General features: G+C 38.0%; 2 protein-coding genes across 4 annotated transcripts; one reads left to right on the top strand and one right to left on the bottom strand.

Annotated features, from left to right (window-relative positions):
- Positions 1 to 14499: 14499 nt before the first annotated feature.
- Positions 14500 to 44511, top strand: pm20d2.L (peptidase M20 domain containing 2 L homeolog). Of its 3 annotated transcripts, XR_005961283.1 has the most exons (8): positions 14500 to 15546; positions 17819 to 17967; positions 26991 to 27133; positions 30667 to 30821; positions 32847 to 32982; positions 34211 to 34318; positions 42712 to 42836; positions 44372 to 44511. XR_005961283.1 is itself a non-coding variant. In XM_041563028.1 (7 exons), the coding sequence occupies exons 1-7, from the start codon at positions 15103 to 15105 to the stop codon at positions 44380 to 44382; spliced, it is 1146 nt and encodes a 381-aa protein (XP_041418962.1). In that variant the 5' UTR covers positions 14500 to 15102; the 3' UTR covers positions 44383 to 44482. The 3 variants fall into 3 exon arrangements, 2 of the variants coding, with proteins under 2 accessions (XP_041418962.1, XP_018118889.1); XM_041563028.1 differs by lacking the exon at positions 42712 to 42836 and having other exon boundaries at positions 44372 to 44482; XM_018263400.2 differs by lacking the exons at positions 42712 to 42836; positions 44372 to 44511 and adding an exon at positions 34532 to 35786 and having other exon boundaries at positions 14501 to 15546.
- On the bottom strand, positions 41094 to 62421 carry LOC100653500 (gamma-aminobutyric acid receptor subunit rho-1). Its single transcript, XM_018263399.2, has 9 exons — positions 62372 to 62421; positions 55128 to 55234; positions 53805 to 53872; positions 52938 to 53161; positions 52235 to 52317; positions 47201 to 47341; positions 46365 to 46517; positions 44334 to 44530; positions 41094 to 42366 (listed from the first exon to the last, which is right to left on the bottom strand). Exons 2-9 carry the CDS (start codon positions 55144 to 55146, stop codon positions 42085 to 42087), a joined length of 1167 nt encoding a protein of 388 aa, XP_018118888.1. The 5' UTR covers positions 55147 to 55234; positions 62372 to 62421; the 3' UTR covers positions 41094 to 42084.
- Between the last annotated feature and the right edge of the window lie 4692 nt (positions 62422 to 67113).

The following is a 67113-nucleotide window of genomic DNA, read 5'->3' as shown; positions in this document are numbered from 1 at the left end:
CCCCTGATGTCACAGCCCCACCCCCTGTCCGGTCTCCACCGTTTCAAAAGGTGGCAACCCTACGCTATGTACACATCTGCACGTTTGAAACCACACTTTATGTAAATACGCAGTGTATATTAAATATGGCGTCCAAATTCTTAATGAGAACAATGACAACAATGAGAAGTGCATGTTGGGAAAAGAATCCTACGTGCTGAAAAACGCATGTTGACAGTCGCATGTGGTTTCAGTGCTGTATTTACGCCTGGCTATTCTTTTTTAAAAACGCTGCAAAAACGCCACGTCTGGCCTTGCCCTAATGCTATGCCCTTGTACATCACAGTCCCACCCCCTGATGTCACAGCCCCGCCCCCTGTCCGGTCTCCACCGTTTCAAAAGGTGGCAACCCTACGCTACGTACACATTATTAATGCCTGATTTACTAAACTGTGGAATGTGTGAAAGACAAAATTAACAGATCATTCGCAAAATTTTATCGCCATCTATATAGTGGTGGTAAATAATTTTTTCGCCAGAGAATTCACAAGGGGACCGGAAATATTCCATAACACCTTGTTTTACCCATCATTCTTGTTCCTGTTACCATTCCTTACAGGAGAAGAGAGAAGTGACAGGATAATCAAAGATGTTTTGGATTATTCTTTCGTCTGCTGCTACAGCAGCTTTTTCTGCTGAAAGACAAATTATTATGGCTAGGAGGGACCAAAGGCTTCGACAGCCTAGATTAAACTACATTTATATGATGCACACAGGTTGGTTGGTAAAACTTGTTTATGAATTTTTTATATGATTCTATTGGCAGGGGGTAAGTCTTGTGACTGGATGTATTGAAATGTGGATTTATATGATGCATACATGTTTGATTGGGTGAGTTTAGCCGTTTTGAAGATACATATCTGGCCATAAATCATGCCATAGTAAACGCCATAAAACAAGGCTATTTTATAGCATAAATATTCACAAACTTAATTTGTCGCCAGAAAATTTGCAACTTGCAGAAATTACTGCTAACACAAGCTAGTTCAGTAGTGACCGCAAAGATTTCTGCGGCATCACAGTTTCGTAAACTTAGTTGCTGTGAATAATTTGCTGGAAACATATTCGCAGCGATAACATAGTCAAATTGACATAGTCGAATTGCGCTTTAGTAAACTGACCCCTTAGTCTCTTGATTATTTTGTGAATCTACCAAGTATTTAAAGGAGACATGGGATACATCCATAAAAAATAATTTGTTAGGCAATAATATTGTATACTATATGGTGCTGGTTTTACTTTTTGCTGTAAATTAAAATTTTTGCTGTCTTTAAAATCAGTGCCATAAGTAGGAACCACAGCAAATTATTTTTCAGACCCCCAAAATGTATAGAGGTTGACTTGTTTTACCAATATTAATTGAAACTATATATGAATTAAGGCCTCATGGGACCCCTAGACTTCCCAGCCCCCCTGCAGTGTTCGTGTAAGACGCGCCAGGAGATCTCCTGGGGGCAAATTCACTAACTGGCAAAAATTCACCAGTGACGGCTTCGCAGTGATCGCAACACTTCAGCAGGCGTAAATTTGCTAGGACACCGCTAGTTCACTGAAATGCAAAGTTGCGTCCAGGGTGCCGAACGCAGGAGAAAGGCTATCCTATCAGGTCAGCCTTGCTATCCTAAAGTGCAGTGCTGCAGGCTCCCCTGCACAGCCTGGAAAAGGAGGCAGCAGGAAGTGGAACAGATGGTTGGGGCTAGTGTTTTTGCAGAAATATTCAATAAATCACCCTGAAATACTACTTGTTAAAGCACAATCCTTCCATATATAATAGAGTATAATACACTGGTAGGTTCTTGTTTTTCACACAAAATGTCTCCTTTAAAACTGAACAATATCACAAAATAATTTTAGTGGATTTACATCCAGAAACCTTTTCAGGTGTTTGCTATTGCTCTGTAATCCACATGCTGTATCTGACCTCTGATAAATCACCATAACAAGGCAGGGACCATGTCAAGTGGGGCTGATGTATTGCTCTAATGATTTCTTTTGTTATATTTAAAAAAAATGTATTGAGTTTTTCAAATAGGACATTATATCAATGACATATCAGTATCAATAAGAGAAGAAACAAAAAGAGATTAAACTGGTTAATAAGACAGAGGGTCAGTCAGAAGTTCCCAAATAGTAGCTAGCATGCAACCAGACATTTATAAACATGTTTCATAGGCTAGATAATGTGACCATTAGTGATTAATTAAAGGCATATATACCAGTATCGCTCAAATCAAACAAAATTGCCCGTTGTCATATTAGAGGAGAGGTGTCACAAGCAGTTCCAGGTTTTACAATATGTGTTCATGAGTGCTTATACCCTAGGTTCTATTTATTCATGGTATTATCTAGCTAACGCAATATTTTTGTTTAATTTTACATTTACAAGCAATGGCAGCTTTTGTAGATGCGTTATGTACAGTATTATTCCTTACAGGTATTGCACGTTGCCTTTATCCATAGCCATAATAGGAACTATTCTTTAAAAATGTGAACTTGAAAATGTAGACATACAATAGAATAGAAGCAAGCACACTAGCATTTCCAGGCCCGGATTTGTGGAAAGGCCACCTAGGCCCGGGCCTAGGGCGGCAGGATTTTAGGGGGGCGGCATGTTGCCCAACCACACCCACATTGGTTCAAAAACACTGGGAACGCGCTGGAGATACGATCATTTTTTAAATTTTCCCATTGATGATGAAAATTTGCACGAATAAAGGGGAGGGGACAGGGGCGACGAATGGCAGTGGGCCTAGGGGTGCCCTTTATGTAAATCCGGCCCTGAGCATTTCAATGGGGAACTACATCCCTTCTATTTAAATATTTAAATATTTCATTATACATTATAGTGTGTAGAAAATGTGTGGGATGCTGTGTGCACAGATCCAAAAAGGCCGGATGACATGAGCAATATTCTAGCAGATGTGGGCAAACTAATAACTCCACTAGCCTCAATAATAAAACTAAATAAAATGACCCAAAATTTCCAGTTCCCTATAGAAAGAAAAACATTTTTTTGTCACTTTGCCTCTGATTTTGAAAAGGTATAACCACAGTAGCTTCTTATACACTAGGCACACCTTGTCCCATATTTCTTATTCCAGGGAATGTGCTGAGGTTTATTGCCTGTTAGCTAACAGGCACATGCCTGCCTGTCTTGATATGGGAATAGGTATTTGCTGTCTCCAAGTTTATGAGGCTAGCAGTAGGTGTGTAATTAATCTGGCCTCAGCTGCTACTATATATCCTTTGCTTGTTGTTCTCCTGTCTAGTTGGAGCATTCATAATTTACGAGTTAGGGCACTCGGTCTGTATTATTTTAAGCTGATACAGGTAAAGGATCTATTGTTCAGAATGTGTGGGACCTGGGGATATTTCCATAATTTGTATCATCATACCTTGAGACTACTAAAAAACAATTAAACATTAACTAAACCCAATAGGGTCACTAATATCCGGTAAATGCAATCCTTATAAACAGTGCATAGTGATGTCATCAGTTTTGATGTCATTCCTTCATATGGTTACTATAAATCAGCTCCAATAAAAAAAGTAGGATATGCTAAAATAAGAAAGTTTAAAGCAAAATGTGGTTTTCCCTTTTTATTATGTGTGGTTTTTGAGTTATTAAGCTTTTTATTCAGCAGCTCTCCAGTCTGCAGTTTCAGCAAGCTAGTTGTTAGGGTCCTTATTAACCTAGCAACCATAAATTGATTTGAATAAGAAACTGGAATATGAATAGGAGAGGGCCTGAATAGAAGGATAAGTAATACATAGTAACAATAACAATAAATTTGTAGCCTTACATGCCATTCGTTTTGGATGGGGTCAGTGAACCCCTATTTGAAAGCTGGAAAGAGTCAGAAGAAGAAAGTAAATAAATAAAAACTATAAAAAATAAATAATGAAAACTAATTAAAAAGTTGCTTGGAATTGGCCATTCTATAACATATTAAAAATGTGAACCACCCCTTTAAAGGTTCAGAACAAATAAAGAAATGGCCAAATCTTAGTCCTACAAGGAGAGCTGGCATTTGTTAAATCCCAAATTAAAACCTTGATTTATTGCATCCTTAAAGGGATACTGTGTTTTTCAAAATGAATCAGTTAATAGTGCTGCTCCAGCAGAATTCTGCACTGAAATCCATTTCTCAAAAGAGCAAACAGATTTTTTTATATTCAATTTTGAAATCTGACATGGGGCTAGACATATTGTCAATTTCCCAGCTGCCCCAAGTCATGTGACTTGTGCTCTGATAAACTTCAATCACTCTTTACTGCTGTACTGCAAGTTAGAGTGATATCACCCCCTCCCTTTTTCCCCCCAGCAGCCAAACAAAAGAACAATGGGAAGGTAACCAGATAGCAGCTCCCTAACACAAGATAACAGCTGCCTGGTAGATCTAAGAACAACACTCAATAGTAAAAACCCATGTCCCACTGACACATTCAGTTACATTGAGAAGAAAAAACAGCAGCCTGCCAGAAAGCATTTCTCTCCTAAAGTGCAGCCACAAGTCACATGACTGGGGGGCAGCTGGTGAAATTGACAAAATGTCTAGCCCCATGTCAGATTTCAAAATTGAATATAATAAAATCTGTTTGCTCTTTTGAGAAATGGATTTCAGTGCAGAATTCTCCTGGAGTAGTACTATTAACTGATGCGTTTTGAAAAAAACATGTTTTCCGATGACAGGATCCCTTTAACATATTATGCAACCCAGTCATAGAAGAAGAATAGCTAAAATGCCATAGAACAGAAATTTACATTTTTGCATTTGATCCTAATATATTTACTATTCTTTCTATATCTAAGTTCTCTGTGATTCTCATGTGCATGGAGCCAGCCTAGGGGCCACAGAGAAGAATGAAGAAGCAGACAAAGATTGCTACATGGTGTTCCTACATAAGTACCCCAGGCTGGTGCCGTTTTCACCTAACAGGAGCACTATTCATGTCTTTATAAAATGAACCCTCTGATATTGATGATTTGTTGGTGACTTATTTTCTTAACCCTCCTTTAATTCTTACATTCCCTTAGATCAGGGCTGTCCAACTGGCGGCACGCGACCCCCCCTTCGGTGGCCCCCCACATGCTGTGTCTGCTTACCATATGTAATCTTTAAAAGGTATCACTACAGAGATTAACTAGCCCCTGCATTGTTTAAACCTTTAATTCATTATCATTTATTTATATAGCGCTGTCAAGATACGCAGTGCTTTACTGCAGTTATAGCAAACAGGGAATAAATGGTGGATAACAAACAAGGATTACAGAGTAAAATAGGGTTAGAAGGACCTAGAGATTAGAGTTTACAAACTAAATGTTAGGGTACAATTGAGACATTAGGATTATATAAACACTTTGTCATTTTTGATACAGCAATGATTAATTATGGTACATCGAATAAGCCTCTTTAAACAGGTGGGTCTTTAAGGAGCGCTTGAAAGTTTGGAAAGAAGGAGAAAGTCTGACAGCTTGTGGCAGAGAGTTCCAGAGAAAAGCAGAAGCCCGTGAGAAGTCTTGTAGACGAGAATGGGCAGAAGTGATCAGAGGAGAAGTGAGGCGAAGATCAGAAGCAGAGCGAAGGTTTCGTGAAGGAGTTTATTTGGAGATTAGAGATTAAAAATAGGGAGGGGTTTCATTATTAAGGGCCTTGAATGTGAGTGTAAGTAATTTGAAATTGATTCTAGAAGAGATTGAGAGCCAGTGAAGGGACATGCATATGGGTGCAGCTAATGAATGAGTCTAGCGGCTGCGTTTAGAACAGATTGGAGTTGTGAAAGGTGACTTGTTGGAATACCTGTGAGGAGTAAGTTGCAGTAATCAAGGCGGGAGATGATGAGAGACTGAATCAGTGTTTTAGTTGATTCTGAACTGAGATATGGTCGTATTAGAGCAATGTTGCGCAGTTGAATATGGCAAGATTTTGCAAGTGTTTGAATGTGTGGTGAAAAAGACAGATGTGAGTCTAAGATAACTTCTAGGCAGCGGGCCTGTGTGGTGGAATGAAAGGTGTTGTTGTTTACGGTGAGTGATATCTGAGGGACAGGGGAAGATCTTGGAGGAAATATAATGAGTTCTGTTTTTGAAAGGTTCAGTTTCAGGTGGCGCTGTGACATCCAGGAGGAGACAGCAGAGAGACAGTCTGTGACTTGGGAAAGGACAGAATTAGAAAGATCAGGAGTAGACAAGTAGAGTTGATTTTCATCAGCATAAAGGTGATACTGAAGTCCAAATGACTGAATACGTTTTCCTAGTGAAGTTGTATAGAGTGAGAACAGCAGGGGGCCAAGAACAGAGCCTTGAGGAACTTCAACAGATAGTGGGAAAGTAGTAGAAGTAGAGTTAGAGAAGGAAACTTTAAAGGAACGGTCAGACAGATAAAATGTAAACCATGAAAGAGCAGTGTCCCGAATGCCAGATGAGTGTAGAATGTCAAGGAGGAGTGTGTGGTCAACTGTGTCAAAGGCTGCAGAGAGATCTAGAAGGATTAGAATGGAATAGTGACCTTTAGACTTTGCCAATAGAAGATCATTGGTTACTTTGGTAAATGCAGTTTCAGTCGAGTGTGATGGGCGGAAGCCAGATTGCACGGGGTCGAGGAGGGAGTTGTGAGTGAGATGCTGGATCAGGCGTTTGTAAACAAGGCTTTCTAGTAATTTGGAGGTTAATGGAAGAAGGGAGACTGGTCGATAGTTAGTGGGAGAACTGGGATCAAGGGAAGGTTTTTTGAGGATAGGAGTGATTAGTGCTTGTTTGTATAATGATGGAAAGGTACCAGTAGAGAGTGAAAGATTAAATAGGTGGGTAAGTGCAGGAGAGAGTGTATCAGAGATTGGGTGGAGGAGGCGAGAGGGTATGGGGTCGAGGGAACAGATCGTGGGTTTTGAGCAGGCTAGAAGTTAGCTAACTTCATCTAGAGTTGCAGGGGTGAAGGAGTGCAAAGTAGATGTGAGTGGACTGCACGTTGGTCTGAGATTGTTGTTGGATCTATTTTTTCATTAAAGAAATGAGCAAGGTCTTGGGTGGTAACATTAATAGGTGGAGGGGGCGGAGGGGGGCATAGGAGTGAGTTAGATGTGGCAAACAGCTGCTGTGGTTTGGAGGACATAGTAGATATTAGAGAAGAGAAGTATTGTTCTTTGGCTAATGATAAATTCAGACTGTAATGCCCTGTATTGTTCATACTTGTGACACTTCTATTGTTTATATCCTAAAGCCCTGTACTGTTCACACCTCAGACCCAGACTGAAACTGCCCACATTGTTCACTTGTTCACACAAGTGATGGGGGCACCAGCACTGTGTCACTGTATGTAGTACATATTAAGAATGATAGCTTCCCTGTCTCCTGCTCTGTTCTGCCTTCCCTCCCTGTGTGTGCCATTCTCTGCTTGCCCAGTGCTGCTTATGTGTGCCATTCTTTGCTTGCCCAGTGCTGCTTGTGTGTGCCATTCTCTGCTTCCTCAGTGCTGCTTGTGTGTGCCATTCTCTGCTTGCCCAGTGCTGCTTGTGTGTGCCATTCTCTGCTTGCCCAGTGCTGCTGGTGTGTGCCATTCTTTGCTTACTCAGTGCTGCTTGTGTGTGCCATTCTCTGCTTGCCCAGTGCTGCTTGTGTGTGCCATTCTCTGCTTGCCCAGTGCTGCTTGTGTGTGCCATTCTCTGCTTGCCCAGTGCCGCTTGTGTGTGCCATTCTCTGCTTGTCCAGTGCTGCTTGTGTGTGCCATTCTTTGCTTACTCAGTGCTGCTTGTGTGTGCCATTCTCTGCTTGCCCAGTGCTGCTTGTGTGTGCCATTCTCTGCTTGCTCAGTGCTGCTTGTGTGTGCCATTCTCTGCTTACCCAGTGCTGCTTGTGTGTGCCATTCTCTGCCTGTCCAGTGCTGCTTGTGTGTGCCATTCTCTGCTTACTCAGTGCTGCTTGTGTGTGCCATTCTCTGCTTGCCCAGTGCTGCTTGTGTGTGCCATTGTCTGCTTGTCCAGTGCTGCTTGTGAATGCCATTCTCTGCTTGCCCAGTGCTGCTTGTGTGTGCCATTCTCTGCTTGCCCAGTGCTGCTTGTGTGTGCCATTCTCTGCTTGCCCTACGCTACCTGTGGGATGTAAGCCTGTTAGGGGTTTGTTCTTGGGGTTTGTTAGCATTTGGAAATTGTTGTTAAGGGCCCTTAAGGTGTTTAATCATGTGTTGGGGGTTGTTGTATTATCCACAGGGGAGGATGAGGTATATGGATTTAAGGGTATGTTTTTAACATAACTTCAATTTTTCACATATGAGTGATGAGGGATTTCCCTACAGTAAAGACCAACCATTTGGTTATTTGGTGTGCTACTACCATTAATGTGGATAAGTTCTTGTGGTAATATGGGTGTGGTTTACAGTGGGTGTGGTTTAAAAGGGGGAGTGGCCAACACTAACTTCCATTTTCGGCCCTCCACCACATAGGCCAGTAAAATTTTGGCCCTTGGTACCACAGAAGTTGGACAGCACTGCCTTCGAAAAATAATTAGCCATGTTGTTTCAGAAACTAATTTCTTGTTACAACAGTTGGCTATTATTTTTATTCATATTTACACACAATGTTGACGTTGGTGTTTATTTTGGGAGTTTATTTTGCTCTACAAATATCTAGAAAGAATTCTGCAAGCACATCTCTGGAGAGAAGCCAAATCTTATGACTACACTTGATTAAAGTACATAGGTAATTACATTGCTGAACATTTTATCATGCCCTCTGACTTCTGAGAACTTGCTTACTATTCATATGAAATGCCTGCATTATTTATATTTTATGCTTACTGATATTTATCTGTAACAATGGAATACAACAAAAGATGCCAAATGAAAAATGGAATGGTTGGCATTTTTAATACTTGTGACAACAGATGGAGTTATAAAGTAGCACTCAGCCAGCCCGTGTGCGATCCCTTTAACTACCAGCAACCCAGTTCAGATGGCTGAATCTAGGCTTTAACCCTGACATAGCTAAATGAAAATATAACTTTTATTACTACTACTAGATAAAATTAGGTATAGCATATAAAGTCAGATGGCACACACTTCAGCAATTGTGCTAAAACTTAAGTGATTTATTTAGATCTCCACACCAAATCATCACTGATGGAGATCTAAATAAATCACTTAAGTTTTAGCACAATTGCTGAAGTGTGTGCCATCTGACTTTATATGCTATATGGCATACTGGAACCAATTTAAGCAGCACGGTTTCTGGATAGAGCACCACGATACGGAAGTCGCAGTCTTTTGAACTATTGAATGTTAGATAAAATTAGGGACTTATGCCTCTGATGAAGCCAGTGACACGGCGAAACACGTAGGACGGCATAGGTGGACAGTGGTGAGGCCAGCTCCCAACCATTCTCATCGTAGACAGGCAGGTTTCGCTGAATGTGAAGGAATGGAAGGGAGGAGGGCTCTCAAAACTTATTGAGCACCTGCTAAATTAATATGGTAAAATCTATATCGGCCAGACTTGGCATGAACTTTAGTGTGGGTCCACGTTCCACCTGATGCAGGTTTTTAATTATGCATTAGGTTATTTTAGGACACTGTCCTACACTGTATGTATAACTGATATGCAATGAGTCTGTTTTTGTGTGGTGGTGGTGCGCATTATAATTGATTTTATCTAGCAGTCAAAATGAAGGTTATATTTTAATTTAGCTATGTCAGGGTTAAAGCACTCAATAGATTCAGCCATCTGAACTGGATTGCTGGGAGCAAAGGGGATAGTTCATGGGCTGGCTGAGTGCACTTTATAACACCATCTGTTGTCACAAGTTGGATATTTTGTTATTCAACCTTGCGGATGAGCTTAATAATAATATTTCTTTATTTACATGCTCACTTTATGTTGATTTTTGATACTTTACTGCAAACTGGCTTTAATAAATCTATGACATTAGCGATGCTAGTTTGTTATATTGTAACAGAAATAACATTGTTATGGATACATCCTTGCTTAATTGCTGCATTTTAACTTAGGACATTAGCTCAGTGCTTGTATTAAAGAATAACCACTTTTAGGAAGTGCTAGTCCATGAACAGGATAGCCTGACAACCATTCAACCACAAGCCATAGGCACCATGAACTATGGATAAAGCAGTCTATTACCTTGTTTCGATAAATGAACAAATTGACATTAACCCCCCATCCATGATTGCTAACAGCAAATTCAATACATAAATAAAGACTAGCACCATTGCTATCTGTGTCCGATGATGTGGTGGGCCTTGGGCAAATATCCGATATAATAGTCTATAATTTCAGTGTTGAAGTTTACCTTCGTTGTTGCAAGTCTAACCTTCTTGTGTTCCTCTCCATAATAAATTATCTCTTCCAGGAATCAGACTTCTTTTAGCTGTGTGTTGTGAAATACAGCTGAGCTGGTGGCTCAAACCCTGTGCATAAACAAACTTGAACCTTACAGTAAGCCAGCTGCTGGCAGTTTTTAGAGGCTTGAACTTGGTACCAGTTCAAGCCAATGAGCTTCCCTATTACTTTCAACACATTCAGATTGTAAACATATCTGAAAGTGATAGTCAGATCATAATGATACATTTGTCTGCATGAGATGTTTGTTTATATGTGAATATTATAAACTTTATAATTTAGCTCTATAGCAGGGCCGAGAACCCTAGGCAACCCGTCACCCCCCTCCCGCGCGCATGCACCTGACCGTGACTAAGGGGTGAGAAACGGAGAGGAGGGTGACATACATACTACCTGTGTAAGAGCTTGGCCAATGTTTTAGGGCCCTCAAGGTAAGCCCTCTGCACACACCCCCACTCCGAGCTCAAGCTTTTAAAGGACCAGTAACATGAAAATAATTTTTTTAAAAATTCGTTAGTATACTAACGAAAAAAACATCAAGACAAATTAAAATCGCAAAGCCTTTATTAAGAAATAACTTACCAAAACTCCTCTTCTGCTCCTCTTCAGAAAAGGCGACAGGGTGACGATACAGCTTGCGGCACTCTATTTTTCCTCCCTGGCTATTTCCTATAAGGAAGGCAGGGAGGAGAAATCGAGCACCGCACGATGGATCACCCGATCACCTTTTCTGAAGAGGAGCCCAAGCGGAGTTTCGGTAAGTTATTTTTTTATAAAGACTTTGTGATTTTAAAGTTTAATTTCTTTTTTTTTTTCTCGTTAGTATACTACCAATTTTTTTAAAAAGAAATTTTGATGTTACTGGTCCTTTAATCTCTATTTCCACATCTTCCACTACCGCTATCACTTCTGCTTATCACAATAATACCAAAACTGAAGTTAAAATATTCATAAATATTCATAAGTCAGACCAAAGGTCTAAGCTAAATGAATAGACCAGAGTGTTTACCTGGTGAAACAGTTACACAGTAGTACATTAGGGCTCTTACACATTGGTCAGTTAACTACTGTGTTTCATTTCCCTGTTTCTGAGGGACAGGCTATGTTTCAGGACCTTGGTCACCAGGAAAATCTTAATGCAACTGACTAGAATAGTTCTGACTGGTGAATTGTGGGCAGACCCAAAACCCGTGGGTCGGGCAGGTTTGTGCATTCATTTCCACAGGATTTGCTGGTCGGAGGCTGGTTTGGGCTGAGCCCTTTCTTACGCTCTCCCCACACACAAGCTTACTCTGCCTGGCTTCCACCTACGGCAGCTTATATTTATAATGATGTCAAAGATGGGGGGAGGCAGGCACAGGTCTATAAACAGAGGTGCCTTACTGGATTGGGAGCAGGCGGTTTAGGGTTCAGGTTCACTTAGTTGACCTGCACATCACTAGTCCTGACATTTTTGCTTTAGCCCCATCTGCTGTACATCATGTGTTCTAGAACACCATCATATTTCAAATATTATCTATTAAGATAATAGAAATTACAGATGTTAAGTGGGGCTGGGTCATGTGTTCTAGAACACTTCATCATATTTCAAATATTATCTATTAAGATAATAGAAATTACAGATGTTAAGTGGGGCTGGGTCATTATTAATAACCCCTACTATATAGTACCAAGAACAGCAAATTGCATTAAGGTCACCAGATTTTCAAACTGAAATTCAGGGACCCCTACAAAGGTCCACCGCATGTCGCTTCAAATCAAGGTCACAGTGACAAAGTTACACTAAAAAATAAATGAAAATAAATATGTTACTATGTTATAATTCGGCTTATACTTTAGGCGGTTGCTGTCACATTGCTGCTCCTATCAACACAAATGCAGCTCCCCTACAGCAGAAGCATCAAGCAGGAGAGACAAAAAACAGGAACGTTCTTAAGCCAATAGCTGCAGGAGGCCTTCTGAGGACCCCAATCTTGAATTGGGACATGTCCCTGGAAACAGAGATTGTCAGGAACCATACATTACACTTACCCCAGATCTTACCATTATGTTCAGGTAATTTTTCCCTGGGGACAACAGTCTTGAATTGGGACCTGTCCCTTGAAACTGAGGGGCACATTTATTTGCATGCAAATTTTTGCTTCAGAAGTCTCCGCCAAACTTTATGCAACTACATAAGACGTATTTTGGGGTGAATAGGCATATTCATCAAATTGCACAATTACGTCTCGGCAAAAGAACATTGGCGTACTTTCAGCAGGGATGATTCGTTGGCGCAAAAATGTCATAACAAATTTTATTTAGCGTTACTTTCTTCCTAGTGAAACTTAGTTAACTTACGTTTAAATTAACTTAAATTCAGTGGGTATATAAAGGTTATATGTATATATTTATTATTGATGTTGGTGAAATATCTGGAAGTGGCCACTTTTTATTAGAAATGTCGAAGGAAGCAAAAGGAACACAGATAGAGATCCTCTATTTCCTAGGCCATGAGCCTAAAACAAATGTGGCATGAACTTTAAATGTTAAAAAAAGTTTAAATAAAATCTTTTTAACATAATCCCACTTTAAATGTGAAAAAATGCCAGCATTTTGACTTTTGCTTATGACTTTTTTTGGAAAACTGGGTATAAAGTTGCTGACATAATAATGTTGAGGATGTAGCCTCATTGTATTAATCCACCAGTCAGAACTTGGAGAAATAGATTTTGGTGAAAATCGAATTGAAATTTTCACACTTTTACATATTAGATTTATGATTGTTCGTCTGTACAAACGCAGCGAAAGTTCTCCAGCGGTTAGGTAATTCTCTAGCGAAGTGCGTTGCCGTTTTTTAGTACATAGGCGATGTCACTGCGAATTGTCTTTTTAGCTTAAAGGACCAGTAACAGGGCAGGGCGACAATCCATTGTACGGCGCTCAATTTCTCCTCCCTGCCTTCTATAGGAGATAGCCAGGGAGGAGAAATTGAGCGCTGCACGATGGATTGCCGCCCTATCGCCGTTTCAGAAGAGGAGCGCATGCAGAGAATCGGCAAGGAATTTCTTAATAAAAGCTTTGCGAATTAAAAGTTTAAACTGTGTTGATGGTTTTTTTTTTTCGTTAAAAAGAAACTAATTTTTAAAAAATAAATAAAAATTACTGCTACTGGTCCTTTAAAGTCATCAAAAGATCACAATACACTCTTTAGTAAATGTGCCCCATAGACTGATGGAAGCTGTACATTACACTTACACCAGATGCCAGATCTTACCATTATATTTCACTGGGGACAACAAACTTGAATTAGGGCATACAGGGCCGAATTATCGTAGTTGGGCGCCCCTAGGCCCACTGCCGTTTGTCGCCCCCTGTCCCCTCACCTTTATTTGTGCAAATTTTCATCATCTGGACTGGAGCAATGGGAATTGGCACATGGGAATTTAAAAAATGATTGTATCTCCAGCGCATCCCCAGTGTTTTTGAACCAATGTGGGTGTGGTTGTACTTTGCCTATGACTACGTATCGTGGATACGAAACGCATCAGGACGATGTTTTGTTTTTAACCTGTTGAAATAAAAATTCTTGATTTTAAACTTCCGGGTGGGCCGACTTTTGTTCAACAGCATGCCGCCCCTAGGGTTAGCACCTTTTAAAAAAAATCTTCACCGGCAGGTGGAGGGGGCGGCAGTGTCGGACTGGCCCACCGGGATACCAGGAAAACTCCCGGTGGGTCAAGGTGTCAGTGGGCCCTCATGTTGCTAAACTTTTGGCTTATTTCAAGTCCATTACATATTATATGAGAATAAAGAGGCTAAATAGATGGAATGATAGATTATAGTATGTAAAGAAAATAAGATAAGAGAATAGAGGTTGATTTGGGGATGAAGAATAGTAGTACTGAGAGTGGGCTCCTGGTCTAAGGTTTTATAGTGGGCCCCTGGTGTCCCAGTCCAACACTGGGGGGCGGGGTTAAAAGGGTGGGTTGTGACGCTAAAGGGGGCGGGTTGCGACGCTAAAAGGGATGGGGCCATGATGTGCTATTGTCTGGGCGGGTCGTGACGTCAAAGGGGCAGAGCCAATGCACGCGTTTGGCAAGAAGCCCAGGAAAAAAGGTTAGTTTGGAGCAGGCGGGGGCAGGCCACTAAAATACGGGCCGGTGGCAAGCAACACTAGCAGCCCCCCTAAAATCATGCCCCTCTAGGCCCTGGCCTAGGGGGCCTTTCCACAAATCTGAGCCTGAGGGCATATCCCTGGAAACAGAGACTGAAGAAGCCCCTAAATTACATTTGCACCTCCAAAGTCTAAACTACAAAAACAGCATTAAAAAAAACTGCAGACGAAATAAAGTACACAATTGAGCCCCGACATAAACACACAACAAGACCTTTGCGCAATTTTGTCTTAGCGGAATGTGCGCGCTGTTTAACAACATGACCTCAGGTTCATTAATAACTCCTGACGATTGCGGCTTGTCGAGTAACTGTATCTGCTATGGGCTGTATAAATATAGCACACAAACAGAAGCTAACCTTTAATAACCGCGTACAAATCCCCCAGAGCGAACGGACTACATCTCCCAGAAGCGCCTTGCATGACACCCTGGGATGTTGCGTATTTGCTCCTCACAGCTATAAGAGGCTCGCGCTGGGCTGCTGGAGCTTAAAGCTCCCAGGAACGGAGTAAGTGAGTTTAGTTTATTGTCGCAATTGAAGCCATTCTGTACAGCCGCTATGGGACCTGATCAGCAGCAGGACGCGGGGGGTGAGTGCATGACGGAGCCCCGGACTTTGGAGCAATGCAAACAGCGAGCGGCTGAGCGAATCCAGGAGGAACGTGAGTGTCTGTGTGCCCTGAGCCGGGACATCTGGAGACGACCGGAGCTGGCCTACCAGGAGCAGCAGGCGCATGCCACTCTCACACGCTTTTTCTCCTGTAGGGGTGACTGGCTGGTAGAGCCCCACTACAAGCTGGACACAGCGTTCCGAGCACAATGGACTAGCTCACTTTCCCATAAGGAGTCCCAGCCATTACACATAGGGTTCCTGTGCGAATACGATGCTCTGCCCGGTCTGGGACACGCCTGTGGGCACAACCTAATAGCAGAGGTTGGCGCTGCCGCTGCCCTCGGACTTCAAGCGGCTCTGGAGTTCACGCAGCCCCCCAGACCCGTCAAGGTGTGACTGACATTGATCTTATTTGTTGCCACTTTGGCTATTTGATGGCTGCGCAGCTACAGATTAATGAAGCAAATGCGTATTTATCTATGAGTCTAGTTATTCAAAATCTGTGTGCTTTACTGCACGTGAAAATCCTTCCAGTATGTATATACTATGTACCTCAGTACAGTATTCTAAGAAAACTTGCAATTGGTCTTCTTTATGGTTTGGGGGTTTTCCCCTTTAAATAATAACATTTGTTTCTTCTGCAGCAACCAGACATGGAATGGGCCCTGGGAACGTTGCAGCCTCTTAAAAGTATACTGTCGTGATTTTTATGGTGTAGTTTTTAATACAGTACTATATTTCACTAGGTGCTTTGCAAATAATTCATTCTATCATTAAAAATTAGGGATGCACCGAATCCACTATTTGGGATTTGGCCGAATATAGAACCGGATTTTAATTTGCATATGTAAATTATGGGCAGGAAAGGAAAAAATCTTCTTTAGTCATGAAAAGTCACGCGATTTCCCTACCTACCCCTTATTTCCATATGCAAATTAGGATTTGGATTCCGTTCAGCCAGGCACAAGGATTCGGCCGAATCCGGAACCAAATCCTGGATTCGGTGCATGCCTATTAAAAATGTTATTCTCAAATCAGTAAATGCATTTTTTAATCCCGTGCTATTAGAAACAGCCACCACAGCACAATGCAACTGCCATTGATTGTCTGACCTGTTCAATTCTTATTTTTGAGTAATTCAAAGGTATCTTCAGGTACACTCTTGCAAAATCTCTTGAGGGTGACAAAGTGCCACATCTGCCACTAGAGGAAGTGCAATGGCAGTTTGGGCAGTTTTGACTGTTTACGCATAAATGTCTTTACCAGCATTTATATTAGCCCAAAGTAGAGCAGAAGTAGCAGCATAGAAACACGGGGACATCACTCCAACTTCTATTATCAGAGCACAGGCCACAACCTGTAGCTCCTGGCAGAGTTAAAGCTTCCCATAGACCAGTGGTCCCCAAGGCATAGATCATATGCACTGCCGAACAGACCCAACTGAAGCCTGCCAGTATACATAGGGCTTTTTGGGCACCCCCTAGGATCTTTTTTCATGTTTGTGTTGTTCCCCCAACTTTTTTTTATATTAACTCGATTTCAAAATCAAATATAAATCTATTTACTTTTTTGAAAAAATAGGAGTTTGAGAAGCTCTGCTAGCTGATGAGCTTTGAACCAAATATTTTTCAAGGTTTATTGTGCCCTGAAACTGCTAAAAGCCCAAATCCGAAAATACTCCAGCTAAAACCTGTTAAGGTCACGTAGAAGTCATTGGCAGAGATTCCTTGAACCTTTTGAATATGTTTTTTGCCTTCATGATTTTTGTTTTTTTTAAGTTGTTTTCAAGGTTTTTGTTGAAGAGAATTTGTGTTTCCCCCCCAATTGCATTCAATCAAGTTTTTAAAATTCAGGTTTTTTTTTTTAATAAATAAGCATACATTTGAGTTGCGAGTTTATTCGAGGTAGAAAAAACCTCACAACCTTGACCTTTGATAAATTACCCCCTAAATCTGAGCCTTATGAGAAAACAAGGAATACAAAACTGACCCCACCCCACATTAGATTTTTATTGTCATTGACCCTGTCAACCAGTTTAGAACAGTTTACTACAAGTTAGAAAAGAATGCTTCTTAACCTCTGTTCTAGTAGAGAATGGTTGATGTATTTGAATATTATTTTGCCATTCAGAATACATTTTTATTTTCACATGGGTGCAGAGCATCCAATACTTTTAACCCATACTTTGCCTGTAACAGTTGAATTACGTGCTCTTTAACATCTGTGGATCAAACATAGTCATTGTCATTACAGGGCACAAAGCAGGGACTCTATACACCTTTTCCTGAAAAATAAAAAATACTGACTTCTATATTTTAAGCCTTCTTTCCAATAATAACATTGGCATCATGCATAATTTTTACTGGCCAGGGCAGTAACATACTGGGCAGGTGGCAACCCTAGCAAGATGCTGACTGTAAGAGGCAGGGGAGGATAAATGTAAATTGACAAGGAGAGAGAGCATGGTTTTCATTGGTATCTTTTTTTTATTTATTTATATATTTTTTTAAGTCTGCTAAATTTTGCAGATCTTAAAATGTTAACGCATAGCCCTACAGTAAGTCATTTGCTATTTTTATTTTCAGATTGATCTGATTATGTTATCATTTGCAGTAACTGTTAAATTCATACACAATGCATACGTTTATCTCTGCCTTTTTAGATAACTGTTTTAGGGACTCCTGCCGAGGAAGATGGCGGTGGCAAAATTGATCTTATTGAGGCTGGTGCATTTATGGACATGCATGTTGTCTTTATGGCCCATCCAGGACAGGATGATGCAGCTTACTTGCCAGATGTTGCTGAACATGAGTGAGTACAAAAACAGGGGTTATTAATAATTTGTGGAAACTGTTTTGCAATGTTAAATTAAGAACTGATGGGGGGAGGGGCAAGCAAATTTGAAAATTTCCAAAATGGACAATTTTGTCATTGGAAAGGGACCTGTTACTCATACATGGCTGTGTTTATTATATTTTCCTCCAAAACAGCAGTTATGTCCTCCTTTGTGGCAGAGCTCTAGCTATCATTATAATATAGTGAATAAAGTACCCCCTTTTGTAAAATATAAAGATATTATAAATACCTGACCGAAGGCCGAGTGTTTTTATACAGGTCATTGAACTCCGAGGTAACTTCTAATATCCTCATATTTTGCAACTGGGGGTACTTTATTATAATACACACATTTCAGTGAGTCATGTGACAGAAATGACATCAGAACTCACCGTTTATAATGATAGAATTTACAAGATTTTCATGGCTTTTGTGTATTATAGAGGGATTATTGTCATGTTTATATATGATGTTTACATTGAATAGTTCCTTTCTGGCTTGTATATATGCAATTGAGCCAGTAGAATCAAATTTGGTGCCAATGTTATTAACTGGAAAGAAAGATAACGGGGATAAGAAGGCAATGCTAGTGTTGGCTATGGTAAGCATGTGAGGGCATGGTGAAAGATTTTGAGAACCATTATTTACTATATACCGTACATTAGATTAGATTTCTGAGGCAAAAACCTGCACAGAAGAGCACATACAATGGTGCCTTGCTTTTAATTATAGCTCTGAAAATAAATCAAATTTTTACAGCTAATAGTTTAAGTTTAATCTCCAGTGAGAACACTGGAAAGGAAGTGCAAGGGATAACCTGGTGTGGTAACTTATAGTTCATATCTGTTGCACTAATACTCTTGCCAAGCAATTGCTTACAGCAATAAAATGGCATTGCTTTTCCTTATATTTCCATGTGTTTTCCTGCCTTATCTGTAACAATATTGACCAAACCCATCTTGGAAAGTAATATTTGAAATATAAAATATGACTGCAATACTTCTATTTTGATATTGTTGTCAAACATAGTTCACAAAATGCGATACAAATAACCTGTAATATGGTGCAATATTTGTCTAATTTGCTGTTGTTGGCTAGGTTTGGCTAAAAATATAACTTCTATATTTTTATCTTTCATCCTTATAATAACATTGGCTTAAAGCATCATTCTTACTGGCTAGGGAGCAACCCTATTTATATGCCAATTTGAAATTCTCTAGCATATCTAGTTATCTGTTGTCTACTGCCACTGGCTGTTGTAACACATACAAGTTCATTGTGATCTGTTTCCAGAGGCCATCGGTCATCCATGAAAACTATTTATGTCCTTTCACATTTTGAGTTCTTTACGTGCACATAGATGCTAATTAAATGCACATATGCTATCAAGTTATAATTCCGTATAATTCTTATTGATGAAGTTTTGTCTTTATGCCCTGTTGAATGTGCAAAAATAATATGCTGCAATGAGACTTTTTGCTGTTTGAGAAGTATCTCAAACTTCAGGGAAGTAAAAGGTGAACTATAGCGAAAATGAAAATTTTATATAATCTCACTTATGGTACAGAATTTTTAATTGATTATATTTATAATGTTTTTTGTTTCAGAAACAAGAAGCTCATATTCAATTTTCATTTTCATGATTGATCCCCTTTAAGGGTATTAAGTTCTTAAAATAAGGGTTTGTAATCTTTTTGAAAATAAATAAATTGAACAGATCACATTTCTACAAGTCTTGTATTTTTGTTTTTTTACCTTATTGCATGCCACAAAGTTTTAATTCTTACAGGAAAAGGATCCCTTATCCTGAAATCCATTATCCAGAAAGCTCCACATTAAAGGAAAGCTATCTACCGTATATACTCGTGTATAAGCCGACCCGCGTATAAGCCGAGGTACCTAATTTTACCTATGAAAACCAGAAAAACTTATTGACTCGTGTATAAGCCTAGACACAACTCAGAAAAGTCTCAGAAATATCAAACAGTCGGTTTAATGTTAAAAATCAAGCCATGATGCTTAAAACATTAATTCATCGTACAATGATAAAAAAAAAACCTCTGGTAGATGAAATAGATATATTAAGAAGACAGCTGCCTTACCGGTAAATTAGCTCCAATGGGAGGGGAGAGTCAGGAAGCTGCTCCCTGTAGTAGGCGCTGATCGCCTTCAAAGAGTTGTTAGTGGGTGGGAGGGGAAGCTGCTCTCTGCTGCTGGGCCCTTCAAAGTTTAATCGATCGCTGGGGTAGGGGCAGCCCGGAGATGCCGGAGTTGTCGCTGAGCTGATGACATCAGCGTGCGCACCACCGGCAGCGTGACACACACTCCTTGCGCTGTTGCGCTTTTCTTTGCGGCGTGTTTCTGGCTGGGTAAGGCAGCTGACCCGCTTTTCTTTGCGGCGTGTTTCTGGCTGGGAGGGGGATGTTCCTTGTTGGCAGCGTAAGGCAGCGGGGATACTGCTTCCTGCAGCCGGCGCCGGGCCCCTCCAAGATTTTTTGCGGGGGGGCCGGGCCGGAGTTGTTACGGCCCGGAGTTGACGCTGCGCTGATGACGTCAGCGTGCGCAGCACCGGCAGCGTGACACACACTCCTTGCACTGTTGCGCTTTTCTTCGCGGCGTGTTTCTGGCTGGGTAAGGCAGCTGACCCGCGTATAAGCCGAGGTAGGATTTTCAAGCACATTTTGGGTGCTGAAAATCTCGGCTTATACGCGGGTATATACGGTACATAGTCAATTTTAAGCAAATTGATTTAACCTATTCTTTGTAAAAAAAAAAACAAAAACATCTACTTAATCCCAACTAAGCTGCATATTGGTTGGTTGTATTTATATATATATATATATATATATATATATATATATATATATATACATACATACATACATACATACATACATACATACATACATACATACATACATAAATGGAGTCTATGGGAGACATCCATCCCATAATTCGGAGCTTTCTGGATATCGGGTTTCCGGATAAGGGATCCTATCCTATCGTGTGTGTATATGTACCCGCACTCTATCTCGATACACTTCCCTTTGTGAAATCATCAACTTTTATTTAAATACACATTTAATGTCCCAATGTTTCGGTGCCTGTTGGGACACTAACGTGTATTTAAATAGAAGTTGATTTCACATAGGGAAGTGCTGGTCCTGGGATGATTCATTCTGTATTTGAAGTATATATATATCATGTTTTATCTTGTTTTATCTTTGTACAAAGAGTATGGGTATATAGAATTTTAATTAAAAGTAGGGAGGGGTGTGTGTATGGATGCTGGGTTTTCATTTGGAGGGGTTCAACCCAATTTAACTATGTAACTATGTACTATGCTACAAACTGGACTCAGTTTTCAGAAACATCACTAATTTTTGCAAAAAGAAAATTTTGTTTGCATTTGGCTAACTTTTTGTTGAAAAAGTCACATTTAGTATTTTTAAATCCAGTCATATTTTTCTCACATGTTTTTGGTACTCAAACGTAAATATGTGGTATCCTTTTATTCTCAAGATGTGTGACAGTTATATAAGCCATCAAGTTCAACCAGAGATATATGTATGGACTAGAAAATCATATAAATCCATTTTTAAATGCAGGAAGTATGCAATTTCATACCCAGGCATTTTTAGATGCCTGCTTCACCTAGCATTTTTTTTTCTCCCCAATAAATTTTATTCTGGGGAGAATCCTGGAATGCTTTGTTTGTTGTTTTTTTTTTGGAGGGTGAGAAATTGACAGCCTATATACATTTTTGTAAATTGCAAAATTACATACATTAAGTTTTGCTTTTAGAGGCAGAAGTGTCATCATTGCACATTTGAATTCAATATTTACATTTTGGAGTCTTGAAGACACATTTTGGTACTCTATAAATGCATGCTGTCAATTAGCTTAGAGGTAATGTTAATAAACATAACCATTACTGCCTTAGAAGTGGTATTTTAGTCTTTGTAGCCAATATCATTTGGGGAGATATTATAAACAAGCTTTTATAAAGTATTTCTTAGCTCTTTAGTGCAAGGCCCTCTCATCTTATGTCTTGAATTATGCCTTTGTAATTATTTTGTTCCTATAATTGTTCTTTTGTTGAAAAAAATGCTATATATGACAGAACTGATGTCAATTATGCTGTGATATTTTGTAGTCAATGAGATGTCAACTTTTACAAGAATATATTACAAGTTTTATCCATACTTACTGCTGGACCATCATTATATTGTTCTGCATCCTATTTGATCAATGTTAGCTAATCATTTAAGCCAGCAGTCCGAATCAATGGAACAATAGTATTTGGCCATCCCTGTGTATGGCCTATCCTATGGCCTTCTGGTGTGATACTTTTTGTTTAAAAAATTTCCGTATTCCTCTGAATTTTTCATGTATAGTCTACCCAAAACAATTAAGGTTTAGTATGTGCAGACTTATTTTCATTCTTTTATTTTTGGAGGTTTACAATTAAAGGAAAAAGAGGTCAGGAATATCAAAAAGACAAGTTCAGTAAAGTTCAGCTGTAGTTGCAGAGAGATCTTCAAACAGGAATAGTTATTGGAGTTTGTAAATGCACTATTGTATAGAGGTTGGATTTTGTGATTTCCAGTGCAAGGTATAAGAAGTTTATATGCATTGAAGAGTAATTGTTCGATTGTAGAGAAGAACTATGAAAAGGCTGTAATCAGATTGAACAACAGCACATATGCAGTTGTAGTTCATGATCAGTGTCCCTAGGATTTCATCTGAGATTTTTGGTATCATTTCGCAGTAAGGGTGGATTTTAGTGCCAGAAAATATGAAGTAAAGAACCTGTCTTGTCCAGGCATCTTCAACATTAGTTAAAGGCATGGCTCCATATTATCCACAGTCCGACTGGAGTATAAGACCAACAAGTCAGCAATTTTTAGTTTATCTTGTATTCTACAATGTCTAGAACAGCAAAACAGGCTATTAATCACAGTGCTGGCATGCAGCTCCTAAAACACTATTCCAAGCTCTCTGCTCCATTTTTTGAATAAAGTGTAATTGTGTTAACTTATTTTTAGTGGAGAGACCCATTAAGATCTGGTGTTAAATTAGGTTTAGTGGAGAGGCCCTTGTAGATCTGGGCCTTGGAGGTAGGGGCATCCATGGCACGCATGTGCTCAAACGTCGATAATAGGCTTACAAGTGTCTTTACACTTTCTAGACTGGTACAATAATGTTGTATTAGCATAAACGTAAAGTGGTCTGTGGTAGAGAACAGTTCTAGTTTCATTGTTTTGTTTTTTTGGCCTTGATCTAGACAATTGAACAGTTGGAGGTTATAGTATATGTGTCAATCAGTAAAAAGGGGTTCTTTGCAGTCCTGGTGAAAAGGCTTGGATTTTTATTAGTGGCATTAGTGGGGAAGGATGTTTACTATGGTTATATTTGAATGTAACCCTGTAACAGACCTCAAGGGTGTTGTGTAAGATGATCCTTTTAAAAAATACTTTGGTGTAGTAAATATCTACCGTAAGTAGATAAGGTATGTATCTGTCACTTGTTCTTTCTCAACCCTGTGTTCTGTATCTATATAGGGGACCAGTCCAATACGTTTAACACAGCTGCACAATTTTATCATTCTGTTTATGGAAGTGGACCCTCCATTTAGCTGTTAATTAGTATTCTAGTTTTAAATCTACAATGCTTCCCTTGCCAGATAAAGTTTTATTGAGTGAGGGGAAAATTCCGTTGGGATGGGGGGTGCTTGGAATGCACACAGCAGTCCAGGTATTATGTCCATTTTGATAATGTTTACTTGACTCAGCCAAGACAGAGGCTTACCAGTCCACATAGAAAGGTCAGCTGCTATTTTGGAGGCTATTTTGTAATAGTCAGGATGGCCCATTGCAGTATATTGCTACTGATTTGGATTTCAACGTAAGATAGTGATTGGTTGGCCCATTTGTATTTGAAAGCTTTGAGTATCTCCATTTGTCAGACTATTGTTCAGGGCATAAGATGTTTTGTAATTAACTTAAAAAAAGGCTTAGAAAATTGGAGTTGTAATGCAGAATCTAAATTAGCCAGTGTCTGCTATGTGTTTATTAGGGAAAATAGCAAGTAGTGAACGTAAGCCACTTCATGCTGTGTCTGTGATGGGAAATACCATGTACCTGGGTACTGGGTCTGATTTTGCACAAAAATGATTTTAGTGCTTTAGAAATCGAATAACTGATAGTAGGCAGCTCTGTTTTGCACTGTTATTTATGGGGATAGATATAGATGTTTGGTTTGTTGTAAGGAGTTCATACATCATAATAGGTTGGGCCAATCTCATGGTATTTAAGGCAGGAGTTCATGGTGAAATGCAGTAGTGGATGGTGACAATTTTGTTGCCATGTATATCAGGTTAACTAATCTCTTTTCTCTAAATTGTGTCTAGCTTCTCAGCTGGAGACCAAGCCAGGAACTTATTCCAGCTTATGCAATAGATCAGGGGTGTGAGCCACACTCCAATGTAAAAACAGCTGGAGCCACACAAGCAAGAAAAAAAATCTTTGAGGATGCCAAATAAAGGCTGTGATATGCTAACTGATAACCCCATATGGCTCTGTTCGAGTAAGCCTGGGCCTTTATGCCTCCAAAATCAGAATTTAAGCCAGGAATTTCAAAGTGGGCACTTGCTATAAAGCCAATGAGAGCAACACCAATGGGAGTGGATAAGAACTTGTTGCTCACAAGCCACTGGTTGGGATCACTGAAGTAGATAATAGTAGCAAGAAGCCTTGTGTCTCCACTTATCAGAGAAATAGTGCGCTTAGCTAGAGAAATTTAAAGGGTTTTAGTATGGTTTTAAAATTAAGATGATTGTCTGGCCTCCATTCTGTGTGGGGTTGTAAACATCTAAAATATGGGGCAGTAGCTGCTTCCTAAAAAAATCTTTGGTTATATAGGACAGAGAGTTCATCTGGGCCTGGGCATTTCTCCGAAGGGGCATTATCTAGGGCTAGTATATCCAGTTCCCTTTTCCATTTTATTATCCATGATAATCTAGGGAAATATATAGAGTCTTGTACAACAGTGCTAGCTGGCTGGGCGGGTTATATTAGGAGTAATAGACATCCTCAATGGTTTTGGCTATTTGTTCAGTAAGGTCAACAGTCTGACCTGCCACATTTTTAATGTTGAGGATATAATTGCGGCATTGTGCGGCTCTCAACAGGTGTGCCAAAAATTATCCACACTTGTCGCTATGTTCGTAGAGTTATGTTGGCCAATTATGAGGGCTCTTAATTTGCCTGTAACCTAGGGGAACTGAGAAAATTCATGTTTAGTAGTTATTTTGGAGAGCATCTTTTTTTTTTTTTTTTTTTTTTTGCTACAGTCTGAATTAAATATCTAGAAAACCATACTTATGCATCCTGATTTTTTAATGAGGAGGTGTCTGAAGGTTTACTTCATTTGAATTATTGGTCTATTTTTGTCAGGTCTTACATTATGTTCTTGCTTTGAGTTTCGACTTTTTGTCAACCTGTACATTATCATACCTCCCAACATTTTTTGGAAGTAAAAAGAGGGACAAAAAATTTTTTTCCGCACGTAGCACAGCAAATTTTTTGACCACACCCCATTCTGTGGCCACACCCCCTTATTACCATGTTCGTTTTACAAAATTTGGCAGGTTATGAAAGTTTGAAAATATTTCTCCTTATCTAAACTGTGTTTTTGTGTTTCAAAATTGTTACAAAGTATCTTATTTGCACCTGTTAGCTGTTCTGGGCTCTCTGCTAAAAGCCAATTAAGTGAGAAACTTTGTTTCTTTTTCTGGCTGTTCAGTGCAGAGAAAAGAGGGACTTTCCAGTACAAATGAGGGACTGCGGGTTGAGCTGTCAAAAGAGGGACTGTCCCTCCGAAAAAGGGACAGTTGGGAGGTATGCATTATTAACACAACCTGTTCCAACCCATACCCAAGGTGAACCATTCAATATATATCTGCACACAATCCTGGCATCAGAGGGGGCAGAGCAGACATAATACAATTCCCTCTAAGTTGTGCACACACACACACAAATTGTGAGGCCAGTGCACACAAGAAATTGTTGTACACACAAAGAATTATGTGTGACAACACAACATTTATATATATATATATATATATATATATATATATATATATATATATATATATATATATATATATATATATATATATATAATATAATATAATTTTTCAAATAGCCAAGAAGGAATTTAGAGGGAACATTGGGCATAAATATATAAATAAGGGATAGCTAGGTGAAATGGGACTAGGCATGCACTGATTTATTTTGCTTGTGTTCATAAAAACCCAACATAAAAGCGTAACCACTTTTAGTTTCAGATTTTGTCCAGTTTAGTGCAAGAAATATAAACTATATACATTTTGCCTATTTTATACTGCCCTTTTTAAAAGCATGGCTGTCCAGCACTATGAGCCACAAATCATAACCTTGCCAGTCACAAAAAAGTGATTAAAAAAACTGTTCCAGTTACCAATAGCTCACTAGAAACTGACATACCCAGCCATAGACTAGAGCAAGAGTGCCCTTACTTTACTAATGCGAGGTCTACTTTAAGTGATATTGCCCCATGAGGATCTACAGCCATAAAAGCATGATTAGCATTCTGTGAAAAATATTACTTAACTATTGATTTATGAGAAAATGCATGTTACTATATTATACAAACAACTATTACATATCTGAATGGAAAAAATTAAATAGGAGCGTGATATAGACAAGCTGTTTGTTGACAAGTGTCTTGAGATCTACTGATCACCAGGTCTACTGGTAGATCCCTATCTACCTTTTGGGCACCCCTGGACTAGAGTAATGCCTGCCTCTCTTTGCATCTGGGATGCTGTAATTCATTGGCAGGGATAAAGTATTTGACTTGGGTGGGTAACTGCTTTACAAATAATGATAAAACATTTTTTGCAGCATTTTAAGTATCTTAAAAAGTAAATACAAAGTGATGGTTTTATTTCCTAGTGTGACAGTGAAATATTATGGAAAAGCTTCTCATGCAGCTGCATATCCATGGGAAGGAGTAAATGCACTTGATGCTGCAATTCTTGCCTACAACAATCTGTCTGTCTTAAGACAGCAAATGAAACCTACATGGAGAGTTCATGGTGAGATTTTTATTTAATCACTCTTTTATTTAAAATAAATTTCAGAATTGCTGATGATGATTGTATAGACATGTAAATGTTTCAAAGGGAAACTGACTGTGAGCAATGAATATATAAGAAGCCTGATCATAAAAGAAGTTTTAGAAGTGCAACATTGCCAAATTTGTCTGGTGAGATGAGTTCTCAGAGACCCTAGAAACAATTTTGGGACACTGTCTTTAAGCATGGCAGCTCAAGGGGGTACATGGTAAATTACTGATTAAAAGACTTTGGAACAGCATTCGTGTGTGGCCTTCAAGTATGTAACTGGATAATTATTTTTAGGATAAAATATTAATTCACTCATTGTGTTTTTGTGGATTAGAGATTGTAGGAAAAATATAAAAGGGGAAAATTAGAAGCTTACTAACATATAATTGCAACTAGTGATCTTTATTGCTATTGATAAGTGTTCAAGAATATTTTACCCTTTTTGCTAGATTATGACAAGTACAACTATGGGACCTGTTATCCAGAATGCCTGGGGTTTTCCAGGTAAGGGGTCTTTACTTAATTTGGATCACTATACTTTACATAAAATTAAACATCATTTTGGCATTAAATAAAACCAAGAGGTTTGTTTTGCCTCCAATAAGGATTAATTATATCTTGGGTGGGATCAAATACAAGGTACTGTTTTATTATAACAGAGAAAAAGGAAATTATTTATTTTTTAAAATTTCCATTATTTGATTAATATGAAGCCTATGAGAGATGGGAGTTCCCATAATTCGGAGCTTTCTGGATAACGAATCCCATACCTGTATACAAGACATCTGCTCACAAAACAGATTCTGTCCTAAAAATTTGGCTTATCTTAAAGGGATACTGTCATGGGAAAACATGTTTTTTTCAAAATGCATTAATTAATAGTGCTGCTCCAGCAGACTTTTGCACTAAAATCCATTTTTCAAAAGAGCAATTTATCTTTTTTTATATTTAATCTTGAAATCTGACATGGGGGTAGACATATTGTCTGTTTCCCAGGTGCCCAAAGTCATTTCACTTGTGCTCTGATAAACTTCAGTCACTCTTTACTGCTGCACTGCAAGCGTGAGTGGTATCACTTGCCCCCATCAGCCCATCAGCAGAACAGTGGGAAGGTAACCAGATAACAGTTCCCTGGTTTCATTAATAAAAATTCAGGTCCCACTGCAACACCTTCAGTTACATTGAGAAGGAGGAACAAAAAACTGTCAGAAAGCAGTTCCATAGTGCAGCACTGGCTCTTTCTGAAAGCACATGACCAAGCAAAAGTGAATAATTTGCAGCGTAAACAGTGTAATTTAGGAATAAATACTATACTATAAAAATCATGACAGAATCCCTTTAAAAATAGCAGAATTGTTGCCTGCCATTACCATGGAATTACTTGCTCACCCTATAGCTTTGAGCACCCTAAATATGTAAAATCATCAACAAAGCTACTAGAAATAGGAATTTTCACACCTTTGTATACTCCATACGTTTAGAGTTTAGTAATGATGCCTAAAGTGGAAGGTGATAAAGGGATTGTGGAGATGCAATGACATGACATGAGGACACTAGTCATAGGGGAGCCTTTGAAGAAATTCAAGGAACACAGGTGCAGAACATTTTATTTCTTTAGACTGGAGTGAACGGGAAAACATATAGAAGAACTAGGATAACGTTTTGATGACTTTATCTGTAGTTGCTAAAAAAAACTATTTTTAGAAATATATATTTATTGTTACTTTATTGGGACTCAGACCTGTTTCTGTATGTAAGCCTTTCTACAAGTTGTATTGTTACTGTGTGCTTATGTTTATTTATTTGTATTTTGTAATGAAGTTAATTAGGGGCATATTTATCATGCTGTGTAAAAGGGTAGTGAAACATCAACGTGATGTTGCCCAGAGCAACCAATCAGCAGATTAGATTTCAACAATTAAGGTGGCCATACACTAAGAACCGATCAATTGGCAAGGTCACCAAACGAGCGGCTCTTAATCCGATATGCCCACTAACGGCTGGGTGATATCGGGTGAATCTGAACGTTCAGCCCTGGGGGCAAACTGTCGATTACAATGCTGCGAATGGGCGCAGACGGGTCGCAGGACTGCATCAACTAGCCAATGCGGTCCTGGATGGTACAAACAAAATCAAACTTGACTGATCGATATCTGGCTGAATTTTGGCCTGATATCGATTGGGAGGACCCGTCGGGAGCCCCCACACAGGCATATAAGCTGCCGAATCGATTTAAAGGACCAATATCGGCAGCTTTAATCTGCCCGTGTATGGCCACCTTTAGAGAATAAAAGCAAATATCTGATTGGTTGCTACGAGAACATCACCAGTAATGCTTCACTCCACTTTTTACACAGCATGATAACTAGACCCCTTAATATGTATTGCAAAGTATTGCTGTTTTTTATCTGAATTCTGCTTAGTTAAAATTAAGTTCTGATTTCTGTGAATCTTGATCTTATGTTTTTCGTGCTGTCCTTTGTCCAGATGACTGCCCTGTGTGTTAAAATAGCTTGCTTGTTTTTGTTTTATGGCGCTGTAAAGAAGGAAAGGTTAAAACTAAGTAAGCCTTATCAGAAAGGTCCACCTAAATATACCAGTAAACCCTCAAAGTAGTGCTGCTCTGAGTCCTCTGTCAAAAGAAACCCTGTATTTCTTTCCTTCTATTTTGTACACACGGACTTCCGTATCACACTTCCTGCCTTCAGCTTAAACCTCTGTCACACCAAGCTAATACTGCAGCTGTGGACTGGCAGTGTTGGACTGGCCCACCTGGATACCAGGAAAACTCCCGGTGGGCTCAGGTGTCAGTGGGCCTCTTGCTTCTAACCATTTAGTCTATTTCATGGTCATTCCCTATTTCTTTATGGGAAAAATGCTTAATAATATAAGAAAGTAGATATAAAAGACTAGGAGAATAAAAAGGTTGAGTTAGGAGAGGAGGAATAATAGTTTGGAAAGTGGACCAACAGTCCACTTTCCATGGTCTAAGGTTTTCTGGTGGGCCCCTGGCATCCCAGTCCGACACTGGCTGCTATCCTAAACAAGCAGAGAGCTTATAGAGCTTTTTTACTCGGGTATGGTAAAACATTCTATAGAATAAATATAGCTTGCACTATTGTAGCTAATCTATTGGCAATAAAATGCCTCTCTAGCTTTCCTTCTCCTTTTAAAACAAAATCACTTATCTAATAAACAGCACGTCTGCCCACATAGCAAAAATGTTTGCATTTAAATAGGTTACCAGTAAATGCTACCTGCTGATTGGCTGCTATTCTGGTTTACTAGACTTGTAGTAAACTTTCCCTCTTTTTTGCATTACCCCATGAGTTTAAGGACAGTGCATACAGCATAATTTTGGACATTTTGGCAGCTTTTGTAGTTGCTGGTATGTGGGATTTGCTTATAAAACATGGTTCTTTTCCATTGGTTCTGATGAAAAATAGCAAAACCAATGTTTTGTGTTTCTATGGTGAATTTTTTTCTTTATTTATTTTATCCAGGCATAATCAAAAATGGGGGTGTGAAACCTAACATCGTTCCTGCCTACTCAGAATTAGAATTTTATCTGCGTGCACCATCACTCAAAGAACTTGCTAAATTACAAGAAAAAGCAGATGCTTGTTTTAAAGCAGCAGCTGTAGCAACTGGATGTAGAGTAAGTACTGTATGTCCAGACTGAAATTTGAAATAGGCCCTGACATGTACATAGTACAAACAGTCCCAATAAATATTGATTGTCTATGGCAGTGCTGTCCAACTTCTGTGGTACAGAGGGCCGATAATGGAAACCAGTGTTGACCACTCCCTGTTTTTAAACCACACTAACTTTAAACCACACCCATGTTACCACAAAACCATGTCCACATTAATTGTTGTAGCACACCAAAAACCCAAATGGTTGGTGCTCACTGCAGGGATATCACTTATCACTCTTATCACTGTCAGGGTTTTTGTTGTTGTTTTCTCTGGAAAAAAGGCTCTTGCGAGAGGACATGATTAAAATTTACAAGTAAGTTAGAGGACACTATAGACAAATAGCAGGGGACATTTTTACCCATAAAGAGAATCTCCTCACCAGGGACACCCCTTCAGACTAGAAGAACTTTCATTTGAAGCAACGTAGGTGGTTCTTTACAGTGAGGACAGTGAGGTTGTGGAATGCACTGCCGTGTGATGTTGTGATGGCTGATTCTGTTAATGCCTTTAAGAGTGGCTTGGATGATTTCTTGGACATGCATCAAAGGCTATTGTGATACTAAACTCTATAGTTAGTATAGATATGGGTATATATAATTGATGTGAAGGTATGGAAGGTTGTGTGTATAGATGCTGGGTTTTCATTTGGAGGGGTTGAACTTGACGGACTTTGTCTTTTCAACCCGATTTAACTGTAATTATGTAACTCATGTGTGAAAAAGTTGTCATATTAAGACATACCCTTAAATCCATATGTCTCCTCCTCCCCTGTGGATAACACAGCACCCCCAACACATGATTAAACACCTTAGGGGCCCCTAACAATAATTTTCAAATGCTAACAAACCCCCAAAATACCAGGCATATGTTCCACAGGCAGGACACACACATGGAGCATAGGGCAGACCGAGAATGGCACACACAGGGAGCCTAGGGAAGGCAGAGTATGGCGACACAGGGAGCCTTGGGCAGACAGAAAATGGCACACACAGGGAGCATAAGGCAGACCGAGAATGGCACACATGCAGTACAGGGCAGGCAGAACAGAGCAGAAGACGGAAAAAACCCAGGATCACTATTAAATGTACTACATACAATAACACAGTGCTGGTGCCACTTCTGCAGTTTTTGAACAGGTGAACAATGAGGGCAGTTGCAGTCTGGGTCTCAGGTGTGAAAAGTACAGGTCTGTGTGAACAATAGAGTTTTTACAAGTGTAAACAATGCAGGGGATTACATGTGTGAACACTACAGGGCATTACAGTCTGAATTTGAGGTTTAAACAATGCAGGGACCAATTAATCTATGTAGTGATACCTTTTAAATTTTACACATGGTAAGCAGACACAGCAGGCAGACTTTCATGTGGGGGCCACACAAGGGCTGTGTAGGCAGCCATCTCGGGTTATTTTGCCTGGTCATGTGCTTTCAGAAAGAGCCAGGATGGAACTGCTTTCTGGCATGTGGTTTCTCCTACTCAATGTAACTGTATCACAGTGGGACCTGGATTTTACTATTGAGTGCTGTTCTTAGATCTACCAGGAAGCTGTTACCTTGTGTTAGGGAGCTGCTATCTGGCTACCTTCCTATTGTTCTGTTGTTAGCTGCACTCCAACTTGCAGTAAAGAGTGACTGCAGTTTATCAGAGCACAAGTCACATGACTGGGGGCAACTGGGAAACTGACTATGTCTAGCCCCATGTCAGATTTCAAAATTATATATAAAAAAATCTGTTTGCTTTTTTGAGAAACTGATTTCAGTGCAGAATTCTACTGGAGCAACACTATCAACTGATGCCTTTTGAAAAAAAACATTTTTTCCCATGACGGTATCCCTTCAAACTTCATCTAAGAATTTCACAATCTATGTAAAAACACTTTGACTATAGAACTTCTTCTAATATATATGTATTTTAAAAGTGGATGATCATTTTCCCCATTTTTTGCGTGTCCCAATATGTAAACCTTACTTATTTTCTTTGCAGGTGGAGCTTAGCAGCAGTGGCCATGACTACTATAATGTGCTACAAAATAAGACCTTAGCAAAAACTTATGTGGAGAATGGCAAACAATTGGGAATGCAGTTTCAAGCAGATAACCAGGCTTTAAATAGCCTTTCAGGTAAATGTTTACTGTTTTGATGTTTTCTTGACATAAATGATTATCGGGAATATAACTTGTGATTGCGTCTGTTTTAGTGTTATATAGTATGACTGAGAGGTAAATTAGAAAAGTGTTTAGGAGAATACTGAAAATTCAAAGGGAGAGCAAGATAGCTAGATATTGCACTTTTAAACTAAATGATCCAACCTACCTGTTTAGAAAAAAGGGAGGGTGGGGGAAGTTTGGCTCTCAGCTTTTTGCCACCTAGAGCTTCAGTTCTTAACTTGCCTGATTGCAGAAGTTCATCTTTGGACCACTGCTCCGTTTTGAAAATTAGATTTATATTTAAATATCCAAAAGTTTCAGCACCCCTTGTCAAATTATGTTTTATTGATTTTTGTTCAGTGAAAACAAAACATAAAATTTTCAGGGAACAAATTTAAAAGTTGTGAATTTTTGTAAAGTAGAAAGATATCATTGTAACTTAGTGGTTAATATTTCTACTTTGCAGCACTGGGCTCCTAGGTTTGATTTAATTTGGCTCGAGGGCATATCTGTTTAGTTACTCCACTATGTGCATGTATTCATAAGGACCTTTAGATTGCAAGCTTCACTGGGACAGGGACCAATATATTATATCTGTAAACTACTTCAGAATACGTGAGTGTAAATAAATAACTATGATTTAGCATAACTTATAACTAAAATACATTGAAATGCACTATACGGGTTCATGTAGCATGAATGTCAGGACAGCAAAAAGTCAGCCAGCAGCAGTATAGGAAAAATAAAGGCAGTTTTTGTTAAAGTTCAAAAAGTAATGTATATACAAGTCCATAGACTTCATTTATACCTTCAGTTTGTAAAGCTTGCTATAAAGTTTCCCCTCACACATTCTCTCACTCACTCTGTGGGAGTCTTTTCAGACTTTTAAAATATTTGATGCAACTGCATTGGATTTACAGCAAAGCTTGCACCAAAACCAACATACGAGTCAGACACAGTATACTTTTTGTACACATACTGAAAGGACCATTATACCTTACAAAATATAAACTGAATAAATGAGGGAAATATCTTATTATTTTTATTAATTAAGGTGGTGTTTTGTTTTTCAGTAGATTACATAAAGCATGAGCTCTTAATACATTGCAATGCTCCTTCTTGACTTTAAGATGCATTATAAAGCAAAGGCTATAGTTTAGTAGCATTTATTGCAGTGTGGTTTGTTTCTTGATCTTTTTAGGTTCTACTGATTTTGGCAATGTTAGTTTTGTGGTTCCTGGAATCCATCCGTATTTTTATATTGGATCTGATGCTCTGAATCACACAGAGGAGTACACTGAAGCTGCAGGTAACTATATACCATGGAAAGATCCAGATAATTCATATTTAAATGGCGTGTTAATACCAGTTCAAGCTTAAATTTTAACTTAAACAGATACTGATGTGAATTATAAGCAAGCCCTGTAAAGTGCTGCTGTGTGAAATTGTTGTGACTTCACTTGCCAGCCAATTTAAAATGTAATGTTCCTGTCTTTTATGTTAATTTTTTTAAAATAATTAGGATCAAAAGAAGCTCAATTTTATACACTTCGCACAGCAAAAGCATTGGCCATGACTGCATTAGATGTTATTTTTAAACCAGATTTGCTGGTAAATGTCTGTGAGGACTTCAAGTTGATAAAACTTATTGAAGAAGGCAACATCAGCGTAACAGAAAAAAACAGAGAATCAAGTGGTGGAGCAGGCTGTGCCTCCCGCTGAAAAAATCTTTGCTGAATCTGCGAACAGAGTGATGGAAAAAAAATGGTTGATTTTGTCTTTGATTTTGGAAAATTATACACAAATTTACAATGTATGTATATCAATGTATTTGTCTCTGCTTTTATTATTGATTAACTTTTCTGAAATTGTTAATCATTACATTGGTTTTCTCAGAGGTCTCTCAAACCACTTGGATGGTTTTCTAGAATAGATTGACTAGATCTAAGCTGATGACTAGTTGATGGCTGTAAGGTGAGGATGGGAATAGATCACTTGGGGTGCAATCCAGATGGTAAAGCTGATTATTTTTTATTCTCTTTCTTGGCCCTGTTAGTTATAGGAACCGAGACAACAAATTTCTAAAAGCTTTTTAGCAAATCTGGTTCCCATGTTATGTTCCCTTAAGCTCCCACTGATTCCACAAGCTTTGCTGACACTGCTACTGATTCATAGAATCAGTAGCCACCATAAATACAAGTCACTGACTTGATTTCTTTCACTGACCACAAACAGAAATTGTAACCGTAAGAGAAACAAATTCTAAACACAACTGCAATATGTTTGTTTATAATCACTTATAGAATTTTAGTCAGTAGCTGACCCTTCGATATCCTTCTAATGTAGGGGTCATGGAGCCCTATTTACACTTGATAGAAGTGGCACAGTAGTCAGGAAGTGCTTTTGCACATGGCCTTCTTCTTCTCTCATTTGCATGCAGTTCAATGGACCATTTAGAAACTAACTAATAGTGATATTTTCATTATTTTGGTGGGCAGATGGGACAGGACCATCATAACTAAGGTACAGCTTAGGGTACAAATGTGAATACCCCATTCAAATATAGTTTAATTGGTGCTGTTCTTCGCAGGATATTTTTTCATGAAGAAGTTACCCTTTCTTGAGGTCAAATATGAACACTGCTTCTATTTCAGCTTGTGCTTACTTTTTTCCCCAAAATGTATTTTTATGTATATACTGTATATGTTTTTTTGATTTTTTTTTTGTGCTTGCATCTTGATGTGTATGTACAATTGAATAAAAAAAACATAAAGCTTTCACATTTAGAATATGTTACATATGTATAATATTACATCTGAATGCTTGGCTGCAAAAATAGTGACTGTACAGAATTTGAAGCCAAACATTATAGGATTTACAAACGTAAGAGAAGCAGGCAGCTAATAATATGTGGTAATAGAATAAAGGGTTGTAAGAAGAAACTGTTTTCTGAAAATTTAAAGGAACAGTTTAATGTAAAAACAAAAAAATGGGTAAATAGATAGGCTGTGCAAAATAAAAAAATGTTTCTAATATAGTTAGTTAGGCAAAAATGTAATGTTGGAGTGACTTGATGTCTAACATAATAGCCAGAATCCAACTTCCTGCTTTTCAGCTGTCTAACTCTGAGTTAGCCAGCGACTTGAAAGGAGACCACATGGGAAATAACAGTTCAGTGAGTTTGCAATTGATGCTTGGCTTTCAGCTCAGATTCAAAGCAATAGTTATGGGCCATGTGCCCTGCCCTCAAGTCACTGATTGGTTACTGCTTGGTAACCAGTCAGTGTAAACCAAGAGAGCTGCAAAGCAGGAAGTAGTGTTCTGTTATGTTAGACATCCAGTCACTCCAGCCTTTATACATTACATTTTTGGCTAACTATATTAGAAATATTTTTTATTTTGCACAGCCTATCCATTTACCCATTTTTTATTTTTATACTGAACAATTCATTTAAAGGGGCCTTTTATTTTTTTGTAAATGTATCATCATTATGTAGGAAGTGATAAATCATATATGGTGCATGATTTAATGTGGCCTACATTTTTTTTTTTTTTTAAATTCCAACTTAATGGAGCCATAGATTCTGACTGTTTCAAACAAGTGGGGGGCATATCCCATAGGGACTTGCCTTCTTCGTACATTGAAAAATATGCTCCATTTCCCCTCTCAGGTTCTTCTAGTTTACACCCCACAATGTGAAGTGCTAAGAGCCACAGGTTCTTCAGAATGGCCTGCACAATTACATCTAATTTTAGAGGTATACAGTATATAATACACAAGCCTTGAATATCCTGTAAGTTATATCCTTATAAACAGTGCTTAGGGATGTCATTGATTATAATTAGAGCTTAGTGATGTCACTTGACTCACTGAAACTTGTGTATTAGAATAAATAAAGTACCCCCTTTGCAAAATATGAGGATATTAGAAGTCACCTCCGAGTTCCGTGATCTGTATATACACAGGTTATATGGTCATGGAACTCTGGTAACTTATATTTACTTATATAGTTACTTTATTCACTAAATAATGCAATGGGAAAGACCTGACACAATGGGCATATTGACTGTGTGAATATTCACCTCTTATAACTTCACCAGGGGTATGTTCAGAACATTTCTGGTATATACAAAATAAGCATGCTTTTATGAGAGAAATGGCCAGAATTTTCTCCTGGCATAAATACTCGATACATATTTGTCAGTGTATTTTCATCATACAATTGAAGTAGTTTGCTAAGAGAAATTATGAATGTGGGAAATTAGCATGATGAAGGTGGCATAGATAATGAGATGCAAAAGTGACTGCATGGCAGTTTGCCAGCCTGAAACTGAAGAAATTTGACTTGGTGAAAATGTTTTCTTGTGCTCTTAGTAAATTGAAGATTCACTAGAGAAATTTCACCTAGTGAAAGAATGTGAATTTTCGCCAGTGCAAAGAGAATATTCACCAAAGCAATGTTAATTCACCAAAAAATTTTGTTCACGGATACACACACACAATTATCTGCAGTCGGGGATCTTACCCCTTCTATTATGTTACCACAGTGGTTACTGTGGTAACATAATAAAAGTGGTAAGCTCCCCGATTACAGATAATTGTGTGTGTGTGCGGATCCGTGTCCAAAATTTGCTGTTAGGAACCTTGCCGGGTCAACTGAGGGCCAGCACCACCAGTGCAGCAGAAGTGAACTGCAGGAGTGCAGTAGAGATAACACATAATTCACCAAAACTTGTCATACTTGTCTTTTAGTAAATTGCCAATGTCATGACAAATTTACATTTTTGGTGATAATGTGCCAAAATTACCAGCACCAATAGGATCGGCGCACCTCCCATTGAATTCTATGGAACCTTGACTGCTTTAACTTGGAGGCGTTTTTGTATTCGTTTTTTTGTGGTTTTTACACTTAATAAATAGAGTTTTAATGAAATAGAAAAATTTTTTATAGAAAAAATACAATTTGTGAAAAAAATAGAAATCTGAATGTTAGTTAATAGGCTCCTTAATATGTTTGCAGAGATGCCCTTATACTGTCAAAGTTTGCACAACTAAAATTTTGTGTTTTAGTAACTCCCTTATAGAGTTGCCTCTGCAACTCTATAAGGGAGATGTTATGATCACTATTCCCTAAGTGCTCACCCACACAAATGCTAGAGATGAGTTCAGTATTATTAGTTATTACAAGATCCAAAAGAGAGTTATTCCTAGTAGGTTCTTGAACGAGCTGAAATAAAAGGTTATATACACAGTCCAAGCATTTGAGACTGATCCTAAAAAGGTTTATGTATTTGCAAAGTTATTGGCTTTGCCCTTTTGTCCTGATTGAATGTTGGTCCATTGAAAATTCCATATTTATTCATCAAGACTTAATTTTTTTTCCCATTTGTAATTAGTATCTTTGAATGTACCAAATTTATATTTTTTGGATTTAGCCAAATACTGAATCATAAATTATATCCTTATAAACGGTGACTAGTGATGTCATCAGTTAGAAATGGTGAGTAGTGAAGTCATTTTTGTCACATGAATCAATAAAACTTGCTTTTGGCCTTGTGCTTTTATATGGTCATGGAACTCCTCGGTGACTTATAATATCCTTATATTTTACAATAGGGGGTACTTTATTCACTATATCCTATCTACTCACTGTATACTCCATTGACTTAGTGTTTTTACTTAGTACCCAAGTGCAAATAAAACAAGGTAGGAATAAAAGCACACTACTCAATACTTCTGCACAAAAAATCCAAATCCTCTTTTTAATATGGAGTGAAAAATCGTTGAAAGTCTGTTATATAGATTCTTAGATATCACTCAATACCCATTTCATAACTGTTGAACCATAAGTATTTAGATGGATAAGCTTTGCTCTATCTGTTTAATGTTAAGTGTAGCCAGTCCGCTTTCCAAGGTAATTGACCCCCACTGTGAGGGCGAAAACCAGGACTCTCTGTTTGATAAGTAATAAAATATACAAAGTTGGCCCAAAGTCCCCTTGTAAGGGTGGTGGCACACGGGGAGATTAGTCGCCCAACGAAAAATCTTCTCTCCCCAAATGCCTTCCTGCCGGCAAGAATGGAAATCACTGGCAGGCTGGCATAAGAATCGCTTTAGGCGATATAGCATCAGCTTATATTACAGGGAAACTTTATTTTCTGCTTGATAATTTGCGATGACCCCTAAGTTTAGCTTCTCAACAGCTGCTCAGAGCCCACTGAGCATGAGAGTGTCACACTTTCCAAGATGGTGACAAGTTTGAAGTCCTGGATCCTTGCTGCTATTGAGAAGCTGAAACTTTAGGCTGGTGCAATAAGCTCATTATATAAAATATATGTCATTTTTAGCCATATTCATTTTTAGGGTTTAGTTCTCCTTTAAAGGGATTATTCAGTGTAAAAATAAAACATTGAAAAAAATGTTTTCAAAATAGATAGTCGGCAAAAATGTAATGCATTAAGACTGGAGTGACTGGATGTCTAACATAATAGCCAGAACACTACTTCCTGCTTTTTAGCTCTCTTGGTTTCCACTGACTGGTTATCAGTGACTTGGGGGGGGGGGCATATGGGTCATAACCATTTACTTTCCCACTGTCCCATGTAGCCCTTCTTAAAGTCACTGACTAAAGGGCCCATTTACTAACAATTGAATTTTGTTTTTTTCCACAAATCTCTACAAATTTGTGGTTTTCATATATATATATATATATATATATATATATATATATATATATATTTTTTTTTTTTTTTTAAAGCTCTAAAAATTCTAGATTTATTAAGTGTAAAAACCACTAATACAAAACTTTGTCAGGTAAAAGTTCTTGGGGTTCTATAGAAGTCAATGTTCTGATCTTATTGGACCATTTAAAATCTATTTGGATGTCTGCCTTAATATATATAGAGAGAGAGTAATGTTTACTAGAGTGGATTAAAAGAAACAGATTAAAAGAGGCTTGATTAGAATAGTGGAAGCAAGATTTCCTGGAAAGCAGTTAAGAAAACATTGTAGTTTTCTCAACATAAATTAAAGTTGGAACTATCACGTTTCCCTTAAAAATGATGCATCTTACTTACCTGCCCCCTCACTTAAAGGACTTGTAAAGTCTATTTTATTTTGGGGTGCCAAAATATTATGCATTCCCAAATGAAATAGATTGCTATGTTTTTCCCAGTGCTCCTGTTAGGAGCAAACTACACGACCAGTAGAAAAACAAACATCAACAACAAATGGGTCCCTTTTGAAAATGTCTCTCTCTTCTCTCTCTCTCACATAAGAATGGTCCCCAGGCGGGACCAGAATGTTGTATGAGATGCTGTATCAATAAAAGAGCATAATTTCACAAATTACAGAGACTGCTGATCCTTCGTTTGTTTATATTATAATCCTTGATTGTGCACCTCTGGCAACTAAAAGTATGAGTGCAGTCACTTCTGGACAATTATATATAGATATATAGATTTAGGATTTCTAATACTGTACTACCTAATTGGCCTATGTGCACTTTATATGAATTGATATTTGATTTAAGGTATACTGTATATAATGTACTAGTTTTTTTCTTCACAGTATAATGAACTTTTTAATTTATATTAGGTAATGATTTAATTATACAGATGTATTGCTTATGCATATTTATTCATTCATTTGTTTATTAGTTGACTTACCTTTGTCACTGTAAAAAAAGGCCTTTAAATGATTTTATATTATACTAAACGTGTCCCATTCATTTCAAATTGTTATGCTAGTTCTAGTACGGTTAATCATCTTATAATTTGCTTTGAGTCTGATGTAAAATGAAAACACATCTTCATAGATACACTTATATGCTTGGCTACACATGTATGGACAAAAACAGCTTTATAAATAATCAGTTTATTTTACACAAACTTAAATTACTTTTAACATCTTTATAAATATCTCTTTTATAGTCTGGTGCTGGGTACTTTAGTTAAAACATCAATGAATGCCTACCTTTCTATAGATATATAAAGCTATATACAACAGTACATGTTGGGCAGTCAGATTCACATATTCTTATTTTCCTTTTACATGTGAGCTGAAACTTTTCATGCGGTGTTGCATGGTATATCAGTGTCAATTAGAATAGAATTTGAGTTATAATTCTGTATGGATTATTTTATTGCCCAGTAAACAGCATCTGCTTCTTTGTGTAATGTTGGACAGATGAGTTTATATTGACTTTAACTTTCAAGTGATAACCTACACCCACATCACACATTTCTATTTCATATATTTACTTGGTGGTAGGTTCAGTTGGTTGGAATAACTTGACGGTATTCTAAGGACAACTAAATGAATTGGTGCACAAAGCCAGTGTAGGACCTACCACAGTGGATGTGAATTGAATAGTTAGAGAACAAAAAATATATTGTAGAGAGGAGGATATACTCACAGTTCACCCCATTTCGTGGGTGCATATACATGGAAAAACAGCAAGTAAACTATGGCACGAAATGCGTTAGGCTTTTACCTCTAATGTCCCAATAAATGCTTTTTATATTTTTAACTACCCCTTGGTTGACTTTTTGGAGGAACTCACAAATATTGCTGTTTTTCCATGTATATGCATGTCTATGATATCCCAATGGAGGTATTCTTTTTGGAGGTATTCTAAGGAACCAGGTTACTTCTATCCAAAAAGGCTCTGAGTATTTGACTTTATTGACATGTCATAAATATGTACTTTCATAGAAGACCTGGTCATATACTGTAGGTGCAAAATGAAAATCTATCTTACAGGGCACGATGAAAGGAGCAGAGGACAAGCAGTTGTTGGGCAAATAAAAGCCAGTTCCACTGTGTGCTGTGCAATACAGCTCCGGACAAATAGTTTCCTTGACTAAGCATTGGTGTGTCACATATCTACTAAAAAAGTAATACATTATGTGCGATATTAAAGTAAAAGTCAATTAAAGAAGACAGAGTACTGCATGGATGAAGCAGCACAAAATGAAATCTCCCTGTTCTTGTTGTACATTGAATATGTACAGTAATATATACGAGAATTCCAGTGCAGAAAGTCCAGTGCAACAGTCTTTTAGAATACGTGCTTAAAAGAAAATGCACCAGTATATCAGGTTAAATAGAATGTATGATGCTGGAAATATCAATCTTGAATACTTGTCAATAGCATGTGTGTCAATGCGCATGCCGACATATGCCCGGTGACTCTTCCTTCTGTTTGAGTTTCTTTCTGCATTGAGAGCTAGCTGCACCATGATCCTGTCTTCTCCATTTTCTGACACGTAATTGCCAAGGTTGTTGACTTCACCATCACTATAGCTGCTGTCCATCATGGAACGTGGTTGTGGTACTCCACAGGTACAAGGATACTAGAAAGACACAAATGTATGTGTTTTCAGATTTCCATCCAAAATGTGTTAAAGAAACGCGCTCACTATTACTTTCATTTTTTTTTATACTGATTAGAATTACTTCTTCATCTTTATATATATTTCCCAAAGCCCAACCTTATACATATTAATATTTGTGTATAGATTTTGCATACAGTGAAAACCCTCTGCTAAAACCATTTGCCTAAAGCATTGCTGTCAAAGTTCAAGATACCGTCTCTCCCCAGCACTCTGACCAGTTCCTTCTAGATGTATTACGATAACTTAGATAAGACTTCTTCGACTACTTTAGGTCTGCATTTGACCTAAAGGATTCTATTACAGAATGATGCAGAGGATGTAATGCAGAACAGCCCCCAAGTCCCCATGAAGTACAACTTAAATACAGCTATGGGACCTGTTATCCAGAATGCTTGGTACCTGGGGATCTCCAGATAAGGAATCTTTATGTAAGTTGGATCATCATCCTTAAAGTCTAATACAATAAATAAATAAAAATGAAATTAACCTAATAGGAATGTTTTGTTTCCAATTAAAAATAATTGTATAATATTGGAAAGAAGTACTTATTACTGTTTAATTATTACAGAGAAAAACAACATATTTTGCTTAAAATGCATTCTATGGGAGACCGCTATCCCATTAATGGGTACTTTCCTAATAACAGGTTTCCTATTCAGACCCTCTCCTATTCATACTCCAGTCTCTTATTCATATCAATTAATAGTTGCTAGGGTCATTAAATCATACTAAATGTTAATTTGTAGGTGAAGAACCCTTTTAAGAATTACACTTACTGCACTAAGCATCATGACCATTTAGGAGATACCCCATTTGATATATGTATAATTTCATAATTTGCAGAACATGACAATGTTAACTATATTAACTATGAGGTACAAGAAGTGCTATCTGCTATTATATATAGGATATTATTTGTTCATGTAATATCATATTTTGGAAATGTCTATTCATACTAACAGCATATTTCTGATTTTTTTTCTGAAGATTTTTTAAAAATAAAAGAAAGTAGATAGATGGATAGAAAGGTAGATGATATTTTTTTAAATAAAAATATCCCAAAGAACTAAAATTCTTTGCAGTTATAGGGTTTGTATGATTTAGTTATTTGGTGATTAGCATTTACTGCCCCAAATGGTCACATGAGAAAATATAGCTCCGGAATATTTAAGCATTACACTAGAGCTTTTTATCTTTAAATATTATTCAAACTCATCCCATAAAACTATGTATCTAACTGAAGTTGTTGTTGTTATACCCCTGCAGCAATTAATTATTCGAGATCAGTCAACTCCCGTTGATATGTCCCTATTGACACTAGGGGGCAGATTTATCAAGGGTCGAATTTCGAAGTGATAAATACTTTGAAGTTCGACAATCGAATGGCTTTACTTCGACTTCGAATATCAAAGTCAAAGTTTTTTTCACCGAATTTGACAGTTTTGCGGTCGAAGTAAAAACGTTCAATCAAACGATGAAATCCTTCGAATCAAACTATTCGAAGGATTTCATCCATTGATCAAACGATTTTTCTTCGACTTCAAAAAAAACTTAGAAAACTGCTCTAGAAAGTCCCCATAGGCTAACATAGCACTTCGGCAGGTTTAATTTGGTGAAGTATTGAAGTCGAAGTTTTTTTAAAGAGACGGTACTTCAATTATCGATTAGTCGAACGATTTTACTTCAAATAGAAGTCGTAGTATCCTATTCGATGGTCGAAGTATCCAAAAAAATTACTTTGAATTTCGAATTTTTTTACTTCGAAAATTCCCTCGAATTCACTTCGACCCTTGATAAATCTGCCCCTAGAAGTGGCCAGTACAAATCTGTAGCTAATGAATTTGCGAGTAAAGAAAAGTCGCCCATCAAACAGGCATATTTGCTTATAATGTTTATATCAGCAGATACAAAAGCTCCATTTTTACCTTTTCCCGCATTTTCCTTTCTTTCCTCTCTTGCACAGTGGTCAAATAATTCACGGCTGCATATTCCAGCACCGATAGAAAGACAAACACAAAACTAACCCACAAATAAATGTCCACGGCTTTGATGTATGAGACTCTGGGCATGGAGGCATTTACTCCCGTTATGATGGTAGACATGGTCAACACCGTGGTTATACCTGTGAAAGGCAAGTTGTGTTTAAAAGAGGTATATTTATTTTATTATATTCAGTACTTTAAATAATTTGAGTAGAAACTATCACATAAAGTAGAATCATTTGAACAATTTAAGTAGAAACTATAATGTTACTTCCACACAGACTTTGAATGAAATGTCAAGATTTATTTCTAGACTCTCCTCCTGTTAGTTGTTCCCACTGAAACTAACCATGTGATGCCTTCTCAGCATTGTCCAGTGTTCTAGTGAATATTAAAATAGCATTTAACACTGATTAGAAGAAGTTATATATTACCACTCCCTTTCCAGAGTCTACAGTTCAGTGCTGTCCCATATGAATATGGACAATGGTGGTGGCAGCATACATTGTGTTGTATACAAGGCATAAGCCATTGGCCACTAGCCTCATATTAATGTCATACATGAGGAAAAGTTTGGCATGTATGGAATCACTTGAAGCCACTCAAATATATTCAAGAATGTACCGTATGTGTTTTGTGAAACAACTTGCAAATGATAAAGGCAGCATCTATCCATGCACATAGAATATTTATTCTTGAAATTCCAAGAGCACAGTAAAACTCTTAATACAATGATTTTAGCATGATTTAAAACAGTGCTGTGCTACTGAGGGACAGAATTTTTCTAGTCTCCATGGTGGAGGGCTGACAATGGAAGCCATTGTTGTCCACTCCCCTTTTTAAACCACACTCACTTTAAACCACACCCATGTTACCACAAGTTTTAAGAACATGCCCACATTAATGGTGGTAGCACACCAAAAGCCCAAATGGTTGGTGCTCACTGCAGGAATATCACTCATATGTGAAACATGTAAGTCATATGAAAACATACCCTTAAAGCCATATGCCTCTTTCCCTGAGGATAACACAGCGACATGATTTAACACCTAAGGGGCCCCTAACAATAATTTCCAAATACTATCAAACCCCCCAGGCTCACTTCCTACAGTTAGTGTTGGGCAGGCAGAGTATGGCACACACAGGCATAGCATGGCACACGCAGGGAGCATAGGGCAGGCAGAGTATGGCACACATAGGGGGCATACGGCAGGCAGAGTATGTCAAACACAGGCAGAGCATGGCACACGCAGGGAGCATAGGGCAGGCAGAGTATGGCACACACAGGGAGCATAGGGTAGGCAGAGTATGGCACACACATGGAGCATAGGGCAGGCAGAGTATGTCAAACAGGCAGAGCATGGCACACACAGGGGGCATAGGGCAGGCAGAGTATGACACACACAGGGAGCATAGGCAGGCAGAGTATGGCAAACACAGGGATCATAGGGCAGGCAGAGTATGTTAAAGTTTATGCAAGGTAAGCAGTCACAGCAGGCAGACCTTCATGTAGGGGGCACACAAGATGAGGCTGCCAGTTGGACAGCACTGATTTAAAGAGTGATATTCTGAGAGTGATATTCTGAATTTTTTATTTGTTGTGGTTTTTGAGTTCTTTAGCTTTTTATTTACCATCTCTCCAGTTTGCAATTTCATCAATCTGGTTGCTTGGGTCTAAATTACCCTAGCAACCATGCAGTGATTTGAATAAGAGACTGGAATATGAATAGGAGATAGCCTGAAAACAAAGATGAGTAATAAAAAGTATGTATGGGGTCAGTGAAAGCTGGAAAGAGTCAGAAGACAAAGAAGGCAAATAATTAAAAAACAATGAAAAAAATAAATAATGGAGACCACTTGAAAAGTTGCTTAGAATTGGCCATTCTATAACATACTAAAAGTTAACTTAAAGGTGAAACAGCCCATTAAGTTAACAATACTCCATTTATATGGATCCAAACAGTTTTCTTTTACATAAGGGAACTCTGGCAGGGACTGCTCTGCGATCAATCCAGAAAGACACCCAAGAGAGCATCACCATCAGAGTTGCTGGGAAGTATGTTTGCAGAAGGAAGAAGAAGATGTGGCGCCGTAATGTAAAGTTGATGTACAGGCGATTGTACCAGCCTAGATTAAAGCAGACGCACACATGTCCATATAAAACCACAGAAGACCAAACATACTAGTGCTACTTAATAGGGCCAAACAAATGTTTAACACCAATAACCTAGCCCAGAGTGGGAAACTTAAAAATGCTGCTAAAGACGCATATTGTAAGTGTTAAAGGGACAGCCCTCTAACTTTGTTTCTTGGTTTATATCTGATTGTGGATTGTTTTAAATTGAATGGCACACATTTTCCCTACTACATTGTAGAGCTCTGCAGAATGTGTTTGTGCTTTATAAATCATAAGTGTAAATCATAAATGCAAAGAAATTAATATTAAATGTGATTAAAATAACGTTCTGTCTTTAAAAGTTGTGAGAACTGCTGTGTACAAAGAGCATTTGTCAACACTGTTCTTTTATGTGACCTATTCCAAACTAACATCTTTTTTTTACAGAAGAATTTTTCTCTTGGCTACACAGTTTTATAAAGTAATGTGATTGTGAACAGCACATCAATGCATTAAAATAGTGATGTAAATCGTATTACTCCCTTTAGCGGATAAGAGTCTGTTTGGTAAGAGAACATTCAGTATATTAATGTTACTATGAAAGTACCATTATACTGACCATTTATATTGGCAACACTTATTAATCTGATCTTTTCTAGTGTCTGTATACTTCTTTTGCAACTTGAGCATTTACCTGTGCTGCTATAGAAAGCAAGCCTTGTAGTTGTGTGAAATGCCTGAATAAGGAATTGTGACAATGAAATTCTGTCATCGGTTTTTAATGATTCATTACCATTCTTCCAATATAACATAAGATCATCTTCCGTGTATGCATCTGAAATGAGAGAGCGAATAATTGGTTATATATAGCTTGCATGAGTGTTTTGGTATTTTTAAATTCGGGTTTGCATGCTTTCCCAATGCAAACTGCTGCAACTTCATGGAAAGAATTTCTATGAAATGCCATTTGGGCTGACAGGTCAATTAGCAATAAGGACTGTACTACTTTACTATACCAGGAAGTGGCCATTCACTTGCCTAGGGATAAAAATTACTTTTTTCATTAGGGAATTCTCTAAATGTATATATATGTGTATGTATATACATGATCCCACTGGTGTCTAATAAAAGGGCAGCCAAGTTTGGGAGTTTTACTTTGAAAGCAGCTAGTAAGTTGCAGGTAAAACGTATTCGTCCCTTTTATAAAATGTATAATGAAACCATAGAATTCTTAATGAATCAAATGAAAATTGAGCATAGGACTGGCCAGATATGGGATGACTTTGACGTAGTTGGCCAGCTTAAATATATTGCAATATATGGACAAACAATCCCTGTTTTGTTTAAAGGGTAAGGCATTTTTCAGTAGCAGTATGCACAAAATGTCTCTGTCTTAAATATATTGATAATGGGTTGAGTGCAGAGGAATCTTGTATTTGTCTATATATATATATATATATATATATATATATATATATATATATATATATATATATACACAATATAGTCCAAACAGGAGCACTATGTGTGTTTAAAAGGTTACCATTAAACAGATAGCTATTTCCTATCAGTATTTGTGAAACATGGTTATTAGTGTGATAGGCATGTATTGTTACGGGTTGATTGCATGGGGGTTTACGCCCAGCACTACAGGAGATAGGTTGATTTGAATTCTGTAACCCCACACACGTCCCAATGAGAGTGGTACACGTCACAAACTCCCTGCTTGACACACACCTCACCTGCCATACTTTGTATATGAACAGTTTTTTTCACTGTTGATTCACTTTGAGAAAGGCTGTTGTTTGCAGCCGAAACGTTAGTTTTTGTGCCCACAATAAATATTTCTTTCTTATTATAAGACCTGAGAGTGCTCCGGTTTGGACTATATTGCTACATACATTTGAGGATTGCACCAAGGCACCAGTTCACCCTCTTTTTCGTGAGAGCCGGTAGTCTATAGGAATATAGATATATATATATATATATATATATATATATATATATATATATATATATATATATATATATATATATAATATGTAAACAAAATTGAGTATATGATTCAGCACATTTCTCATGTCATGTTTTCCTACAAACATTTGTTTCTTTAATAGCCTTATCTTATCATTCCACAAAGAAACAATATACTAGTATCCAATCAGTATGAAACCTGCTGCTTACAATAATCATGCTAAGGCTGTTTGATATCTACCGTCCTCTGTAATTATCATCGTCCGGATTAAGTAGGAACCAGTAGTACAGGGGAAAATGGGGAAAGGTAATAACAGGCAAAGCAAGGACACACGTTACCGATTAGAGGTAACAGCACATGACCAGGGGCAGCTGGGAAATTGACAAAATGTCTAGCCCCATGTCAGATTTCAAAATTGAATATAAAAAAATCGGTTTGCTCTTTTGAGAAATGGATTTCAGTGCAGAATTCTGTTGGAGTAGCACTATTAACTGATGCGTTTTGAAAAAATCATGTTTTCCGATGACAGGATCCCTTTAATATGCCACTTAATATTACTATCTGTTGCTTAAGTGTTCATTTTGGGGGTATAGTTTTCCTTTAAGGTTTATCACAGGATCAGACATCCTATATGACCAGGAACTTCATTCAATACATTTGACAAATGTTGATATTTATTATTGTCAAAGCCTTCAGGATTCAATGTCACAAATATACAACTGACTTCAGATGGGGATGAGCAATATTAACATTTTAAAAAAAACATTTTAAGTGCATTTTATCACTATGAAAGGTTTTCTTTTACATACAATTTCACAGCCCAATAGATAATAGAGTGCTAGGCATAGTATCTCTTATTTCCTCCTGCTTGTTTTCTGCTCCCCATAGTCCTCTTGCTACCTGGTATTTAGTTGGTGCACATTAGTAATTGTGGGTTTGCTTAAATGGACCAATGATGCTACATGTTTGTTTGCTACATGTTTGGATGCAGAATAATATCAAAATGATGGAGGCCTTGAAAAATCTCTTGCTGGTCCACTCAAGCTTGTGGACCTCTAACTGGACATCCCTGTCCTAACCTATTCATTTGAAATACTCAAGACTTGTGGTTGAATAGGGGTGTTTTCCTGTAATTTCAATCACCATACCTTAAGTATACATAAAGAAAAACATTTACACATTTAATAAACACAATAGGATTATATGTATATATATTTTTATAGAACTACTTGTGCAAGCAGCACTGTATAGCAGAACAGTAAATTAATAGGGGTCATTACATTAACAAATACAAACTACACTTACATTAAAGGTTAAGAGCTAAGTGTCACAGAGTCAGATCCCTGCCCAGTAGATCTTACAAACTATGTGTGTGGGTAATTTACACAAATAGGAAGATATTCAGTGCTGCAGTTTACAGTGACACTGCAATATACAGTATGTGCCAGCACTGGAGTAGGTGTTATGTCTTGTCACTAATTTGGATTTGTGCAGCTTAGTTAGGATCAAGTACAAGGTACTGCTTAATTATTATACAGAAAATGTAAATATTTTTTACACATTTGAATTATTTGTATAAAATTAACTCTATGGCTAATGGACTTTCCATAATTCAGAGCATTCTGAATATAAGATTTGTGGCTAAGGTGATAATTTATTGGCTAACAAAGATAATCATAGCAAGCTTTGTAGAACGTTTTAGTTCCTTTCCCAAACCTGTAGGTGTAATTTTATTTCTAGAGCACTGCAAATTCAAACAATACATTCAAAAAATACAATAATAGAACATAACAAAATACAAAATATATATTTTATATACCCTTCCATGAATTGCACTCATTTATCAATAAATTTTCTCAAAAAATGCTGCAACAAAATCAAGGGCAAATTCATATCTTGCAATTAACGCTCCAAAAACGTAAAAATAATGGAAATTAATGGAATTGTCGATGCGGAAACTTTACATTATCAGATTATCCAACGCAGATCATGATGTCAAGAAACAACTTCCGTGACATCTGCCATTAACTTCTACATGATCTCGACACGTTTGAGATGGAGTTTTTTCAGACTTGGATTTTTAGCAGATTTTGGATAATAAAAAAAAAGTTTTTATTATTTCACAAAATCAAGGTTTAATAAATGGGCCCCTAGGTGTTCAGAAAAACAAAAGAAAGGAGGCCCCTGCGCTGTAGAGCTCAAAATTGAAGTGGGTGGGTAACTTATAGGCATGAATAGGAGAATAATTATTACTAAAATTCAGGGGGTTATTTACTGAAACTCTAATATATCTGGTTGGGCTTTTTGTGGCAAAAACTTAATTTTTTTGTGAAAAAAAACTTCTTTAAAGATACAATTTTTCAAACCCCGATACTGCAAAAAAAACCAAATCTGAAAACACACCATCTCAGACCTGTCAAGGTCAGTTATAAGACAATGGGGTAAATTTATCAAAGAGTGAAGTAAATAGTGAAGTTCCGCCACTCTCCATTAATTTCTATGGGATTTTTATAGGCGTATTTATCAAAGGGTGAACTTTCACTTTCACCCATTGATAAATACGCCTTTCAAAATCCCATAGAAATGAATTGAGAGCTGCAGAATTTCACTCTAGTGGCGGAACTTCACTCTTTGATAAATTTACCCCAATGTGAGATGTCCCTATCCCCTATTTGAAAATATTGTGGTTTGCTCTGGGTTTATTTTGATAATCCGATTAATTATGAGTGATTCTGAAAAAAAGTCTGAAAAAATCGTACAATTGGGGTTTTCGTTATTTTGAGTTATTTTATTAATAAAGCAAAATCAGGCATGGGAGTTTTGTTGAGATTTTTTATTTTAATTAGGAGAGTAGGATTTTAGTTAATAACCCCCGCCCCCCCTTAGTGTTCACTCAGGTCTTAACTTTTCCACCTCTAACTATACTTTATACTTTGATTCCTGTTATCCCTACAATATCTCTTTCCAGGGTACACCAACTTCACTTCCCTCCTAATGGGGGCAAGGGAGCCTCAAGACAAGTGTGTCAATATTTTGCTGTTGATAAGGTGTAACTCCTGTTTACTTGTTTATGTCTATGTATACAATTACAACACTTCAATAAAAGTTAAAAGAAATTACCAACATTTACAGCTGTTGAGTGATGAATCGTTATATTAGGGTTCGAAGTCAAGGTCAAGCTAGTTATAGTTGTAATAGTTTTACTGTGTATGATTAGTGCATATATTTATCTGTTGCTTGAGGGAGAAATTTATTAATTTAATTTTGACAATATTTGACAAATTATTGATAAGTATAAACACTGTGCCAAGTCAACAGGCTTAATGAGCCTACAATTAACTGCAACAGTGGGTGGGTAGCAGGTCCGGACTGAGAATTAAAATAGGCCCTAGCATTTCAGGTACACAGTGGCCCAATCAGCCCACACAGAGGCCCAGACAGCCACCACCAGCCCACTAAATAGTGACTTTCTATGGGACCTTATAGCAGCCCCTCTGGCATTTGCCAGAACCCACAGATTGCCAGTCCGGGCCTGGTGGGTAGTATTTACTTAACCAGGAGGAGATAGTTAGGATCCAGCTGGAGTTAGGAGTTACTTATTTCAGATATTAGTAAAGGGATGAACATTTGGATATCATCAACACACAGATATTATTGAAAGCCAAATAAATGGATGAGGTCTTGCATAAACACAATGCATTTGGAGAACGAAAGCAGTCAGATAACAGAATCTTCAAGCAACCCCATACTTACAGCTTTCAATCTCTAAAGAACAGGACTGGGTGTCAAGAGGAAAACGGCTAAAATCCATATTGCACATTGCTGTCATTGTCACCCTAAAGATGAAAAAGAAAAACTGTGAAAGATAAATTGCAAATAAAAATATAATGTATGTAAGCTACAGTTAATTGAGTTTTACTAGTTTTACAAAAACTGCATTCTTTTATAAAATCAATATAAAACAAAACATTCACAAATTCAAGTAGGCTTATAGTCTTCAAAATATGGGTGCATGTTGGATTTCATCCTCGGTCTGCCCAAGGCTTTCATAGACTTCTTTCTTTGACATTGTTCACAATTTTAATAAAGCCATACTCCAGTTTTATTGGCACTTATTTTTTATGATAACCTTGCTGAAGTAGCAGTGAATTAAGAAAATACCCTTTTGAGATATATATAAATATAGGACTTCTGAAATTTAAATGGGTATTAATATTCAGATTTACCTAATATGCTTTCATCTTGTTTCAGCATTACATCATTCAAAGAGAATTTGTTTGTAATCTACTATTCTAGTTGAGTAACTGCACTATGGAACAGAGTTATGTAAATGATATGATCTAGTTCTTGACCTATATAAATAAATTATTCTTGGCATAGGTTCCTTCCAGACAGTGTCTCCAGACTAGTGTGGTCTGTAATTCGTATCACTCGAAAACAACAGACAAATAAGTACCTGAGACTGTACAACACTTTTCCATCAGGTTGAACCCTCAGCATAATATTATCTGTTGTGGTATCATGAATAAAGGATCTCTTGGAATGAACAAAAAACATGTCAGGAACCCAAATCTTTTTGACTAGTCGGCCATCAAATGTCATACTCTGATTGTTGGAACTGGGGAAGGACAAGCGCTCGTCTTTCCAGTAGTGTCTGAGATACAAAGTCATAGTGAAGTCCTGTAAAAATATATTAATCTAATGTCAAATATTAGAATTTCATTTTCTCCTTGAAAAAAAACAAGAGTAGTTTTAAAAGTATATAGTAGTGACCTCAAAATTGTCACAGGCATAGGCCTTTCATACCTTAAAATACCTATGCAGCAAGGAGATAGATCAAAACTCTGCAACATTTATTTTGAACCGTTTAATACATTGAATATAATTCTTGAATTTCATGACTATTGGCTATGCAATGGAACAACTTACTTAGTTCCTTTATAATAACGTAATTTGCACACAGTAGACACTCTGGGGCACATTTACTAATGGTCGAATATCGAGGGTTAATTAACCCTCGATATTCGACTGTCAAAGTTAAATCCTTCAACTTCGAATAGTCTAACGATTTTTAGTTCGATTTGTAGTCGAAGGTCGAAATAGCCAATTCAATGGTCGAAGTAGCCAAAAAAAAGTTAGAAATTCGAAGTATTTTTTATTCTAATCCTTCACTCGAGCTAAGTAAATGTGCCCCTCTGTATCAAAAAAGTATCAGAACTGAGGTTGTCATCTAAATTTCCTTTAATCTCCATTACACAGATATATTCTCCTGAGCCTAAAAAATGCTTATGTTTTATAAATAAAAATACAGCAAATTACTTACCATATCAACCTCTGAAATACTGTCTAAACTTTCCACTTGTACATCAACTCCCACCGGAATTGCAGGACCTATAAATATACAAATATTTATATAAAATAAAAAATTTTCTTGGTGAAAACTGAGTGCAGCTCACTATCACTTATAAAGAATTTCTGTGAGTGTAATATGAGGTAAAAGATAGAACTACTATGGTATTAAATACAGTAGATTATGTCTTTCTGCTTTGTCATATTTCGATATGGATTAGAAATACAATTTTCATTTTGTACACTGATTTTTTTATTTGACTTGCAGAAGAATGACATGCAAGTGAAAAGGGGGCAAATCTGAGTGTTATGATTTCCCTTTTATAAAGCTACTAATACTAACTGATGTTGCCAAATGAGTGGATATTTTCCCCTATATGCTCATATGCTATATTTTTAGGCGAGATATTGGCAAGGTAGCCTCACCAGCTGAAAAATTCTCTGCGACAAATGTGTCGCAGATAAAAATAAAAGTCGCCATAAGAGAAAATGGCCATTGAATTCAATGCATTTGGACGAAAAAGTCACAGAGACAAAAAATATAACACCAGAAGAATCTCCCATCGAATTCAATGCATTTGGATTGAGAAAAATTTACGTGTGCATAAAAAAACTTTGAGGCCCATTGACTGCAATGCATTTCACAAGTTTCACTGTTTTGCGAATTGTTTCTCAGTTTTGTGAATTTTGTGAGGTTTGATTTATATGAGCACTTGTAATAGATGATTGCTGAAAAATCTTCTGCATATTCACAGGATATAGTGTAGGTACTATATCATACATGTGGAAGAAATTTGGCTAATGGAAGATGCAGCGCCACTGATGAATGTAAAAAGGAGTACAGACATGCAGCACCATTGCTGCATATAGACGAGGAGGTACAGCACAGTAGTACAGACTCCTTGGTAGCTGGGTCCAATGGCAAACAATCTTGATGCCACCACTTTGCATCAACTTTTAAACTCCTCCTACATTAAAATTGAGAAGATGCTTCAATAGGGCCAGGTATATAAAACTGTGTTGTACCAAAAAAAGAAACCAATTATTCCAATACAATACAAAGTTACAGCATCATTTGAGTTACCCTTTTTGTGGGCAAGAAACCGCTATAGCAGGGTGTGATGCATTTGATTTTCTCTCCAATAATATTTAATTGGTGAAAGAGATTTATTTTGATAATTTCTATATGCAGCCATACAAAAGTAAAAAAAACAGCGAAAACAGCCATACAAAAGTAAAAAAATCAGCGAAAACAGCCCCATAAGCATTTACTCAATATCATAAAGCATATACATACCCCCACATCCAGGTCTCATGGTGAAATCATGATCATCTATTCTGAGGAGCTGCTCTGACTTTGTGAGTGGAGACTTTGTGATGTCAGGACTTCTTTTAAATACAGGGCTACAAAAACGTAAAGAGGTTAGAAGGATACGCTTCACAACTAGTTTTGGGCTCCAGTCCTTAAAGGAACAGTTCAGTGTAAAAATCAAAACTGGATAAATAATGTAATAATAATAAAAAACGTTTCTAATATAGTTAGTTAGCCAAAAATGTAATCTATAAAGGCTGGAGTGACTGGATATCTAATATAATAGCCAGTATCCAACTTCCTGCTTTTCAGCTCTAACTCTGAGTTAGCGACTTGAAGGGGTGTCACATGGGACATAACTGTTCAGTGAGTTTGTAATTGATCCTCAGCATTCAGCTCAGATTCAAAAGCAACAATTATGACCCATGTGCCCCCCCCCCTCAAGTCTCTGGTTACTGCTTGGTCACCAGGGTTACTAGTCAGTGGAAACCTAGAGAGCTGAAAAGCAGGAAGTAGTGCAACTAAATTGGTTAGAGGGATGGAAGATTTAAATTATGACGGTAGACTATCAAGGTTGGGGTTGTTTTCTCTTGAAAAAAGGCGCTTGCAAGGGGACATGATTACACTTTACAAGTACATTAGAGGACATTATAGACAAATGGAAGGGAAACTTTTTACCCATAAAGTGGATCACCGTACCAGAGGCCAACCCTTTAGACTAGAAGAAAAGAACTTTCATTTGAAGCAACGTAGGGGGTTCTTCACAGTCAGGACAGTGAGGTTGTGGAATGCACTGCCGGGTGATGTTGTGATGGCTGATTCTGTTAATTCCTTTTAGAGTGACTTGGATGATTTCTTGGACAGACAGGTTGAAGTGACTTCATTTTGCCACTTCGCTGATTTATTAACGGTCCCTGGCATAAATTCGCTAGCGAAATTGACAGACTCTAGCGGTACTTCGCACCATTACGCGAGACGAAGATGTGCTCTGGCGAAGGGACGTAACTATGCTAATTCACTAAGTTGCGGATTTTACTGAACTCTTGCGCCAGACTTTACTTCGCCAGCTCAGACCAGTTGAAGAGCAATAGAGTAGATAAGATTTTCTCTAAAAATAGTTGAAATTTTTTCTATGTCCCAAAAAACGCTGGTGTTTTTTTACTTTTTACTGGGTAATAGGTTGAAAAAGATCAAAAATGTTTTTTTGGGGTACCCTCCTTCCCCCTTACATATGGCACCTAAACTTTACAGTAGGCACATGTGTAGGGCATTATAACAACTCTATTTTATTAAGTTTCCCTGGCCTTGTGTAGTGTAATTCAGTTGCTGCAGCATACACGTCCATTGTACTTTAACTGCACGCCGTATGCTAATTAGGCATCGCTAGTGTAACTTCAGACTGGTTATCATATTACCGCAAGTGTAACTTCGCAAGCGTTCGGTAACCTGTGCGCAACTTTGGATCTTCGTTAATTTGAGCAGCCCTGGTTAAACTGCCTGGCGAAGTGCGTGGTTTTTGCCAACTCTGCAGAGAGTCGGGAACAAAACTGGGGGGCTGTCACATTGGTCCTGTGACCTTGCAATTTGCTGCTCTCCTGGCTTCCTTCTCCCCCCCCCCGAGCCACCCATGCACTTCCTGCTGTGGAATGCTCTGCACCAAGGGTCTCCAATGGTGACAGTGTCCATCCTGCAACAAACATGGTAAGTGGCCTTTTTTACACACTTGCACACACTTGCATACATTTAAACACTTATACACACATTTTAGTGGATTACTCTTTTTTTATTTTTCACACTTTTGATCCCTTTTGCACACTTATTTACACTGTCAGATCAGTTATTTTGTTGTTTCATTGGTTTGTGCAATTTCAGTGGTTTTATTGTGATTTTATCGCTGCATTATTGTTGCTTAGATTTTTTTTAGCATAGTTTTGCAGTTTGGTACTTTGGGATACAAAGTCAGAAAAATATGTAGTTTTCTGGGGGTCATTGTACAGTTAAGGGGTCTTGCAGTACATAATACGCAGTCAGGGGGCTCAGATTGCAAATTATTGTTTAATTTGTGCAAATAATTAAATGTGTGACCTGCTATGTGTTTGTAATTATAATTTCATTTAATGATTCTTAAGCAAAAAGACTTGCTGAGTAATATTGAACACATTCCACCACTCATCCAAGCAGCTTCATCCGTTCAAGTGAGGGACCACTTTGATTGTATTTTGTGATATAAAATGCTAGAGGATTCCCTATAATTAGTTTGTAAAAAGGCACCTTAGATGAATGGTGAGTTTACTCAGCAAGTGCAGGTGAATTTACAATTTGCTGTGTGTTTCTTTGTGTCCATAAAGGGGCTTCTGGCTGTGCCTGCAGTTTCAGCTTGCAGAAAACACTACTTTTCATCAATTCTTTAGACATACTATCTTTTCTCTTCCCCCAAAGCTTTACTGTAGCAGTATTTTCAGTTAACTCTTAATTTGCTTCAGTTTTAACTATTTTTTGGTTTGGCAAAATGCAGTAAACCAGTAGACATTTTATACCTTACTAAAGAGACCCCAAGGTCCTTAGATTCCAAAGCATTCCAAATAATTTATACGTTTGTAATTTTTTGTCTCATTGTGTATGCTTTTTTTGTATGCAGAAGCGATGATAATAAATTGGCATTGACTTGATTTAAATGGGCATTAATAAATGAAATCAATATAACCTCTATATAAGACAAAGGACATACAGGAGCATAAAGATTTGTGACAGGTTGCTAAACTAAGCAATAGATAAAAACTGTCTCAAATAAAAGCCTGCTGGCACACTTCCAAGAATAAATGATCGCCTAGGGCATGTGATGCCACAAGCATATAAACTGCTTATCTGCTGTTCTATTTTTACTAACAGGAATATCATCTGATTTACACTTCTGACACATAGAAATAATATCAAATGATTCTTGCCAGGATTTGGAAGGATTTAGGAGTTATATATCTCACTGATGTGATTTCCAGGTCACCAAATGGACATGGCCAGTTAAAGCATGGACTCCCCAAATTCCCAAATAAAGAGATACTTATAGAACTGAACTAAAACAAATTAATGCTTCAGCTATAATGGCACTACAATCTATAATTAGAACACACCCATTGCTAGATTGAAGGATCGAATCAGATTATGGATATTTTCAGTTCCCGAGAAAAGAAAAATGAGAAAATAGTAATTTCATGTTCTGTACAGATTTATCAATAAAGGATATAAAAAAAAAGGTTGGATAGCCTTCTAATAGATTCTATACCTGAATTGATAAATAATTGTCCCGAAATCATATAGTCATCAGCCCTGCGACATGTATTGTTGTTGTGTATTGGATATGATTTTTTTTTTAAAAAAATGCTAGGTACGAAATACAAAGGTTTGCACAGCTTTTCATGGATGAGTCAAAAAACAAAGACAACAAGTTGTTTATTGGTTATGTTTAATTAAAATATGGCAATCTTGCTAACAGTAAAAATGTAAATTGTAACTGTCATGTCAACCTGATGAATGATTGCTCAATAAAAGAATTGTTAAAAAAGAGAACTTCATTAGTGAATGCAGCAATACAAGTGTTTTTGCCCTACTTTTGGTGCCATATGCAGAGAATTATGTAAATTTAGAAAGGATTAGCCTTCCCAAAAAGTAGGGATGCACTGAATCCAGGATTTGGTTTGGGATCCAGCCAGGATTTGGCCTTTTTTCTGTAGAATTCAAAATTGGCGGAATCCAAGCGACTCGCCGAACTAAATCAGAATCCGTAAAATGATGTGACTTTTCGGCACAGGAACAAGGAAGTGAACATTTTTTTAACTGAGAGTTTTGTGTACAGTTCTCTTTAACCCTTTGCCTGCCAAGCATGTACACCATGCGTGCTGGCAGGCAAGGGCTCGATCAGCTAAGAATGTACTATGTATATTCCTCTGCAGATGAGCCCTTCTTTCTGCATCGGCGGTTTTTGCCAACTCTGCAGATAGTCGGGGGCAATGACAGCCCCCTGGGCAATGAAGCTGGGGGGCTGTCACATTGGTCCTGTGACCTTTCAATTTGCTGCTCTTCTGGCTTCCTTCTCCCCTCAGAGCCAACCATGCACTTCCTGCTGTGGATTGCTCTGTATACACACTTGCATACATTTAAACACTTACACACATTTTAGTGGATTGGTCCTTTTTTATTTTTTACACTTTTGATCCCTTTTGCACACTTATTTACATATATATATATATATATATATATATATATATATATATATATATATATATACAGAAAAAACTGAAGCACACCAGGATTTTCTTCAAAAAGATAAAGTATTCATTACATCAACGTTTCGGCCCTCGCATGGGGCCTTTATCTTGATAAAGGCCCCAAAGGCCCCATGCGAGGGCTGAAAAGTTGATGTAATGAATACTTTATCTTTTTGAAGAAAATCCTGGTGTGCTTCAGCTTTTTCTGCCATTGGATATTTGATTTCTGAATTGCACCCAGGTATGTAACTTTTGAAGTGTGTACTAAAGCCTTTCACAGTATATATATATATATATATATATATATATATATATATATATATATATATATATATATATACTTACACACTCAGACAACTTTTCGAAAATAAACACATATGTATACACAAAAACTCACATACAGGGTTTTTTAAAACTATTTCATCTTACTCTTTTGTTTTTAATCTAAAACCAGTTTATTTTGGCAGCAACTCTATTAGATCAAGTGCAATGTCAGTGGTTTTATTGCAATTTTATCCCTGCATTATTGTTCCTTAAATGCTTATTTTAGCTTAGCTTTGCAGTTTGGTACTTTGATATACAAAGTCAGAATGTGTACTTTCCAAAATTATGTCGTTTTCTGGTTGTCATTGTACAGATAAGAGGTCTTGCAGTACAAATTACGCAGTCAGGGGCTCAGTTTGCAAAAACAAGTTGATAAAATTCAAATGCACTATTTTCATTTGGGGTCCATACATTCTTTGGTAAGTCTATGAATATTGGGCATCTGATTGTTCAGTAGACCTCTGGCGTTCATATTTAGTGTGATTTAAGAAGGATTTGCAATTGGTAGTTTGATGTAGAAAAGCATCTTTACCAATGTTGTCTTGATCAGAATGTGTACGGTACTTTCCAAAAACATATCATTTTCTGGGTTCTTTGCACAGTTATGGGTCTTGCAGCACATAATATGCAGCCAGGGGTGTTCAGATTGCAAAAGCTGAGTTGGCAGGTGAGAAACTTCATATGCACCATTTTCATTCGGGGGCCATACATACCGCATACTTTGGTAAATCTATGCATAGTGGGAATCAAACTGTTCAGTAGACCTACAGCGTTTATATTTAGGGTGAGTTTCCTTTGTACACAAAACATTGTATGAGATAAATGCGCCAAATTGCAACATTTTTAGGTGATTTTCAGAAATGTCCTAAAAACCCGTAAGTTTAGGAAGGATTTGCAGTTTGGTAGTTTTGTATAGAAAAGCATCTTTACCCTTGTTGGATTTGTCAGAATGTGCAACTTCCAAAAATATATGGTTTTCTGGGGTCACTGTACTTTTTGCAGATTTTACCACGCATAAAACTGGCAATGTGTTTTTGAATTAGTGTAAATGTAAGCATAAAATGAGTATACACAAGGTACATTTTGGTGACCGTAAATGCCACATACTTAGGTAAACCTATACACTTCAAACTGTTGAGTGAACCACTGGTGTTCATATTTAGGGTGATTTGTCTTGGTACCTAATGATATGTGGGAGATAGAATTCTGTGAAGTGGAAGCTTTGAGGTGATTTATTGAAATTGCGGATCTGCGCGTAGGAAGTGCAAGTGTGCATGCGCCGGGGACACACAAGTGCGCATGCATGCCCCATACGCAGAGGACACAGATACTGTATGTATATCTGTATGTATAGGTGAGCAGGCGGAAGAAGAAAAAACTGCCACTGCTTCTGGAACTAGGGGAAGGAGTTGGAGGAGGTACCTGCCTGGCATTTTCAAGAATGTATACTACAATAGGAGGGAGGTTTACAGTGTAGGCAGGTATTTCAACAAATTATAAGGCCTACTAAGGGCACCAGTAGTGAACATATTTTATTTACATTTAAATATACTGTACTTTTGTCCAGCACCCAAACATGAACTATTTCTTGGCAGTGACAATCATAATACTAGCTTCCTTATGAAAATAGTATTAACGATTGAAGCAAACCCACACATTTTACCACTGTAAATGGTACATACAGGGAGCATAGGGCAGGTGCTGTAGATTATGGCACACACAAGGAGCATAGGGCAGGTAGAGTATGGCACACATAGGGCAGGCAGAGTATGGCGCACACACAGGGAGCATAGGGCAGGCAGAGTATGGAACACACAGAAAGCATAGGGCAGGCAGAGTATGGCACACAGGGAGCATAGGACAGGCAGAGTATGGAACACACAGGGATAGGGCAGGCAGAGTATGGCACACACAGGTAGCATAGGGCAGGCAGAGTATGGCACACACAGGAAGCATAGGTCAGGCAGAGTATGGAACATACAGGGAGCATAGGGCAGGCAGAGCATGGCACACACAGGTATAGGGCAGGCAGAGTATGGCACACACAGGAAGCATAGGGCAGGTAGAATATGGCACATACAGGGAGCATAGGGCAGGCAGAGTATGGCACACACAGGGACCATAGGGCAGGTAGAGTATGGCACACATAGGGAGCATAGGGCAAGCAGAGTATGGCACACACAAGGAGCATAGGGCAGGCAGAGCATGGAACACACAGGGAACATAGGGCATGCAGAACAGAGCAAGAGACAGGGGAACCTATCAGGAACACTTTAAGATGAACAGTTCATACTGTGCTACATACAGTGACACAATGCTGGTGACAATGCAGGTGAACAATATTTGCACTTTCAGTCTGAGTTTGAGGTGTAAATAATGCAGGACCAGTTAATCTCAGTACTGATACCTTTTAAAGCATACACAAGGTAAGCAGTCACAGCAGGCAGACTTCATGTGGGGGCGGGTAACACAAGGAGGTAGGGGTCATGGGCCGCCAGTTGGACAGCACTGGTGTATTTTGTAACTATGACAAGTAGCTGCTACTAGTAGAGTGTGTATCTTCACTCTTACAGCAAGTCAACAAGGTACAGTGTCACTAACCATCCATTTGATTCTTTAGATAAAGAATGTAAAATACTGTACCTGCGTTGCTTGTGCGACTCCTGATGCACTTCTCTTCTCTGTCTGTGTGGTCTACTGTAATAGACAACAGGTAAAATAAACCATCAGATCAAATATTTGCCTTGTTTGGGGGTAAGTATGTATGAGAATTTAACCAAATACTGATTTCCAAAAGACCACAGTGTATTATGGGCATTGAACAATGTGATAAAAAAGAAACCTATCATATTTGACTTTTTTAAAAACCAGTGTACAGGGATGCAGGATCTGTGTGTGTGTAGTGGTGCTCGAAGACCTCAGGTTGGGCTCATACACAGCAGCATTTTGTTTATTTACACTGAAAGAAATTAGTCTGAAATTTGAACTGGTCAGCACACTGATAGAGTGTGGATAGAGTGGTCAGATTAAAAAAATCATTATTTGAGATGACAAGGAGGTGGCCCAAAAATAATTTTAAAGGAGGACCCAGAAGATTTTAGGCAGTCAGAGCCAGGTCTGGACTGAGAATCAAAATAGGCCCTGGCATTTCAGTACCCAGAGGCCCCAACAGGCCACGAAGAGGCCCAAACAGCCCCCCCACCAGCCCACTAAATTGTGAGTGTCTATGGCATCTTACAGCAGCCCCTCTGGCATTTGCCAGAACCCACAGATTGCCAGCCCGGGCCTGGTCAGAGCAAAGGGAGACAGGAGGCGTTGTATACTGTTAATCAAATTACTTTGGAAGGACCAAATATGGAGAAGCTTCAATTTCCACATTTTCCCTGTTTAAAACAATAAATATAAAGTATGTGTTTTTTTACACATATGCTGAACAAGGTGGTATACTGCTCCTCTAATGCTTAGGGTTATATTCTGGCTGGTATAATCATCAGCCTGTAAAGCCTGTACAAAGTCTTGTGTTAGAGAGTGAGTCATTCTGTTCATAAATCATCAGAGAAAGATGTGGTTTGAAGTGGCATGTCTTCTAGAGTATTTGAATTATTCTTGCCTCTAAATCTCCTCGAGGTTAAATTTCATTTTTCCGGGAGGGCAGATGACAATGTCCTACTTCTTTGCCAGAATTGTAATATGTTGTGACAAGAGGAAGTTCACAAACTATTTATTTTCATTCCACAGCTACTCAGTTTTACATTTATATTGATATCTAGTTACTTACTATTCCTATCCCAGTCCTTGGTCTGGCTGCCATGCTGCTTCTCACATATTACTTGCCTAAATGCAGCCATTATTGGCGTGCTAGTCCTCTTGCAATCTTAAACATTCTTAATTAATCAATGAAAGTGTAGGAGAGACCTATAGTGATGGGCAAATCTGACCTAATTTGCTTCGCTAAAAATTCTCAAAACTGCGAAAATCCACCAAAAATACGATGCAGTGAGTCAATTTCTTTTGTCGCATGACAATTTTTTTACCCATTGGAGTCTATGGGGCAGATTCACTAAAGGACAAAGTGGCTAACGCTAGCCACAATTCACCATCGTTACCATGCGCAGTGACATCGCCTATTCACTAACAGGTGCAGATGAATACTCTAGCGAAAGAGACCGTGGCTATCGTTCGTTTGCACTATATCGCCAAGTGACTTTTCGCTCTGGCGAAAGGTCGTTTCTCTGCAAATTCAGTAAAGTTTGGATTTTACTGAACGTTACCTCTTTTGCCAGATTTGACTGCACCACCTCAGACCAGACGAAGTGCTTAAAAGAAGCTAAAACTTCCTCATTCTTCTGTCACTTACATCATATCCTTTGTGCCAAAAATACATTAAAGTTCAAAAAATGCTGGCAACTTTTACTTTTCCTCCGGAGCTACCAGTAGCATCTACTTGTTGTGGCTACAAAATGTTAAAAAAAAATCCATGCCATAGACAATGCTGAGAATTGCCTTGGCTAAAACACACGTAGTTTATCATAGTTAGCTCTGGTAGGGACCACCTAGAAGTTTCTTTCTAGAGAATTAACCTGCTTAAAACAGATTGTAGCAAATGTTATGCATATAAATATGCAAATGCAATTTTACCTAAGCCTAACTTGATTTGATCAAGAAAAGACACTGAATGATCAATATGAATAATTTAATTAAAAAAAAAAAAAACCCGACCCGCACATCACTACCCCTGACGCTTTTTTGGCTGTGATGCAATTGCTTATGCAGTAGCCTAATACACACCTCCCAACATTTGAAAAATGGAATGAGGGACAAAAAGTTCTGCCATGTTGTGCATTTTTTTGACCATGCCCATTTTATGGCCAGACCCCCTAAGTACAATTTCCATTTTACAAATTTTGGCAGGTTATGGAAAGTTTGAACAGATTTCTGGGAGTTTAAGGGCCATGTTTTATGTTTTTCTAATGAAGGTTAATTGCCCTTTAAGCTGTAAGTCTCAGTTCTCCCAAGAGACCGGCTTATCTTACTAGTTACAATTGTATCTAAGGGCAGGTGCTGATTATTCTGGGCTCTCTGTCAAAAACCTCTTATTTTTTTTTATAACTTGTTTTTTATTGCAAATGACAAAGTATAATCACATTGAATATTTATACATGGTTCCGTAAAGCGGAGAGCATATCAATTGTGATTCTGAAAATATAGCAGTTCAATAACATTGTAATAACTTTTTAAACAATCAGCTCAGTCATGGCTTGTAGCAATGGGGGGGTGGGACCTGTGGGGATCAGTTCAGATAGGAGGTAAGTAGTCTGTTAATTAGATGACTTCTGGGAGGCGCGGTATCGGATCTCGATAGTTCTTGTTGTAACGTTGCTAGATATTGGGATGATTTCATGATCAAAGGGTGATCCTTGAGAACTTCCATATCATACCATGACGTATGTCTGAAGGTGTAGATTGTGAGGCATTTGATATGTTGTGGGAGGTGTGCTATGTAGGTGGACCAGGTGTTGAAAAATTTCGATGTGTTGTGTTCTTTCCTGGTCATGGTTTCCAGCCAGTCCATATGGAAAATATGGTGTAGCTTTTGTTTCACCAACGTCATTGATGGGGGGTCAGTGTGTAGCCATTGTTGCAGTATCGTTTTTCTGGCGGCTGCAGCCAATCTGCCCAGAAGGTGTTTGTCAGTTTTTGTGATTTGTGGAAATGAATTAAGTGTACTGAACAGAGCCCATGATATGTGTAGTTGGAGGGGTTTCCCCATCATCTGTGCACCATATGAAATTACTTCTTTCCAAAAAGATTGCATTGAGGGACAAGACCACATGGTATGTATCAAATTCGCTTCAGGAGCATGGCATTTTAAACATATAGGAGAGGCTACCCATCTTAAATATGAGTGGAGTAAGATATGAGTTGTGGAGAATTTGCAATGACATTTCCTGAAACCTGCTTGCCGGGAGTAATGTCATAATTTTAGTAGGTTGTTTTAAGATGTCTGATTCAGTAGTAGTAGGTATCTCTCTAATCCAGTGATCCCCAACCAGTAGCTCGTGAGCAACATGTTGCTCTCCAACCCCCTGGATGTTGCTCCCAGTGGCCTCAAAGCAGATGATTATTTTTGAATTCCAGGCTTGGAGGCAAGTTTTGGTTGTATAAAAACCAGGTGTACTGCCAAACAGAGTCTCAATGTAGGCTGACAATCCACATAGGGGCTACAAAATAGAAAATCACAGCACTTATTTGGCTCCCCAAGAACATTTTTCATGCTAGCGTTGCTCCCCAACTCCTTTTACTTCTGAATGTTGCTCACGGGATCAAAAGGTTGGGGATCCCTGCTCTAATCCATTTGAAATTAGGTTTATCATTGTTATCTATGTCTAAAAGCGGTTTAATGATGTGGTAAATGTGCGAGGTCGTGATTTTCTTACTGTTGTCCTTCCAGAGTTGGTTTAACGAGTTATTTTTGTCAGTAGTTGTTAGGAGTTTGTTTGTAGTGTTCGCGAAGTGAATGATCTGTAGGCTTAGGTATAAGTGGGTGTGTGTGAACGGAAATTTTTCTACCAGCTTATTGAAAGAGAGTACTGAGTAATTGTTGTCTAATATATCATGTATATTCCGTAGGCCGCTAACACCCCAGTCATATAGTACGGGATTCCGCATACCTGGTGGGAAGTTTTAATTATCCATCCACGACAGGTAAGGAGAGGTATATCGCGATAGATTCTGGGTTTTCCTGACTGAGTGCCACGCGTTATACGTGTCTATGAATAACGGATTATTTCTAATGTGCGTCGGAATGTTCTGTATGGGCGTATGTAACAGATAGTTGAGAGAGTGGTTGTTAGTTCGATATTGGTCTCGAGAGAGTGTAGTGTATAAATCTCTATTTAGAATCCAGTCTCCTGCGTATCGAAGAAGGGCTGCTTCGTTATAGGCCTAAAAGTTAGGGAAATTGAGACCACCTAGGGTTTTAGGTTGTTGCAATTTAAAAAGGCTAATACGTGGGCGTTTTTTATTCCATATGAAAGTTCTCAATATTTGATTTAATCGTTTCAAATCGGTCGGTTTAATACAGTACGGCAGCATCTTTATTGGATATAAAAGTTTGGGAAACAAAATCATTTTAACGAAATGTATTCTGCCTAGGAAGGAAAGATTAATGTGTTTCCATTGCTGCGTTTCTTGTTGTATGGTATCAATTATTTTCCTAATGTTTAGGGGGTATAGGTCTTTGTGATGTGAGGGAATTCGGATTCCTAAGTATTTAATGCTGTGTTTAGTTTTTTTGAAGGGGAAGTGTGGAAGCCAATCCGTGTTTTCTGTATGGTGTAGTTGGAGAGCTTCTGATTTGTCTAAATTGATCTTAAATCCTGCTA

Source organism: Xenopus laevis, chromosome 5L, assembly GCF_017654675.1.
Source record: "Xenopus laevis strain J_2021 chromosome 5L, Xenopus_laevis_v10.1, whole genome shotgun sequence".
Classification (NCBI taxonomy): domain Eukaryota; kingdom Metazoa; phylum Chordata; class Amphibia; order Anura; family Pipidae; genus Xenopus; species Xenopus laevis.
The sequence above is the reverse complement of the archived record's forward strand: the minus strand, read 5'-3'. Positions and strand labels throughout refer to the sequence as shown.

Bases quoted from the DNA above. Each gene is read 5' to 3' on its own strand.
- pm20d2.L (XM_018263400.2), top strand. From the start codon at position 15,103: ATGGGACCTGATCAGCAGCAGGACGCGGGGGGTGAGTGCATGACGGAG. The intron at 15,547-17,818 runs GTGTGACTGACA...CTGCCTTTTTAG, and splicing joins AGCCCCCCAGACCCGTCAAG to ATAACTGTTTTAGGGACTCC. The intron at 27,134-30,666 runs GTGAGATTTTTA...TATTTTATCCAG, and splicing joins ACCTACATGGAGAGTTCATG to GCATAATCAAAAATGGGGGT.
- LOC100653500 (XM_018263399.2), bottom strand. The intron at 47,342-52,234 runs GTAAGTATGGGG...CTCTCATTTCAG, and splicing joins TTCTTTAGAGATTGAAAGCT to ATGCATACACGGAAGATGAT. The intron at 46,518-47,200 runs GTAAATGCTCAA...GCTTTAATCTAG, and splicing joins TGCTTTCTATAGCAGCACAG to GCTGGTACAATCGCCTGTAC.